General features: G+C 38.0%; 1 protein-coding gene across 1 annotated transcript; it reads right to left on the bottom strand.

Moving 5' to 3' along the window:
* Nucleotides 1-26,904: 26,904 nt before the first annotated feature.
* Nucleotides 26,905-30,411, bottom strand: LOC125472727 (phosphatidylinositol 4-phosphate 5-kinase 5-like). The gene is made up of 8 exons (XM_048574488.1): nucleotides 29,210-30,411; nucleotides 28,895-29,062; nucleotides 28,516-28,681; nucleotides 28,300-28,419; nucleotides 28,020-28,213; nucleotides 27,606-27,736; nucleotides 27,429-27,501; nucleotides 26,905-27,252 (listed from the first exon to the last, which is right to left on the bottom strand). The coding sequence occupies exons 1-8, from the start codon at nucleotides 30,409-30,411 to the stop codon at nucleotides 26,961-26,963; spliced, it is 2,346 nt and encodes a 781-aa protein (XP_048430445.1). The 3' UTR covers nucleotides 26,905-26,960.
* Nucleotides 30,412-72,089: the final 41,678 nt, after the last annotated feature.

Here is a 72,089-nt window from a genome sequence, read left to right on the forward strand (position 1 = left end):
CCTTCAAATGCTGCTCATTGACCTTAAAACGAGTGCCATTCTTGATGTTTTATATCTTCACAGCTCCATGGGGAAATACTTGAATCCCTTTGAAAGGTCCAACCCATCTAGACTTCAATTTACCTCAAAAAAGTCACAAACGTGAGTCATACAAAATTACTTTCATACCTGTTTGAAACTCTTTCCTAAGAATTGCTTTGTCATGGTAGAGCTTGGTTAGTTTTTTTGTAGATCTTAGCATTCTCATATGATTCATTTTTGAGCTCTTCTAACTCATTAAGTTGGAGCTTCCTCACTGAACCAGCTTCTTTGAGATCAAAATTGAACTTCTTTATGGTCCAATATGCACATTGCTCAAGCTCCATCGGCAATGACATGCTTTTCCAAACACAAGTCGATAAAGGTTTATTCCAATTAGGGTAATTGAGTTGAGCACATTTAATGTCCAGATTGCATAGTAGATCAAATGTGGGAGTTCATTCACTCTTTGACCTAAAACAACACCGATAGCGTAGTCAGAGGCATCACACATTAATTCAAAAAGTAAAGACCAATCTGGTGCCATAATAATAGGAGCAAAGGTTATTCACGTTTCAAGGTATTAAACACATTCATACAAGCTTTATCAAAGTCAAATACAACATCTTTAACCAAAAGATTGCACAATGGATGAGTGATCTTGGAAAAATCTCTAATGAAACGATGATAAAAACCAGCATGTCCTAGAAAGCTTCTGACTCCCTTCGCTGAAGTAGAGGCTGCCATATTTAAGATGATGTCAATTTTTGCTTTGTCAACTTCAATTCCCTTGCTGGATATTACATGGCCCAAGACAACACCTTGTTTCACCATAAATTGACCCTTTTCCCAATTGAGAATCAAATTTGTTTCCTGACATATTTGAAGAACTAGATAGAGGTTAAGGCAATCATCAAAAGAATAACCAAAAATTGAAAAACCATCCATAAATACCTCAATAAATCTCTCAACCATATCCGAAAAGATCGCTAACATATATCTTTGGAAAGTTGCTAGGGCATTGCAAAGGCCAAAGGGCATCCTCCTATATGTAAAAGTGCCAAATGGGCAGGTGACTGTAACCTTCTCTTGATCTTCCGGAGCTATTGCAATTTGGTTATAACCTGAATATCCATCAAGAAAACAATAATGTGAGTAACTAGCTAATCGCTCAAGCATTTGATCAATAAAAGGCATAGGAAAATAATCTTTTCTAGTGTGCAAATTCAACTTCCTGTAATCGGTGCAAACACGCTAACTAGTTGCACACCTTGTTTGTACAAGCCCTTTGTTTTGATTTTTTATCATCGTTATTCCACTTAGGCACTACTTGAACATCGCTTACCCATTCACTAGGTAAACCATAAAAAGAAGGAAGCATATGAAAATGTGAAGATTTGAGGTCATAGTTTCTAGCTTCAACAGGCAACAAGATGCACGAAGGTGAATTTCGTATAACCAGTTGAGCATAGTCCTCCAAAGCTCGATTGTCATCGTCATTGTCTGCCATCTCTTCTTTTTGCTCAGAATTGGAGTGCTCAGAATAAACACCTACACTCACTGATCTAAAAGATTGATTGTCATCTTCTTCACGGTTAATTTGAGCACTAGTTGATAAAAATTTCTCAAAAGTGTTGCTCTTTATACGTTCAAGTCTTTGGCCTATCTCAGCAAGTTTATCTAACATATACTACCTAAGAAATAGAAAACAAATGAAATTTAGAAATCTAAACTGAAAATGAAAGTAGATAGGGTTTCACGAAGGGGGTTGAAATCAGTCCTTAGCAACGGCGCCATAATTTTGTTGTGTTCCTTCTGAGCACAATATATGGTCAGTATAATGACACCAGTAAGGGTGTCAAACCACAGAGACTGATTAGACATTTATAAATTACTAGCCTTAAAGGAACCCTAACTAAACAATGAAAATAACAAATTGAAAGTAAGTTTTCTGCTTGATGTGATATAAAATAGCACACAAACTTAAACCCTTTTTATGTAGTTGTAGTATGAATAAGTAGGGATCGTTATAGGTCGGGGATTAGAAGGGATGCTAACCTCTCAATTTTAAACTCTAAACACTAAACTAGACTCTAATGACTAAAAGCAAACTAGAATGACTCAAAAAAGCACAAAACAAGCAAATTGACTCAAAACATAAACTAAGGGTGATTTTGGACGAATTCTAACTTAACTTTGACTCAAAACACTAAAGGAAACAAATTAAAACAGGTTCTAGCTAAGTAAACACGAAATATTAAAAGGGAAGTTGGTTTTGATGAATTTAAAACTTAAACAAACAAGTTGCAGAAACAAAGTAAATTGACATGAATTTGGGTGAATTGATGGGTGATAGGCTAGCTAGAGGGTTCTTCTCCACACATGACACATATGCTTACAAATTGATTTCCAATTATTATTCCAATAAACCATGAATGACAATGCTCCAAATTAATTGTGAACTGCACAAATTAACTCTCAGATTTCCCTAATTTCATTGAATTGGACTCCAAGACACAATCAAATTATTCTTAACAAGTTCCCTATATGAACAACATAATAGAGATACATATCAAAGATCATTAAGTTCTATGAAAATCATAAGCATTGACAAGGCATTCGTAACTATGAAAAGCATGATACTCCTACCATGAATTTACTTAATATGATCATGACTAGCGACCTTCACTACTTGCAAATATAAGTTCATAATGATTAGGTGAAATTCCCTTATATTTTAGCATCAAATTCGTGCATGAAAACTAAGTATGCATCCTTAATCAACATACAAGAATAAGTTATCAATTAAACATATAAGTAAATCACATTCATGTTTTACAAAACAATAATTGGATGAAATCAATTCATATCACATATATGTTCATGGTTTTGAATTCTCCTCTAGCCAAAATGAGTTTAGCTCCTCATGTTCGCACTTAAACAAAGATAACTTAAATTAAACATTGAAAACAAAAGATAGAATACACCTAAGAACATTCCAACAATCCAAACTTTGAATGGCAGAGCACGGCTCCAAGGGTCTCCTCTCCTTTCTCCTTGCAAGGCTGCGGCACAAAGATGTTTTTGTGTATGATGGATGTGTGGTGCGAATTGTGGTAAGGAATCTCCCTATTATGCGGCAGATGCTTGAATTTATATGGAAAGAGAGTCACAGCTCTAATGAATTTTTTTGGAGACAAATTTTTACACCAAATCTTGAAGGAAAAAGGGTAAATAAATGTCAGAATCCAAGAAGAAAAGGGAAAGAGAGGTGTGGCAGATCCTAGAGGAAAGGGGAATGCCTTGCATGATAGGAGCATATTCATGCGACTTAAATGGCTTGTTCTCATGCATTTACGTTATGTTTCCTTAGTTATTTTAGTACTTTAAGCTATTTTCGTGTGTGTGTAGGTCCAAAGGGCTAAAGGAGCAAAAAGATGCATTTTGGAGACTTTTGGAGCACTTTTGGGCTAAGGATGGATAGCCTATGCTTGGAGCCAAAGTGTTGGACAAAATTGAAGACCTAATTGAAGACCAAAGTGTTGGAACCTTGTTCCCTTTAGTTTTAGGACATTTAAACCTTTCCTATATCCTTAGCCGTGCATAACATTCCAACATTCCACTCCTTCATTTCAGCCACACTCCCACATATCATTACTTATCATCACCACTTATCACTTATCATAATCACATATCATTACTTATCATCACCACTTATCACTTATCATAATCACATATCATACACTTATCATCACCACTTATCACTTATCATAATCACCCATAATCATTCACATAAATCAGCCACATGCATTCACTCTTCATAATTCAACCTAGCTGTCATGTTTCCCCTTTCATCATTCCCTCACATTCTTTAATTCAGCCAACACATGCTTACACATGCATTTTCAGCACCAAAGAATCATTGCACATGCATTTCCAACCCACATGCATCATTTAATCATTCAAACATGCAGCCACATTCACTTTACCTAGCTGTCATGTTCCCTCTCCCATCCATTTTCAGATTTCCACCAACCAATCTAGTTGTCATTACACATGCATTCCCTTCTTTAATCATTCCTAGCTGCCATTCACATGTTCTCCCATCCCTTCTCTCCCTATAAAACCATGCATTGCATTCATTCAATTCATCCATTCTTCCATACACATTTCAGTCACAAACACCAACCATTCCCTTGTGCCGTGGCCTCCTCCTTCCATTTTCACCACTCCCCAAACCATTCACACCATCAAACTATCCTTAGACCTTGTGCTACAACGAAGAGGAAGATAAGAGGGCCTAAACGTTCATACAATTCAAGTTTGAGTTGTTGGAATGTTTAGGTGTTTCTTTGATTTCAATGTTTAATTTCAATACTCTTTGTTTTGTACGAATGAGGAATGGAAGAGAAGAGGGCCTAAACGTTCATACAATTCAAGTTTGAGTTGTTGGAATGTTTAGGTGTTTCTTTGATTCTCTTTGTTTTGTATCATGAGGAACTAAACCCCCCCTTGCCTAGGGGGGGATTCGAAATATATGTTTATGCTTGCATTTTGATTTGATTACTTCTAATTGCGTTTCATAAGTTGTGGATTCAATTTGTTTAACTATTTGATTGATAACTTATTTATGTATGTTTATTGAGAGTGCACACTTAATTTTCATGCATGAATATGACGCTAGAATATAAGTGAGTTTCACGTAATAGTTATGAACTTATATTCACAAGTAGTGGAGGTTGCTTATAAACAATCGCGTTAAACAAATTCTTGGCATAAGTTTCATGCAATCATAGTAACGAATGCCTCGTCAACACTTATAGTTTTCATGATGCTTAATGATTCTTGCTTGTATCTCTATTATGCAATTCATGTAGGGAACTTGTGAGGAATGCTTTGGGTTGTCGTATGCAATCATCCAATTCATTAACTTAAGGAAAACTTGACGGTTAATTTAAGCGGACCTAATTAACCCGGGGCGTTGAGAATTCATGGTTTATTGAAATGCAATTGGAAATCTTTTTATTATGCAAGTGTAACATGTGTGGAGATGAACCCCTTAGCTAATCCATCCATCATCTTGTTTTCAAGGAATTCGTTTTACAATCTGCCTAGTTTGTTACTTTGTTTTGTTATTTCAATTTTCGTCAAAACAAAACCCCCCTTTACTTTCTTGTTCTATAGTGTTTAGAATCTGTTTAATTTGTGTTTTAAAGTGTTTTGAATTAACCTATAATCTTAAATTCGTCCAAATTTGTGTTTAAGGTCAGAAACTGCCTAGTTAGTGTTTTTAGGCAGTTTTGAGTCTTTTGAACTTGTTTTGAGTCATTTGAGTCTTTGTATTGTTCAAATTAGTTAGAAAGTGTTTTGATTTGTGTTTCTAAGTATTTTGATTCAAGTTTTCATCCAATTTCGTCCAAATTAGTGTAGGTGCTCAAAACTGCCCAGAAAGTGGTTTTTAGGCAGTTTTGAGTCTTCTAGTTGCTGTTTTGGGTTTTAGGTTTGTTTAAGTGTTTTAACTTTTAGTTTTGCATTCTTTGAGTCGAGTTTAGTGTTTTAAACTTTGTTTTTGAGTTTTTAAGTCAGTTTCCAAGTGTTTAGCAATCCCTCCTAATCCCCGGTCTAGAACGATCCCTACTTACATCTTTACTACAATTTGACAAAAAGAGGGTTTAATTTGTGTGCGTATAAATCTCGCATCAAATTTTGGCGCCGTTGCCGGGGATTAGCAACTTTGCTAATCTCTTGGATTGTTTTATTATCGTTTGTGTGTATATATTTTTAGTTTTATTTTGTTGATTTTAGAAGCAAGACATGGCACTTGATAGTGCTTCTCTTTTGTCACAGCTTATGGAAGAGTACCAAACGCAAAGAGTTGGTACATTTGATCATAATCAATCAAGGAACGACGTGTTTTCCAATACTTACAATTCGGATTGGAGTGATCATTCAAACTCTATGTGGTGGGAACCTCAACATATTCAACAAGAAGGATATTGGCAACCATATGAGGAGTTTCATACAACACCTATGCAGCCACCACAACCTGCCCAAACAAATTCAAGTGAGTCTTTGTATAATGATACGGTTAGTAAGTTACTCACCAATTTGTCTCAGGGACAAGAAGATCTAAACAAAGCAAGGCAAAATCAAGACAAAAGGTTGGACTACTTGGAAAAGCAAATTGGGCAGATCGCGGAGTTCGTAGGACAATTTCAAGACCAAGGCAAACTCCTTATTTCAACCCTTGCAAATCCGAAGGAAGGATTTGAAACTGCCTTGAGAAGTAGCAAGGAGGTTGGAACGGACCCTCAACCATCAAAATCAAATCACAAGGAAGAGGAATACACCCAACCCACGGCAAGAGTGGAAACACCTTTGCCGGAGGCACCTATTGCTCCTACGCCATCTAATTCAAGTAAGGTTGTTCCAAATTTAATTAGTTCTAACCCCATTCCACCTAATATCCCTATTCCTTGCAGGTTCATGAATTCCAAGGAAGAAGAAAGTGAAAAAGACACCTTGGAAGCCCTTCCAAAGGTGAAAAGTAGGGAATATCATGAATTCATCAAAGAGGACGTTCTTGAGATAAACAACCCCAAAGAAGTTGAATTTTATGACACAAGACAAGGACCAATCCTCACATCAAATCTAACCAAGTGCAAAGTCCCTGAAACGTTCAAAGAAGGGGTGTTTATTCTTGAGTTCTTATTGGATCACATAAGTAAGCCACCTCCTCCAATTTCAATTTTCTTTTATACTAACATGTTGTTAATGATTCAGGCATCCAATCTTGAATTTAAACCATTACCGGATCATTTCAAGTATCACCTTCCATTCAAAGATCAATTCCATCATGTTTGATTCAAATAGAAAAAAAAAATAAAATAAAATAAAATAAATAAATAAATAAAAGAATGTAGCCTTCACAAAGGTAGTTTACGTGAAGACCCACTACGTGGCGAAACTCTCGGAGCGGAAGGCATCGGAGCAGGAGGCATCGGAGCAGGAGGCATCGGAGCAGAAGGCATAGGAGCGGGAGGCACCGAAGATAGATCATTCAAGGCCCCAAACCTTGGTGGAACGCTGGATGACCCAGGAAAGAGGTGCCTCTGGAAGAAAGACGCAAGCCTTTGACGGTCACTTTGAACGCGACCTTGAGATTCTTGTAGCTCATCAAGCTTCCTCTTCATGCCCGACGAATAGTTATTTGCAAGCACATGCAAACTTCTATTCTCGTACTTAAGCTGTTTGATCTCCTGCTTAAGATTTTCCACCTCTGCCATCAATGATTCCACTTGACGGGACCGAGCAAGCAGGCGTTGGCCCATGTTGGACACAGAGCTCGCACACTGAACACTAAGTGCGAGGGATTCTTGAACGGCCAACTCATCGGACCGTCCTGAAAGCAGCTGACTATCTTTGGGAGTGAGGAGGTTCCTAGCTACTATTGTAGCTGTTGTGGCATCCTGCATCACGGAGTCTTCACCTGTAAGAGGACCGTTAGAAGATAAGAAAGAAGGGCGCCATACGTTACCTTGACGCGGCGCGCCCGTATCACTGCTGAGACTCAATTCCAAGCTAAGGTTCGATGGGTTTGCCATTTTTCAAAGGTGTTCAAGAGAAGGGGTGGATGGAGTTAAATTTCAAAGGGCCGGAGACAATTTTCAAAAATGGGCAGTCTTCAGAGTGTGCATGTTTGAGGTGATCGGTAGCTCTATAAAAAGCCAAGGCGACGCGTCCACCAATTCAAAAAGCCGGAATTTCCTGCGCAAAGTTCGGCGACGATCTCTCGGCTTTTCAGAAAATGCGTTCACTTTGTCAAAAGATCTCTGACAAAGTGAAAACACGTGGAGGCCATCATCGCAACTACACATCTTTAGCCGACAAACGCAAAGTTCGACGACGCTTTCTCTACTTTTCAGAAAACGCATGCAGCTTTGTCAAAAGAGCCGCATCCGCACTACTACGTGTCGTTCAGAAAGCGAAGGGGCGTCGCTCAGAAATCGAAGGGGCGCCTGCTCAGAAATCGAAGAGGCGTTGTTCAGAAATCGAAGAGGCGTCACTATTTCTAAAAGCTGGATTTGCGGGATCAAAACGTTTGTCGACAAGGGTAAAAGAACAATACCACCACTTGCTATTGGGAAATCCCTATATATGTCAACCTTCATCTTTTATGGCAAGGCAAACCTGAAGAAAATGCCCAACTCTTCCTCACTTTTGAGGGCGCACTCCCAGCAAAGCCTTTCGAAATACTCAATTTTTTCTTCTTCCCCAAAGATGATACCAGATGCCTGGAGTACAGATGACCCAGGAGGAAACGGTAGATGGAAGCATGTGCTGATTCATTCACCGCTTCTTCAAAAGCAAAGGTATCTCATATCATCAAGGTCAAAAGCAAAAGTATCTCATATCATGCTCTTTCCCTGTCCTTTTCTTTGTCCTTGTTCTTACTCGCATGGCAAAGTGAAAGAAGCAATCAGCCGGCACTTGGAGTCAGTCTTCCGATCTGGAACCAACTGCCTGGAATCCCTTCCCTGATTGCTTACCTAGCGTTGCTCTCGAGTAGTCATCTTCAACGGTTGATACACTTCCAGAGAAGGGACCACTTCTGCAAAGGGGAGCAAGTAAGGCAAGTGAAAATGATACATTGAAGCATGTGGAGACAAGCTACAACTGCGTATGCTGAGCTATCCTCTAACCCTCTTCAATACGAATTGGAGAGATTGAACAAAGAAACAGAAAAAAGGGAGGAAACTCAGACCTTCAGGGGAGACCAAAAGAATCCTGCTGCTCAGTTCAAGAGTAGCACAAAGGAAAATCAACAAGTGGAGCAGACCAAAAAGAATCCTCCAGCCCAGTTCAAGAGTAAACTTGTGGAATCACCAAAGATCAACCCATCCATTCAACAAAGGAAGACCGAGAAAGCACTCCAATTCCAGATTTGCGTCCCTAAACTCTTCTCTTTGTTAGTTACATTCTGCCATGTTTAGTATGTATAAATGTTGTTTGTGCGTTTACTTATGTTTTATGAATCTATGCTTAAAACATTGAGGACAATGTGTGATTTAAGTGTGGGGGGGTAACTAAGTATATTTGATGCAAATTCGTGGGATTTTATCACCCATAACTTCAAATGTTGTTCCTTGCTATTTTAAGGTGTTTTTAAGATGTTTTAGAGTGTTTTAGTATGTTTTGTTTTATAACTCCGAAAATCACATAAAAATTTGAAAAACATGTTTTGAAAAGCCTAAAAAGAGTGTTTTGAGTCGTTTTTGTGTGTTTGTGTCTTAGGATACCTTCCAACACAATGATAAGGATTTGGTTTGTAATTGCATGACTGTTAAAAAGAGTTATAAACATAGAGAAAAGTTTGATTTACTCTTGGTATATGCTTGGTTATGGTTATAATGTATGACTTCACATGCAATCATAAAAGAAAAATTCGTTTTTGTAACATGCTTGAAGGAAGGAACTCAAACAAACGCTACAACCCTGTGAGACTCGAGCCATTACCTTCTTTGGAGAGTTATAATCTGTGATTCTTTGTTTTCTAAAGTTGTTGCATGATCTCATTATTCCTTGCTTGGTTGCTACTTAGAATGCAATTATATCATGATAGAACTAAATGCTAGAACTTATATCCGTTTCATTCAAAGCATGACATTGAATTGCATAACATATATCAAGATGAAGTTGTGTAACCACCACCATAGCCAAATAGCCTTACTTCCCATATTTCGTATATGTTGTAAGTTTTAACCCCGTTGAGCCTTGTTTAGCCTTTATTCTTTGTTTACCCACATTTTCCTCACCTAGCCTAGAGTAGGACTTTCCTATACCCTTGTTCTTAAAGTATAGTGAGCATGACTTAAATGAATTCCTTTTGAGTTACATTATGCAAGAAAATGAGTGTGGGGGAGTAAAAGTTTGTTCTTACGTTTATATGTATGTTTTGAGATTCAAAAAAGAAAAGAAGAAGAAAAGAAAAAAAAAAAAAAAAAAACAAAAAAAAAGAGTGAAAATAAGTAAGAATGAACTCACGAGCGTTGATGGTTGAAGAAAGGGTCCAAAAAGTTGAATATGGCCCTAAGTTTTGTGTGACTTTCCCTTGGGTGTTCAAAGTTGACTTCTGCGTTCTTAAGGGAATTCTAAGTGCCTAATTCAATACTTTGCTCACTATTGCTTTAAGAATGTTTGTTTATCCTTCACCTTTCATTGTTAGCCAATACCCTAGCCCCGTTACAACCCTTTGACTTCTATCTTGAGTGTTATGTGTTTCAAAATGTGGAGTTTGGAATTGATATGAGCTTATGGAATCACTGGTTCTCATTCTAAGTAGTAGCATTCCATTCATGAGATCATATTCATGTCATTATCGTAAATCCAGAAAATGCTTTCTTTGTTATAACATATGTGAGGTACTAGTCTTTCATGTTTACATCAATCTCTCACATATAACTAGTGTAGGGAGTGTAGTCAGAAAATCTGTGTGAAAATAGAGTGCATTCTAGTAAGGAATTGAGGAAATTCTCTAAGGCATGTTACTACATTCAAATCATGGTTTTAAATGCTTAATTGTGAACTAGTATGTGGTGACTATGATTAAAAATGTGCTTAAGTGTAAAGATGGCTAAAATCTGTGGGAATAATGATTTTTAACTTGTCATGTACATTGGAAATCCCTGAAACGATTGTTGGAAGGTTTAGGTTGTGTTTTTCTTGTTCAGTGTCGTTTTGTTTTTGGTTTCTTTTGTTTTGTTTTGCTCGAGGACTAGCAAAAGCTAAGTGTGGGGGTATTTGATAGGAGCATATTCATGCGACTTAAATGGCTTGTTCTCATGCATTTACGTTATGTTTCTTTAGTTATTTTAGTACTTTAAGCTATTTTCGTGTGTTTGTAGGTCCAAAGGGCTAAAGGAGCAAAAAGATGCATTTTGGAGACTTTTGGAGCACTTTTGGGCTAAGGATGGATAGCCTATGCTTGGAGCCAAAGTGTTGGACGAAATTGAAGACCTAATTGAAGACCAAAGTGTTGGAACCTTGTTCCCTTTAGTTTTAGGACATTTAAACCTTTCCTATATCCTTAGCCATGCATAACATTCCAACATTCCACTCCTTCATTTTAGCCACACTCCCACATATCATTACTTATCATCACCACTTATCACTTATCATAATCACATATCATTACTTATCATCACCACTTATCACTTATCATAATCACATATCATACACTTATCATCACCACTTATCACTTATCATAATCACCCATAATCATTCACATAAATCAGCCACTTGCATTCACTCTTCATAATTCAACCTAGCTGTCATGTTTCCCATTTCATCATTCCCTCACATTCTTTAATTCAGCCAACACATGCTTACACATGCATTTTCAGCACCAAAGAATCATTGCACATGCATTTCCAACCCACATGCATCATTTAATCATTCAAACATGCAGCCACATTCACTTTACCTAGCTGTCATGTTCCCTCTCCCATCCATTTTCAGATTTCCACCAACCAATCTAGTTGTCATTACACATGCATTCCCTTCTTTAATCATTCCTAGCTGCCATTCACATGTTCTCCCATCCCTTCTCTCCCTATAAAACCATGCATTGCATTCATTCAATTCATCCATTCTTCCATACACATTTCAGTCACAAACACCAACCATTCCCTTGTGCCGTGGCCTCCTCCTTCCATTTTCACCACTCCCCAAACCATTCACACCATCAAACTATCCTTAGACCTTGTGCTACAACGAAGAGGAAGATAAGAGGGCCTAAACGTTCATACAATTCAAGTTTGAGTTGTTGGAATGTTTAGGTGTTTCTTTGATTTCAATGTTTAATTTCAATACTCTTTGTTTTGTACGAATGAGGAATGGAAGAGAAGAGGGCCTAAACGTTCATACAATTCAAGTTTGAGTTGTTGGAATGTTTAGGTGTTTCTTTGATTCTCTTTGTTTTGTATCATGAGGAACTAAACCCCCCCCCTTGGCTAGGGGGGGATTCGAAATATATGTTTATGCTTGCATTTTGATTTGATTACTTCTAATTGCGTTTCATAAGTTGTGGATTCAATTTGTTTAACTATTTGATTGATAACTTATTTATGTATGTTTATTGAGAGTGCACACTTAATTTTCATGCATGAATATGACGCTAGAATATAAGTGAGTTTCACGTAATAGTTATGAACTTATATTCACAAGTAGTGGAGGTTGCTTATAAACAATCGCGTTAAACAAATTCTTGGCATAAGTTTCATGCAATCATAGTAACGAATGCCTCGTCAACACTTATAGTTTTCATGATGCTTAATGATTCTTGCTTGTATCTCTATTATGCAATTCATGTAGGGAACTTGTGAGGAATGCTTTGGGTTGTCGTATGGAATCATCCAATTCATTAACTTAAGGAAAACTTGACGGTTAATTTAAGCGGACCTAATTAACTCGGGGCGTTGAGAATTCATGGTTTATTGAAATGCAATTGGAAATCTTTTTATTATGCAAGTGTAACATGTGTGGAGATGAACCCCTTAGCTAATCCATCCATCATCTTGTTTTCAAGGAATTCGTTTTACAATCTGCCTAGTTTGTTACTTTGTTTTGTTATTTCAATTTTCGTCAAAACAAAACCCCCCTTTACTTTCTTGTTCTATAGTGTTTAGAATCTGTTTAATTTGTGTTTTAAAGTGTTTTGAATCAACCTATAATCTTAAATTCGTCCAAATTTGTGTTTAAGGTCAGAAACTGCCTAGTTAGTGTTTTTAGGCAGTTTTGAGTCTTTTGAACTTGTTTTGAGTCATTTGAGTCTTTGTATTATTCAAATTAGTTAGAAAGTGTTTTGATTTGTGTTTCTAAGTATTTTGATTCAAGTTTTCATCCAATTTCGTCCAAATTAGTGTAGGTGTTCAAAACTGCCCAGAAAGTGGTTTTTAGGCAGTTTTGAGTCTTCTAGTTGCTGTTTTGGGTTTTTGGTTTGTTTAAGTGTTTTAACTTTTAGTTTTGCATTCTTTGAGTCGAGTTTAGTGTTTTAAACTTTGTTTTTGAGTTTTTAAGTCAGTTTCCAAGTGTTTAGCAATCCCTCCTAATCCCCGGTCTAGAACGATCCCTACTTACATCTTTACTACAATTTGACAAAAAGAGGGTTTAATTTGTGTGCGTATAAATCTCGCATCATTGCACGGCAAGGGAAGGGTTTTCTAGAAGAAATAGGTGTCGCTCCCTTTAGGAATGAGATTAGGCCTTCTAGACTCCAAATCTTCTTTGTCTTGAATTAATTCTTCTATCTCTTTAGCATATTCTCAGCTCTTCTTGAACTTCAAATTCGTCCATCCACCTTCCTCCATGCATTTGCTATCCATTCCAAGCCCAAAACTGCTCTAAAGGCTCCAAATTGCCTTTTCTTGCCACTTTAGCCAATTGAACCTACAAACACACGAAAATAGGTTAAATCACTATAATAAATAGAAACTAACTCACTAAATGCAAGGAAATAGGCAAAAAGAATCGCATAAATATGCTCCCATCAGTGCTGTTAATAAGAATAACTAAAAATGCAAGAAAAATGAAACAACGAATGATATGTTGATTGAGAAACGATGAGGATGGGTCTAGGGATTTTGAGTTCACCATTACAAAACCAATTCCATGTTTATAAAGTTAAGCCGTATTCAATTACTAACATGTTTTCAGAGTTTGTTTTACATATATATGATCAACCATATGATGTGTGGTTTTGATCAAATTCTCCTAATCTACAACCTAATTGGGATGTTGAACTTCGATTCCAATTTAAGAGTCTTTAGCATGCAAGAAAACGTTAAAGAACCAAAGAAAATACATGGCAGGATGTTTGCATAGCATTTCTTCATTCATTCACATGTCTACCAAGATTAAGCATGATCCTTACTATAATCTTGATCAAATGATCTGTAAGAAATCCTAATGGTGATCAATTAAAATTAACAAACAAAATTAAGAAAAGATTCAATGAATGAAACAAGAGACAGATTGATGAATTGAATATTTTCACATAAAAACATGGGCCAATTATGCAAGGTTACATCGAAATCCCTAGTTATGAATTTAGTTACACATCATGTTCACAGAGATGAAATTGGAAATACACAACATGAGTGAAAATAAATCAAAGAGAGGAAACCCTTGAAGCAATTCTGATGTTGAACTTCTCCAAGAACAGCCTGTCGGGATGAGTCTTCGGTGATGTTGGAGTGTATAGAATGGGTGGAGTTTTGAGTGTGGATGAAAAGAGAGAAAAATAGTGATTGGAGTTGTGAAATTCGCTCAGAATGAAAGGTGTGAGTAAAAGTGGCTAAAAGGCTAGGTTCTATGATGTTAAAGAGGCTGTTACAGATTGCCATCCTAGTAATTCGACATTTACTTCCCACATATTTTTTTTTTTGCTGTTATTGGTCGTATAAAGAGCCATATTCATCACCATATTCAGTTTTCACTTTTAATTCTTTGTCTACGTCAACATCCTTTTTCAATTCTCCACTTTTAGCACCATTTTGCCTTATTTGTCCTCAACTAAGCTCCAAAATATGATTAGCTGCACATTAACACAAAAGAGGGTAAAATGCAACTAGTTTAACTCAAAAATATCACTAAAGGACGAGGAATGGATGGTATAAATGTATGAAATATATGAGTTATCACATAACTATTTGAATTAATGGCAGCAATCAAATATCGGTTTAGTTGAATTACCTATGTATTTCGTTTTGCTCTTATTTTGGGGTTTCTTTCAAAATTTGTAATAGTTGGAAAAAGGTGGTAGGTGTGCATATTTTAAATGCATGTTTAAGATTATTGTGAGTTAATGAGTTGGTCCTTTGTGTTGCTCAAATAGATGAGAATATGTTTGTGTTGTCAATTACGGACTGCAGTGGACTCTATCATTTTTACATGCTTGCACTCATCTATGTGACTTTGAGTTGAGTCGGCATGTTCGTAGCGTTCTTTCCTGCGTTGATTCAGCATTTTGTTGGATTGGATGAGGAAAAAATTGGGAATGGATACACCTATGTTCTTTAATAATCATGCTTCTAATCTCTGTATGCCTATGTTTACTTTTTGTTTTAAATATTCATTTCAACATCAACAGAGCACTACCAAGCAAATACACATTATACAGCCAACTTTTCTTTTCTTTTCGTTCTTTTCGTTCTTTCTTGATTCACTTTGCTATCAAAGTAAAGGACCAGGTGGACATATTTCTTAATGTTCAAGAGTTCGACGGCCAATGAGACGTTAGCCATACAAATAGGACAATATAGTAAATCGACGTATGTAACTATTTGTGTACATATACATCGAATTTTATCTTTTGTTATGTAAATAGGACTACCTACTAAATCTTATGTATGTAACTAGTGTGCATACACATCAAATATTATCTTTTATATGTAAATAATAAAAGATTATTTTCTGGCAGTGAAATAAAGAAGCAGTACGTTGTGATGGAAATTGACATTTTTGAGCTTAATTGCAATTTTTGGAGCCCAAGATGACCTCTGATGGGTCACCTTCTGGAGAAGTGTTCAGAATATTCCAAGCTTTAAATCTAGCTATCTTGGGCCAATTTTGGAGCAGATACTGGTCCAAAATGCGACTGTGCAGATTTTGGGCGAATTTTAGTGGTCAATTTAGGATTATGTTTTCTAATTTATTTTAATTTATTTGGTTTCTTAGTCTTATTCTAAAACCGTTGATTAGGAGGATTTAATTATAGCAATATTTTCTTTCTTCTCTATTTATTCTAAATAAGCCATTGTGGCTAGCCCTATTTTCTTTCTTCTATGTTCGACAGGGGAAATTAGCCAAGCTTAGAGACTTTAGACTTTTACATTCAAAGTGTTTTTGATCTTTTTCTATTTTAATAAAATTCCTTTTGATTTTAATTATTAATTTGTGTAACTAATCTATTTTGCTAGGGTGAGACCACGAGCCTTAACTTGAATATGTAGTCTTTATTCAATTGCTTATGATAATGCATGCATACTTTGAATTATTAATCACTGTGCTTAAATTGTCTCTAGGTCTTAGTGATTCACGACCATTAAGATGTTTAGATACGTAATCAGATGCAATTCGGGCGGAATGTCAATGGAGGATTGAGTATTACTTCTTATGGTTAATAATTGTAATTTCACTTAAAGCAAATATCACGCTTTTAGGGGTTGCATGGTTTTTCAAAGGGTTTTTACAAAACTTAATGGGTCTTGCATATTCATATTTGATCTGAATATCATAGACAAATTGCATATTATATACGTTCTTACTTGAATATCACGAGGAGAATATGCATTAGGAAAACCTAACCTTCAAAGTTGCGTGTTGATAGGAGCATATTCATGCGACTTAATTAGCTTGTTCTCGTGCATTTATGTTGTGTTTACTTATCTATTTCAGTGTTTAAGGCCACTTTTGTGTATTTTCAGATTATAAGGCCAAAGTGTGCAAGAAGATGCAAATTGGAGTCTTTTGGAGCGAATGAGGAATGAATGAGTTGAAGATTTGAAGAAACGACGAATTCCTACGCCAACGATGAATTCTTACCAAAACGAAGAATCCTACTCAAACAAGGCTTCCTATTTTAGGAAAGTTGACCCTAAGTTTCCCGTTTTGGTAACCTTTCCTAATTCTAAACGTCCATATTTTCTAGCCACTTTATAGGCCTCGTATGCACTTTAGGACACAAAACCAAGGCCCTAGCCCTATTTCCCTTCCTAGCCGCACCTTTATATTTATGTTTTAATTTCCTATTTTCGTAAGCCTTTGATTTAATTTTAAATAAGCTAGGGTTTATTTTCTAAAACCCTACATATTTTTACAACCAAGCCACCATTATTCTCACCAAAACCCGTGCAAAAAACCATCCAGCCGCCACCATCTACATTTTGATTCCACACTTTTTCCATAACAGCCGCAGCAAGCCTTTCATTCCACCATTCTCCCATATTTTATTTTAGTCCAGCCGTGCAGCCAATATATCCCATAATTCCCCATTTAATTAGGGCAGCCTTCAAAAACAAAACTGCAGCCGCAATTCCATATATTTAACCTTTCAGCCGTGACTACCCTAATTCACAACAGCCGCATATAATTTTCAAAACCGTGCAGATTCCAGGGGCCACAATCCCATTCTAGCTTAAAAAGCCGAGCATCCTTTCCCCAAAGAAAAGAATTCCAGCATTTTTTTTTCCAAACCATAAACTAACAGCCGCAACACTCCCTGCACCATTCCAGCCGTGCCATCTCCCTGCACCATTCCAGCCGCAGCCTTCCTTCACACTTTCCACCACCATACAAACCTTCACACACCACCCCATAGCCTTGCCGCATCCCTAAACCACCTTAAATCTATCCCTAACCCAGAAAACCATCCAAAAACCACCCATAACCAAACTGTCGCAGCAAGGAGAAGAGGAAAGAGGACTTAGACGCGCAGAAATTCAAGTGGATTCGTTGGGCGTTCTAGGTGTAATCCATCCTTTGTTCTTTATGTTTAAATTCAATTTTATTTTTCTTGTTGTGACCATGAGAGGCTAAATCCCCCTAGTTAGCTAGGGGGTGATTCGAAACCATGTTTATGCTTGCAATATGAATTGATTACTTTCGGTTGGAATTTCATAAGTTGTGGATTCAATTCGTTCATCTATTTGATTGATAACTTATTTGTGTATGTTAATTGAGAGTGCACGCTTAGTTTTCATGCATGAATATGATGCTAGATTATGAGGGAGTTTCACCTAATAGTTACAATCTTATAATCACAAGTAGTGAAGGTCGCTTGAAAACGATCGCGTTGAATGAATTCTTAGCATAAGTTTCATGCAATTCATAGTAACGAATGCTTCGTCAATGCTTATGTTTTTCATAGAACTTAATGATTCTTGCTTGTATCTCTATTATGCAATTCATGTAGGGAACTTGCAGGGAATGTTTTGGGTTGTCGTATGCAATCATCCAACTTAATAACTTGTGGAAAAACTGAGGGTTAATTAGTGCAATTCACGGTTAATTTGGGGCGTTGAGTTTCATAATTTATCGAAAGACCAACTGAAAATCAAAGTGTATGCAAGTGTGACATGTGTGGAGAAGAACCTTCTAGCTAGCATTCATTCCATATTTCATCACATTCATATTTAAATTCTGTCTTTAAATTACAATTTGTGCATTTAATTTATTCTCGTCAAAACCTCAATCCCCCTCTACCTTAGTGTCCAATTTAGTTAGAAAGTGTCTTAGTTTGTGTTTATAAGCATTTTGTATTCTTTGAGTCTTTTGATTTGTTTTAGTGTTTTATTGTTAGTTTTGCATTCTTTGAGTCTAGTTTAGTGTTTCAAACTTTATTTTACGTTTTTGAGTCAGTTTCCAAGTGATTTTGCAATCCCTCCTAATCCCCGGTTAAGAACGATCCCTACTTATTTATATACTACAATTGTCACAAGAGGGTTTTAATTTGTGTGCTTACTTAGTTCGCATCAAATTTTTGGCGCCGTTGCCGGGGATTAGCAACTTTGCTAATCCCTTGGATTGTTTAATTTCTGTTTATTTATTTATTTTGTTGAAGTTTCTGATTTTGTTTTGTTTTCCTTGTTTTAGGTACTAGTGCATGACTCGGAGTTCTCAACCGATTCGTGAGCGTATCTCGGACTTTGACAGTGACTTTGAGAGGACTTTGAGACGAAGGAAGAAGCATCACGAATCAAATCCGCCAAGCCCGGAACCCGAGCTTGACGAACAAGGCCTAGAAGAGGAAGAAGAGGCCACAGCAGGGATCTTTGAGGAGCCACAAGACATGGCCGTAGACAACCGGACACTTAAGGAGCTTTCCGCTTCGGGATTGGGTAATGCAGCACCTTTGTGTATCCAATATCCCCCACCGGCCGAAGGGAAGATCGAGGAGTTTGAGTTGAAGTCAAGCTTGCTCCATCATATTCCGAAGTACCATGGGTTGTCCATGGAGGATCCGAACAAGCACCTAAAGGAATTTGAGGTGGTGTGCTCAAGTATGACTCCCGTCAACGTTGACGGAAGTATATTGAAGATGAAGGCTTTTCCATTTTCTTTGATGGACAAAGCCAAGGATTGGTTGTACGATTTAGCTCCCGGAACCGTCACATCGTGGGAGAGCATGAAGAGGGCCTTTCTGGAGAAATTTTTCCCAACTTCTCGAATCATCCTTTTACGAAAAAGGATAAGTGGTATACAGCAAGAAGATGGTGAGTCTTTTCCTACGTATTACGAACGTTTTAAATCCCTTGTTGCTTCTTGTCCACAGCACCAGATGAAGGAGGAGTTGCTTCTGCAATACTTCTACGAGGGGCTCCTGCCAATTGAACGACAAATGCTTGACGCATCGGCGGGTGGAGCATTGGTGGACAAGACACCCATGGCGGCTAAGGTCTTGATCGCGAACCGAGCGTTGAACGCTCAACAATATGAAGGAGTGGGACAAAGAGGACCCCCACGGCAACAGGTTCATGAGGTAAGTTCCGCCCCTGATATTCAGTCACAGTTAGCTAATCTTACCTCCATTGTGTCTCAGATGGCCGAAGGCATGAGGATGCAAGGACCAGTTGTATGCGGGGTGTGTTCGATCCAAGGACATGCGTCGGAGAAGTGCCCACAGCTCATAGAAAATGGTGGATGGGAAAGCGCCAACGCGATTGGATTTCAGGGTCAAAACCAACCAATGAACGACCCGTACTCGAACACTTACAATCCGGGTTGGAGAGACCACCCAAACTTCAAATGGAGAGAGCCCCAACAACCACCACAACAAGGGGGCTTTAGGCAACAACCTCCGGGCTTCTTCACCAAGCCATTCGCACCCACACAAGCACCTCCACAATCTGCCCAAACAAGTTCAGGTAACTCTTTAGACAATGATACACTTATTAAGATACTAACTAAGTTGTCTAATGGGCAGGAAGATCAAGCGAAGGCTATGCAAAACCAAGATAAGAGGGTGGATCAACTTGAGAAACAAATTGGGCAGATTGCCGAGTTTGTAGGTAAGTTTCGAGATCCCGGACAACTCCCTAGTTCCACCATTCCAAATCCGAAGGGAGGTTTCGAATCAGCTAAAGCAATCACCCTAAGAAGTGGTAAGGAAGTTGGGGCAGGTCCTACATCAAAAACAGGTCATAACGAGGATGAAAAGCTGCAACATGAAGAGGAGGAAGCAAGCAAGCCCACGGCAAGGGTACAAACACCCTTGCCGCAACTATCAAGGGACATTAATGCACCCAACTCATCTCATTCGGCCACCAAAGGTAAGTTGGGGTCAAAATTGATTAATTCTAACTTTGTTCCACCCAATGTTCCTTTTCCTAGCAGATTTTTGCAATCCACGAAAGAAGAGGAGGAAAAAGATGTTCTAGAGACATTTAGAAAAGTTCAAGTCAACATACCCCTTTTGGATGCAATCAAGCAAATCCCGAAGTATGCGAAGTTCTTGAAAAAGCTTTGCACAACAAGGAAACGGATTCAAGAAAAAGAGGTGGTTCATGTAAGTGAGAATGTCTCTGCCATCTTGCAACGCAAACTACCTCCTAAATGCAAAGATCCAGGTAGTTTCACTATTCCTTGTGTAATTGGAAATACAAAGTTCGAACATGCCATGCTAGATTTAGGTGCCTCAATTAATGTCATGCCATATTCTGTTTATGCATCTATGAATCTAGGAGAGCTTAAAAAGGATGGTGTTATTATTCAATTAGCTGATAGATCTAATGCATACCCGAAAGGAGTTTTGGAGGATGTTTTGGTGCAGGTAGACCATTTGATTTTTCCTGCAGATTTCTATGTGCTTGACATGGAAGATTCGGTACACTCTCCATCATCACCACTCTTACTTGGACGACCTTTCATGAAAACAGCTCACACCAAGATTGATGTGGCCAAAGGAGCTTTAACTATGGAGTTTGGTGGTGATACAATTAACTTTAAAGTTTCTGAATCCATTAAGACTACTAATGATGTTCGTTCTTGTTGTGCCATTAATGTAATTGAACACATAGGGACGGAGTGTTCAACAAAGATCAAGAAGGATGTTTCTCGAACTACCACCGAGAAAGAACTTGGAGTAGAGAACAAGGAGTGCATGGCTCCAATCTTGAAAGGACCACAATTGGCCATGAGCAACCCTTGTGCATCCGTCCATTGTGCTACCACTTCTTTGCCGTACAAAGGTAAGCCACCTATTCCAAATTCGATTCCCATTTCAACTAATAGGTTGTTACCTCGTGTGGTGCAGGTACCGAATCGAATTAAACGTCGTGGGAGAATTCGTGTTGATGTAGAAAAGAAAAACACGACAATAAGGGAGGATCACTATCCCCTCCCATTCATCGAGCCGTACTATGAGAAATTTCAAGGAGTATACCGTGGAGGACATAACCCTCCATTCCGTGAGCCAGAGTGAGGAGTAAAAGAAGGTTTCGTCCGGCTGGAAGACGTTAAAGCAAGCGCTTCGTGGGAGGCAACCCATGCAATCAACAAAGGAAGAACTTGGGAATCGCTCCACACTCAGATTTGCGTCCCTAAACCCTTTCCTTTGTTGCTTACTTTATGTTTTGTGTATTGTGTTTTTAATTGTGTCTAAAACATTGAGGACAATGTTTAGTTTAAGTGTGGGGGGGTAACATTCTGTTTTGAGATATTTGTGCATGAAATTCGTAGGGTTTTACCACCTAGCATGTCTAAACTTGTTTCCCACTGTTTTTAAGTGTTTTTAAGCTATTTTAGAGTGTTTTAGTGTGTGTTGACTTAAAAATCCGAAAATACCATAAAAATTTGAAAAATTGTTTTGAAAAATCCAAAAAGAGTTGTTTTTGTGTGTTTGTTTGTGTTGTAGGGTACCTTCCAACGCAATGATGAGGATTTGGTTTTTAATTGCATGATGGTTAAAGAAAGTTACCAACATGATTGGACGTTTGATATACTCTTTGGTTTATGCTTGGTTGTAGTTATAGTTTATGAATTCACATGTAATCACAAAAGAAAAAATCAGTTTTTGTAACATGCTTGAAGGAAGGAACTTAAACAAACGCTACATCCCTGTGAGACTTGAGCCTAAACGTTATTTGGAGAGTTAAAATCTGTGCATTAATGTTTTCTAAAGTCGTTGCATGATCTCATTATTCATTGCTTGGTTACTGCTTAGAAGGCGTTTCATCACTTAGTTCCAAATGCTAGAACTCATGCCCATTTCATTCAAAGCATGTCATTGATTTACATACCACATATTCAAGATGAAGTTGTGTAGTGACCACCATCAAAGCCAAACAGCCATGTGCCCTTCACTCATTTTGTGTTTAAGTTTAACCCCATTGAGCCGTGTTAGCCCATATTCTTTGTTAACCCGCATTATCCTCACCTAGCCTAGATTAGGACCATCCTTACCCTTGTTCTTGAAGCATAGTAAGCATGAATGAATTCCTTTTGATTATGTGTTGCAGAAAATAAGTGTGGGGGAAGGATTATTGTTGTGAGTTTATGTGCCATAGGCATGGTTAGAAAAAAAAAAAAAAAAAAAAAAAAAGAAAAAAAAAAAAAGAAAGAAAGAAAAAGAAAAGAAAAAAAGTGGAAAAAGAGTTGAAAATAGTTGAAAAGTATTGGTTGTTGAAGTAAGGGCCCAAAACAATGAATTAGGCCCTAAGAGTTGTTTGAATCTCCCCTATTTGTCTAAAAGTTGATTTCTGCATTCTAAGGGAATTCTAGGTCTTAATTTCATTACTTTACTTACTATTGCTTAAAGAACTTTTGTTTATCCCTACCTTTCCTTGTTAGCCAACACCCCAAGCCCCGTTACAACCCTTGACTTCTATCTTGAGTGTTATGCATTTCAATGGTGGAGTTTGAATTTGGTATGAGCATATGGTGTCACTGGTTCTCGCATCTATGTAGTAGCATTCCATTCATGAGATCATATCCAAACACGTTTAATTACTCTAGAAATTGCTTTCTTTGTTATAACATATGTGAGTACTAGTCTTTCATGTTACATCAATCTGCTCACATATAACTAGTGTAGGGTGTGTAGTCAGAAAATCTGAGTGAAAATTGAGTGCATAACTAGTGAGGAATTGAGGGAATTCTCTAAGGCATGTTACTACATTCAAAATGTGTTTTAATTGATTAAATGCGAACTAGTGAATGGTGACTATAATTAAGTATGTGCTCGAGGGGAAGGAAGACTAAAAGCTATGGGAGTAATGATTTTTGACATGTCATGTTTCATTGGAAATCCCTGAGGCAAACGTTGGAAGGTTTATGTTGTTTTGTTTGTTTTGTTGCGTTTTGTTTACTTTAGTTGTTTTGTTTTGCTCGAGGACTAGCAAAAGTTAAGTGTGGGGGAATTTGATAGGAGCATATTCATGCGACTTAATTAGCTTGTTCTCGTGCATTTATGTTGTGTTTACTTATCTATTTCAGTGTTTAAGGCCACTTTTGTGTATTTTCAGATTATAAGGCCAAAGTGTGCAAGAAGATGCAAATTGGAGTCTTTTGGAGCGAATGAGGAATGAATGAGTTGAAGATTTGAAGAAACGACGAATTCCTACGCCAACGATGAATTCTTACCAAAACGAAGAATCCTACTCAAACAAGGCTTCCTATTTTAGGAAAGTTGACCCTAAGTTTCCCGTTTTGGTAACCTTTCCTAATTCTAAACGTCCATATTTTCTAGCCACTTTATAGGCCTCGTATGCACTTTAGGACACAAAACCAAGGCCCTAGCCCTATTTCCCTTCCTAGCCGCACCTTTATATTTATGTTTTAATTTCCTATTTTCGTAAGCCTTTGATTTAATTTTAAATAAGCTAGGGTTTATTTTCTAAAACCCTACATATTTTTACAACCAAGCCACCATTATTCTCACCAAAACCCGTGCAAAAAACCATCCAGCCGCCACCATCTACATTTTGATTCCACACTTTTTCCATAACAGCCGCAGCAAGCCTTTCATTCCACCATTCTCCCATATTTTATTTTAGTCCAGCCGTGCAGCCAATATATCCCATAATTCCCCATTTAATTAGGGCAGCCTTCAAAAACAAAACTGCAGCCGCAATTCCATATATTTAACCTTTCAGCCGTGACTACCCTAATTCACAACAGCCGCATATAATTTTCAAAACCGTGCAGATTCCAGGGGCCACAATCCCATTCTAGCTTAAAAAGCCGAGCATCCTTTCCCCAAAGAAAAGAATTCCAGCATTTTTTTTTCCAAACCATAAACTAACAGCCGCAACACTCCCTGCACCATTCCAGCCGTGCCATCTCCCTGCACCATTCCAGCCGCAGCCTTCCTTCACACTTTCCACCACCATACAAACCTTCACACACCACCCCATAGCCTTGCCGCATCCCTAAACCACCTTAAATCTATCCCTAACCCAGAAAACCATCCAAAAACCACCCATAACCAAACTGTCGCAGCAAGGAGAAGAGGAAAGAGGACTTAGACGCGCAGAAATTCAAGTGGATTCGTTGGGCGTTCTAGGTGTAATCCATCCTTTGTTCTTTATGTTTAAATTCAATTTTATTTTTCTTGTTGTGACCATGAGAGGCTAAATCCCCCTAGTTAGCTAGGGGGTGATTCGAAACCATGTTTATGCTTGCAATATGAATTGATTACTTTCGGTTGGAATTTCATAAGTTGTGGATTCAATTCGTTCATCTATTTGATTGATAACTTATTTGTGTATGTTAATTGAGAGTGCACGCTTAGTTTTCATGCATGAATATGATGCTAGATTATGAGGGAGTTTCACCTAATAGTTACAATCTTATAATCACAAGTAGTGAAGGTCGCTTGAAAACGATCGCGTTGAATGAATTCTTAGCATAAGTTTCATGCAATTCATAGTAACGAATGCTTCGTCAATGCTTATGTTTTTCATAGAACTTAATGATTCTTGCTTGTATCTCTATTATGCAATTCATGTAGGGAACTTGCAGGGAATGTTTTGGGTTGTCGTATGCAATCATCCAACTTAATAACTTGTGGAAAAACTGAGGGTTAATTAGTGCAATTCACGGTTAATTTGGGGCGTTGAGTTTCATAATTTATCGAAAGACCAACTGAAAATCAAAGTGTATGCAAGTGTGACATGTGTGGAGAAGAACCTTCTAGCTAGCATTCATTCCATATTTCATCACATTCATATTTAAATTCTGTCTTTAAATTACAATTTGTGCATTTAATTTATTCTCGTCAAAACCTCAATCCCCCTCTACCTTAGTGTCCAATTTAGTTAGAAAGTGTCTTAGTTTGTGTTTATAAGCATTTTGTATTCTTTGAGTCTTTTGATTTGTTTTAGTGTTTTATTGTTAGTTTTGCATTCTTTGAGTCTAGTTTAGTGTTTCAAACTTTATTTTACGTTTTTGAGTCAGTTTCCAAGTGATTTTGCAATCCCTCCTAATCCCCGGTTAAGAACGATCCCTACTTATTTATATACTACAATTGTCACAAGAGGGTTTTAATTTGTGTGCTTACTTAGTTCGCATCACGTGTGTAATTCATAAGTAATTGGGAAAATTACATAGGATTATTGAAGTGACGGCGGAACCTTAGTGGTTTCTCAATTTGATTTCTAAAAATTGTTTCCTTCTCTCTCTTTAATATTGCAAAATTTTCTACTCTTTAAAATTAAACATGTTTTTATTTAATTAGGTCATAAAAATCAATATTCCCAAAACTTTGCTTTCAATAATTAATTGAGATTTGGTTTAATACGAATTATTTAATAATCCTTGTGGAGAATGACCTTACTAGAGTCATCTATACTACAATACCCTTGTTTCTCTTGCAAGTATTATGGGTTTTATTAACCCTTTTGTGCGTGTGGTAAAAATCCTATCAACGGGAACCAAAGTCAACAAGTGAATAGTAAACTCTAATCATCTTTCGAAGTCTTCAATTATACTGCTTCTTGAGTGGCCATTCTATAACATCCCATATTGCCCAGGGGAGTGGATCATGTGATCCTTATATGTATATTCTCATCCCTACCTAGCACGAGGCCTTTTGGGAGCTCACTGGTTTCGGATTCCATCGGAACTTGGAAGTTATGCGAGTAGCGTGCGAGAGCAATCCCATGATAGGTGACCCACTGGGAAGTTCTCGTGTGAGTTCCTAGAAACAAAACCATGAGGGTGTGGTAGGGGCCCAAAGCAGACAATATCGTGTTTTGGTGGAGTCGAGCCCGAGATGTGGTGGGGGCCCGGGCCAGGATGTGACACATTGACACTGCTTTTAAAATAATTTAGACATTTGTTAGAATTTTGTGTTCAGAGAGAAACTTTATGAATTTATATAGGCAACGAATACCATGTGGCTACTTGGATAATAAGGTAAGCCTTATCAAAGTGATTACGAATAAAGTAGGTCAGCAATCTTATAATAGTCTTATTCAGAAATATACGATTGGGTTAGGTCTTATTGTAAAAATAAAACAAATAAAGAGAAAAGAGAAAAGAACTGTGAGAAATTGAAGAATTCAGTCGGATGTTGTAAATTGGGGTTTTTATAGAAATAACAAACATGATTGATAATCCAAAACTTCAGTTTTCCTGTATACAATTGAATACAAATACAAATGCTACAAGTCCCATACATACACCTCTCTCTCTCTCTCTCTCTCTCTCTCAACCCCAGAGAAAGAGAGAGAATTAGATTACCAGAACACTTTGGATTCTGATACAGTTTTACAGGGGCTGCTTCTGCCACTTTCTGTAAATTAGTGAAAATATGTACGTACTCCCGTCGTGTTGATGAAATGTCGTATGAACTTACTTAATTTCTGTAAACACGAAAATTCCCGAAATTTCAACAGTTTTCTTGCTAGTCAAGAAATGAGGAGAGAATTACTTATTTTCAAGTTTCAAGTGGCCGTTTCTTCTGCAAAAACTTTGTAAATGAAATCACGAAAGCGCCTCGAATATTGCCTCGGATCGACAGCGGATATAGAAGTTGGATCATACTGGATCGACTTGTATGCATGCTCAAGCTTCTTGCTTATATCGTAGTCTTGAAGAATGTCTATGATTCCAAAGAACATTATAACATCATAATACTCTCCTGTTGGATCTCCCACAAGCTGAAATTCGTCACTTTTTCTCTCAGTCTTTTCGACTCTTGCTGGCATGTTCAACCCCAATTTAATACTAGCCCACCTGCATCTCAAAGCCAAATCGTCATTTAAAATTTTCCTACTGGTTTTCGGTTTTAAGCAGATCAAGTCGGTTTTATGTTTTCATAATGTCTCTTATGCTTTTTCTGTAAATACTGATATCGGTATTACTTGTTTCAAGCACCAAACATGAATGGTTTATGTAGAGAGAGATTTGACCTGGATGGATCTAAAAGAAGCTGATCCATGTCTGCTCGAGAAAGACGCGGTGCTCCCTCGCTGTCTTGGTCACCTGAGGGAAAGAAAACATAGCAGCCTCTTGCACGGTGAGCAAGTTGTTAATGCAAACTGAAGAAAAATATAAAACTTTATTTATACAAAAATGTAATTAATAACCAGTAGGAGTTTGTGCTCCAGAAGGAATGAGATCCCCAGCAGCTGATGTATTTCTGAAATGCAGTCCAACCAACAGACTATAATCCATTATTCTCTCCTGTTCAAGAAACTCACAATCCCTGTCGATTTGCCTGCAAAAACACGAAACACGTTCATTTAAGTATGTACATTCAATAGTTGTCATGACAAACATTTCAGCCCAGCATTGCCACCACCAACATCACCGGTAATTTCACCAACTTAACCACCTACTACTAAGTGTGAAATTTTGCCCCCAAGGCCTTACTCATAGTAGTAGTGAACCTCCCAGGGTCCCACCACATGTATTTGTTATATTTCTGACGTGGGACTATATTTTCCAACAAGTTGCTCCAGTATGTTGGCAAAACAATGAAAACTAAGAAGACAGTTCACCTGCAAAAATCTTGAAACCATGTCTTCTGGAGTCGAAATATAAAGTTAAGATCAAGATCTTTAAGAATGGTCATTTCATCAATCTCTGTCTCGGGCTTATCTGTTGTTCGACCGAGGGAAGATCCCTTCAGGTCGAAACGTCTGTGAATGGTATATTCGGAACAGAAAAGGTTCCCCATGATGATGAACCGCACCTGGATCATAAGAAAATCGTGAATGGTAATTCAAAACTAACATTACAAAATAGTTCTATATAGGTCTATCAATACTTGGAAAGTACCTTCTTTTGAATAGGTTGACCCATGAGCTTTACACAATGTAGACCATAAAATTTAGTGACCAGAGTGCATTCGTATGCTCGAACATGGTTATAGTAGGCTGAAAGCATTCTTATAAGTACCTAATTCGTCGTGAAAAAGAAATTAACCAAGTACTCACTTAAGACGAGTGTTGATTTGAAACAAAAATATATGAGGGAAGTACTAATAAAACTTACTTTTACTTCTGCCTTCTTCATTGTTTTAATCATGTAGCGGTCGTCATTGGTCAAGTAAAAGAAGCTGCCACTTTTACCAGGAGAGGAGAGCTCCCGAAGTGCATCGTTCCCGCAGATGGATAACATGTAGTCCGCTGGATCGACCTTAAACAACTTCCTAAGAGTCCTGAACAGAAAAAGTTATATGTAACGGTAATAATTGTTCGACCTTCTTCTTAGGAACAAAGACTGCAATGGAGTTACTAAACTCCCTAACAACTAATTGTTTGAGCCTTAGGAGTTCGGTGTACATCTAGTGAAATCAAGTAACATTTTTCCTTCTTTGTGGAGATAAAGCAACAGCAACATACATGTATATTTCTTATGTACAAGGTCAGACCTGAAGACTAATGGACAGTAATCCTTCCATTTAAATTCACAGGACTGGTGTGGCGGAGTGTACTTGGAGCCTTCTGAAGGAAATCTTGTCCAATATTTTTCCCTGGGGTCAAAAGCCGAAGGCTTCAGATCAAGGGATCCAGATGGACCTGGTCTTCCGACAGAATGCCTGTGCATGAAATCAATCCACATACATCAAATGACTGGCATAACACTTCAGTGTGTTTGATATATTAGCAGTTGAACCAAAAAGATAAGATCGAAACAAGAAGGTGCATACAAAATTGTACAAAGTTAATTAATAATGAATTAAAACCTGATTCCTAGCTGCAAATTGAGCATGAGTTCATAATTTTTGTGGCCCCTGCTGATTGTTTCCCCCTGTCTCCTTGCAGTCTTATGTACCTTCATTGGGAGTCCCCTTTGATTCCCATCTTCAACATGCAAACCCATCATATCTTCATCCAGTTCTCCCCCAACAGTAGAAGCCCTATGATCACTGACATTACAAGGTGATTCACCGCCATGGGCACTACCATCCCACATTTGCATCCTATCAAATGGTTTATCCAGCCCGACACTTACCCTTCCATCCACCGACATTCTTCTTGGCTTGACACTCTCACCCTTTGCTGATCTCCATACCGCAAGCTTCTTCTGTGATGGCAAAATTGAAACCTTCTCTCCTGGACAAATTATACAATTCTTCAAATCAACATTGTACACATCTTGAGGATTCCATTCAAGATGGGCGTCTGTCGATGATTGGGATGGATAATAAGTCCCGTTTTGCTCACTCAGATCCTTACTCCAATTCCCTACGTAAAGACTCCCATCAGGCCATCGGAAAGTCCCATTCCCTTTAGGTACACAATCTTCCCAATTTCCATCATACCTATTCCCATTACTCCAAACAAATGTCCCCTTCCCAAAAATCACTCCATTTTTCCATTCCCCTATGTAATGATTCCCATCCTTCCATTGATACCTCCCTTGACCTTCCTGCAACCCGCGTCGCCATTCCCCCTCGTACCAATCCCCATTCGAATAATTCTTAGTACCATGTCCATGTTTCAAATTCATAACCCATTCTCCCTTGTAAGTGTCACCATTAGTCCCTGTGTATGTACCATTCCCATCCATGTATCCACTTTTAAATTCGCCCTCATACGTAGCTCCCGAAGGCCAGCTGAACCTACCTTTCCCCATGGTTTTTCCTTTAAACCACTCTCCAACGTACATACACCCATCCGTCCACAAGTACTTGCCTTGGCCATGAGGGAAATTTTCACACCAATGACCGGTGTAGTAGTCTCCATTGGGAAGGATCCTATCTGCATTATATATCATATCTTCAGGGCCACAATCACTTTCATCACTACTATGGTCATGATCATCATCGTCTGGATGATCCACTGAAATTCCGAAAATGCTGTTAGCACGCTTCCTAGCAGCCTGTGTTTTGCGCACCGTGGCCTCCCATGCCTTGTACACACTGCTACCGCTTTCTTTGCTCATTTCTGCACCAGCTCTTTATAATTTTACGTCTCCATGAATATATACACACTCTTTCAAAATGAAATTTCGCAAAGTAAACAAGAACGGCGATCAAGTAACTTTTGCACAACAGAAATCATGAAAGAATTAATTAAAATAGCAATGCAGCTTCATGTAATGATGATAAAAAATAAATAAAAAATTATGAATCATCCATTCGAAGAAAAAAATTATTTTGGTATGATATTCTTTGTTTTTGTGAGAAAAGCGAAAAGAGCGATTGAACCAGATGAAGAAGTGTGTCTGTCGAAATTCTGACATGTGAATGAAGTTATTTCTCTGAAATTAACATTAAAAACGGGCGTGGTTGTCGCAAGAGAATTAAGTAATTAAGGCAACATGCCACTAAATGCATGTTTAAGGATGTAGTTAGTTTGTTAATTTGTGAAAAAATGGTTATTATTTTATCAGATTATACTATTATTTCAAATATGAAGAGAAGAAAGGGAGTTTGATCATCTGGTTGTGGGTGGTTGTTGCATGGGAATTTCATGCAACGATGGGTGAGAGTGCAGTGCAACTCCTTTTCCTATGTTTGTGTTTTGCTTTGTGGCTGAGAGGAAGTGTCGTTTGTTTCCTACAACCTCTGAGAACCATAAAACATTTGGAACCATTCTAGTATTCTCGGAGTTTTCCTTGGCTTTCATATCCTTCCATTAATCCTCAGTGTACAGAGTGAGTGTGTGTGTGTGCGTGTGTGTTAGTATTTGATGTACGTTATATTACTAATTTGAACCGACTTCTTTTCATTGGAATAAGTAGTCTATTTTATACAAACAATATTCCACATTAAGCTAATTTAAATAGCAGCAAAGGAGATTTGAACTTGAGTTCATATGAGGGAGAATCAAAACTAATCCCTCGGATATGGACTACGCAACTTTTTGAAACACATTTTTATTGGTCTTACCTACTTTTTAAGACAATGTGTTCGCCTCCTTCCATCATGTACAAATCCTCCACCAGATAAATTATAGTTGTTTAGATTATTGTCTTTTAAGAATTAAAAAAATTCTTTATAGTATAAGTAAATTAAAATCCCTTGATTCCAAAGCCTAGAATTCGAATCCAAATCACCCTTTATCCGAGACTCTTCTCATCTTCCCATTCCATTCTTTAAACATTTTTTTTTTCCGGGCCAATTTTCTTTGGATTGTAGCTGGTATAGTATAGTTTAGTGGTAGAAGTGCGATTCGTTTCTCCCATAACCAGTGTTTGGAGTACACAATGAACCAAAAGTTCATGTTCCGGAAAAGTTGCTTCATTTTGGCTACACAATTAATCCTACAAAAAACAAATGCAATGATTGTGGATGAAAATTTTCACCTTCTCCTTCTTTGACAAAATTGCACCTACAAAACAATTAACATTGTATGGTTAGGCCAAGAGCCTCATGTGCCCACAATGAATTGCCCGCGGGGGAGGGGGGGGAGTGGGCTTTGGCTGAAGAACCTTCGATGCCAAAGTTAGAATTTAGAGAGAAAAGTGTTTGAAGAGTTTTTGGGAGTTTTGCAAGAGTGTGTAACCTAGCTTTTTAGAGAAAATGGGGTCCAATTTATAGACCATGGCCGACCCTCTTTGGGAGAGAGAATTGTCAGCATCCCAGCCCGGCCCCCCACCACATCCCGGGCCCAACTCCACCGTAGCACGATATTGTCCGCTTTGAGCCCCAACCACGCCCTCACGGTTTTGTTTCTAGGAAACCCACCTTAAAAAATCTTGTCCTCAAAATTTAAAATCAACTAGAGATGTTGTATAAAAGAGAATGTCATTCCATCGCGATCAAAGTGCAGTGATTTCTCTTTCATGCCTCTAAACTCAAACTTTCCTTCTTCTTTAGTATAGTACTAAGTTACTCAGTTCTTTCTCAACATAAAGTAGAACAATAGAAGTATAACAACGTAATGTCGAAGTACGTATAATAAAGTGAAGCTAAAATAGTTGCTTAACAATATTTAAGATGAAGTCCAAACAATATTTAAATAACCAACCGTAGATGGACCTAGATGTCCACTTACTTAACATGTTCTACAATTAAGTTTCCAGTATCACAGTCTGCAGTCCATAATTCCAACAACTCATTATTGTCCTGATAAGTAAGTAATAAATTCCCGAGGGTGAAATATTACCATCAAGCCCCCCATTGGGAACATATGCGTAATTCATCCAATTAGCGCCTCAATTGCTCTCACGTACTGCCTTCCCAGGCGACAACGCAAATAATACACAATTGACTACATTATAATCTCGATCATTCAACTACCTGTTCATAATATTTTTCTGTCAATCATGTGCCATGGACAGAATTTTCAAAGTACGTCTCAACAGTGCCATACTCAAAACCAAAATTGTAACCGTAGTTGCAACCAACTAAAATAAAGGTAACTATTTATTACAACATACACACCACATACCCTAACAATGCAGTTCATAACACCTTAGTGAGCAGGTTCAAATCAAATCTTCCCTCGAGTTTAGCAAAACTACTCCAATACAACAATCAAGAGTTTGAAGGTCCAACAAGTCCAACAAATCTAGAATACAGGGTAATTGAAATTAATGTATGACATCTCGTTACAACGATATCTTCTGAAACATTCAATCACCAATGGTTAAGATTCATTTAGCAGAGTATTTATTAGGTGATTGAGAAATTAATGTTCACGACTAAATGTCAATATCATAGAAACTTCCCTAGACAGTTTGCCTGTGTCCAAAATAATACAAAGTGTAATAGGGTAGACATGAGCCCAAAATTGACTAGAATACTTCCAACACAAAGAGGTGAATATGACATTCCCCATCAGAATATATGTCACATCCCGGCCCGAGGCGGACCACTTCCCGGGCCCGACTCCACTACCGTAGCACGATATTGTCCGCTTTGGGCTTACCATTCCCTCACGGTTTTGTTTTTGGGAACTCACGAGCAACTTCCCAGTGGGTCACCCATCATGGGATTGCTCTAGCCCCCTTCTCACTTAACTTCGGAGTTCCTACGGAACCCGAAGCCAGTGAGCTCCCAAAAGGTCTCGTGCTAAGTAGGGATGGGAATATACATTTAAGGATCACTCCCCTGGGCGATGTGGGATGTTACAATCCACCCCCCTTAAGGGCCCGACGTCCTCGTCGGCACATACGCAACCAGGGTTAGGCTCTGATACCAAATTGTCACATCCCGGCCCAGGGCGGACCACTTCCCGGGCCCGACTCCACTACCGTAGCACGATATTGTCCACTTTGGGCTTACCATTCCCTCACGGTTTTGTTTTTGGGAACTCACTAGCAACTTCCCAGTGGGTCACCCATCATGGGATTGCTCTAGCCCCCTTCTCACTTAACTTCGGAGTTCCTACGGAACCCAAAGCCAGTGAGCTCCCAAAAGGCCTCGTGCTAAGTAGGGATGGGAATATACATTTAAGGATCACTCCCCTGGGCGATGTGGGATGTTACAATATACGTTGGTCTACGCCCGAGAATTTGACAATTTCATTGAATGAGAAATTTTACCAAGTGGTCAAAATGTAATCCCTCTGTACCAGTAATGATAAAAGAAAAAAAAATTAACTTATCAAGTTTATTTATAAACATTGAAGCATCATCATTATTCCCACATGTACAAGATACCTCGTATTGAAAATGTATAATGATACTTCTCAACTCCCTTCATAGACGAGAAGTGATTATAACTATTCAAACCATTTCTTGATATCTCACAAGAAACGTCAAAACAATACATGTGAACTCCAACTAAGGCGGGATAAGACAGGCCGAATGTGTTCAAGTATACAAATATCTTATGCTGCATTAAATTGTAATTACATTTATACAATCGGGATATTACATGATAGTGCAATTGTAGAAGTTGATTTAGTTCTTCCATCATCATTATCAGAAATTTTTAGTTTATCTCAATTGAAGATGTAGTTGAGAAATATCAGGTTAATAAAGGTTCTAGACACGTTCACACCAAAAATGTCATCTGATATTTCAAGGGAAGATAATAACACTTGACTCTAGTCATGAATAAAATGGTTCATTTCGAATGATTTTAATCGTTGAAAAGTCTAAGCAATGCTCCATCATGTTGTCTCCCCACAATTAAAATATTTAATGAACACGTCATCACGGATTTCCAATTGATCAATGTCGTCGAAAGGTGTAGTGAAAAGGTAAGGTGAGACAACAGTTCCTTTGTCAAAAACTTTATTCATGATTAACATCCCAAACCAAATTAATTTTCCTTGGTCAATAAATGAAGAAAACACTATAGTAAAAAAAAAAAAAATCAATAACAATTTGTTAATAAGTTCGACAAGACCAAAGATTATCTCAAATTTCACAACATTTTTTTCTTCTGCTACTTCCTTTTGGAGAAAAGAAAAGAATAACATTTACGAAATCACATCTCTCAGGTGAAGTACTAATATACACAAAGGTAATATTTGAGGAATTTGATGTCAAAGGTAACTGTTTTCACAAGCATACTATATAAATGGTCATCAAAATGACGAGTATAGCACCAACAGTAATGTAGGGAATTAGTAACTGATTGGAGATTCCCCCCCCCCCTGAGATACACAACTATCAATATAATAGTCCTGCTTCAGGGCCATCAACTTATCCCAAATCCCCTTCTTTCCTCGGCAGGGAAATTCTTCCCTTATAATTTAGAGGCGTTCGCCAAAATGACTTTCTAAACCATCGACAAGTTGTCAAATCTGTCTAATACTTAGGAACAACTAACATATTTTCAATATTCAACGAGGTGGCAAGATTCAAACATTAGACCTCAAGAACCGAGAATGCTTACATCACATATGTGATGAACGTAATACTGCCCAACTTATGCTCTGATACCAAATTGACACACCCCAACCCGAAAAGTCCACTAAGATTCCGAATCGAGCTATGCTGGCTGACACCTGGAAAGTGACGAAGCCATAGAATGTGATAATGTGTAAAATGTGAATAAATTTAAACTTAAAAGTGCCTATATACATAAATATGTGGTGAGCAAGTATGGACCCATTTTACACGTGATATAGAGCATAAGTAAGCACAGTAAGGTAAGATAATGATTATACCATCATAAGGAGCCACCTGAACTGGGAGTGCCACAAGTCCTTGTCGATACAGAACTTTGCTATTAGAACCTAGAGGGGTGCAAAAATAGAAAGAGTGAGTGGTCGAAATAAAGATTTTCAAAATCATTTCCATTATCAAAGGTAGTAACCCTTCGCCGTATGACCTGTATAGTTTCCAACAAATCATACTACGTTAAAGTATGAAATCAAAAGTATACTAATAGTAAACCCGGAAGTATGCCACTATCCAGCATCTCATTAGCAATACAAATAATCACGTGCTTAATAAACCATACTAGCATGCAAGTCAGAATCACCTATGGTGGCCTGTACAATTGTACACATATCACATCAATCAATGCTAGCACATAAGTCAGAGTCACCTATAATGACTTGTACAACTTATCCATATCTCATCACATATCATCACATATCTCATCAATCACAGTTAACATATAAGTCGGAGTCACCTATAGTGACATGTACGACTTATCCATATCTCATCACATATCTCATCATTCATAGCTAGCATATAAGTCGGAGTCAACTATAGTGACCTGTACGACTTATCCATATCTCATCACATATCATCACATATCTCATCATTTAGCTTATTTACCAATTCCTGTACACGAGTCGGAACCACCTAAAGTGGTTTGTACGACAAGCTGGGTGTAAATAAATACGCTCAAGTGCTATGATCATGTGAAGGCTGTGCGAAGTATCGCAAGTCACCTACGAGTCGGAACCACCTAAAGTGGTCTGTACGATAGGATGGCACCTACCTTGGATCCAAGGTGAGCGTATGGTGCGGGAGGTGAACGATCATGTGAAGGCTAGGCCCTGGCCACGGGCGGAGCACTAACACCAAAGTGCAGGTTTATAAGCTCTAACATATCTCAGCACAATCATACTCACTACTATCACTATCATCAACATGTACTCACCTAAAGCTTACCTGAACGTCTGCAACATCATTTGGCACTTCAAAGCATTCACAATAATTAGGTTCAGGTAATATACATATGAATATGTCATGATGTAAATCTGAAATTCAACAATATCATAATATTTCTAGATATATAAACATATATACAAATGGCATGAAATGCATAACTGTAACACTCCACTCCCGAACTATTTACTTTTGAGAGTAATGATCGGTGATAAGTCCAATTAGACACTAATTAAATTAACTATCATTACTTACCTTTGTTCTTTTTCCTCTCTCCTTTCCCTCCTTTCTCCTCCTCCTAATTGGTCCCCTAACCTTCCCTTAAAATCTGGTTAGCTTCCTTCCCACCAAAATGGGAGCTCTAATTATTTAACTAACTTTAAATAAAAACTTTCAAATGTCTATGACTATATCATTATAATTCGGACTCGCAAGCGGCTTTCACCTATGCATTCATGTCAACGAGTACTACACAACTACGCTAAAAGAATAAGTCATACGTTCCACAAGACGATGGTCAGCAGAAGTCAAAATCCTTGCCTCTAGGGCATTTTCGTCAATTCCCTCAATAAGAACGTAAATTTTTGGGTTGGGTTGTTACAGAGTGGCCGGCCTTTGGGTGTTTTTTGGGATGTAATGAGTGAGGTATTTGGCAATTAATGGATTAATTAGGTAATAAATCCATTAATTGGCCAATTAACTCAATTTATATGGAATGTTTTGAAGGTTATGGAGTAAAATACCTTGTAGGGAATATAAGATGAGGATGGATGAAATAATTCTGAATTTGTTACCTATTTTGGGCACTTTTGGCTTGGCTGAGGGATGCTTACCCGCTGCTCGTACGTAGGAAACCTGGTGTGCCTCAAGGGTCATTTTATCCTTTTAGCCCAAAAATCCACGTGTCATCTCTTAATTATTTTTGGCTCCACAATGATCACATCAAACGCCACAATTAAGATGCAAGTCTTCAAGTTAAGTGAGAGGTATTCTTCTTCACTTGTAAGTGAGAGGTATTATGTTCGATTCTCGCTAAAGATGAAGTTAAACCACATTATTATAACAAACTTATTGTAAGACTTAGCCCACCCCCATTCCCTTAGTGTAGATACTATCAGATGATGTGGTATAAATTATTACACAAATTAAACCCTATAATTTAGACAATTGTAGTATGAGCAAGTAGGGATCGTTCTAGGCCGGGGATTATGAGGGATGCTAATCAACACAAATTAAACTTAAAAACTAAAAACTAAAGTAGACTAACACAAAATAAGAACTGAGGGCGATTTTTGGACGAATTTTAATAAAAATAAAGTAAATTGCAGCAAACAATGGTGAGGTGTTTAATGCGTGATTATGGCACGCAACAGCCCTCTTTTTGTCATTTTAAGGTAAGTATGGATGTCTGGACGGGATTGGAATTGTTATGGTTTGATCAAGTAAACATATAAAACACTAACTAGATCAAGAATGTGTAACTTAACACAAGACAAACCAAAACTCAAATCCTTAGCAAACTAATGATTTAACTAATTGAACAGGGGGATTGAGTTTTGGACGGAATTAAACTAAATGAACAAATTAATAAACTAGACAGAATGTAAATATGAAATTGATGAAATGGAATGAATGGATGCTAGCCAAGGGGTTCATCTCCACACATGTTACACTTGCATAATAAAAAGATTTCTAATTTCATTTCAATAAACCATGAATTCTCAACGCTCCGGGTTAATTAGGTCTGCTTAAATTAACCGTCAAGTTTTCCTTAAGTTAATGAATTGGATGATTGCATACGACAACCCAAAGCATTCCTCACAAGTTCCCTACATGAATTGCATAATAGAGATACAAGCAAGAATCATTAAGCAACATGAAAACTATAAGTGTTGACGAGGCATTCGTTACTATGATTGCATGAAACTTATGCCAAGAATTTGTTTAACGCGATTGTTTATAAGCAACCTCCACTACTTGTGAATATAAGTTCATAACTATTACGTGAAACTCACTTATATTCTAGCGTCAAATTCATGCATGAAAATTAAGCGTTCATTCTTAATAAACATACATAAATAGGTTATCAATCAAACAGTTAAACAAATTGAATTCACAACTTATGAAACGTAATTAAAAGTAATCAAATCATATTACAAACATAAACATAGTTTCGAATCACCCCCTAGCTAAAGGGGGTTTAGTTCCTCATAACTTTGAAATCAAAGAAACACCTAAACATTCCAACAACTCAAACTTGAATTGTATAAACGTTTAGGCACTCTTCTCTTCCTCTTCGTTGTGGCACAAGGTCTAAGGAGATGTTTAGGGCTTTTAGGTGTATGTGGAATGGAGTGGGGAATGGTTGGAGTGGCTGCAATGGAATAGGATTAAATGTGCATGTGGGTTGAAATGTAAAGGGAATGCAAGGTGAATGAATAATGAATGCATGTGTTGATGAAATTGCATTTGGAAAGGTTGGAAAGTGGAAGGGAAAGGCACGGCAAAGAAGAATGTTTGGTGCTTGAAATGCATGTGAATGCATGTGAGTGCATGTGTGTGTAAATGGTGGAAATCTGAAAATGGCATAAAACAACTAGGCTAAGGGAAAGGCACGGCACAAGTGTTTTGTAAAGGGGAAGATGGTGTGTGTAATTGCATGTGTGTGCATGTGGGTGAATGTGGGTTAAAGTGATGCATGGCTAGGAAATGTGAGTGAATGATGTGCATGTGTGTGAATGCATGTGGAATAAAGAAGAGTATGGAAGTGAATAAATCATAATAGGGCTAGTTTAAAGGGCTAGGGTTTAAGTACATAGAATGGGCCTAAAATAGGTTGGTTTGCATGGCATAGAATGTTTGATTGGGCTAGAGGTTTTCCATGGCTCAAAGGATTTGTTTGATTGGGCTAGGCCCTTTTGTTTTATGTCCCCAAAGGCTTCAATTTCGTCCATCCTCTTTGCTCCATGATTAAGCTATCCAATCCATGCCCAAAAGTGCCCCAAATAGCCTCAAAATGCACTTTCTTGCTCCCTAAGCCCTTAAGGTCTTGTACAAGATATAGGTGAAAGCCTAGCTAGAGGATTGTTCTCCACACATGAAACATATGCCTACAAATCGATTTCCAGTTATTATTTCTATAAACCATGAATGACGATGCCCCAAATTAACTGTGAACTGCACAAATTAACTCTTAGATTTTCCTAGGTTCATTGAATTGGACTCAGCGACGCAACCAAATTATTCTTCTCAAGTTCCTTAACTATGAAAAGCATGATAGAGATACATCTCAAAGATCATTAAGTTCTATGAAAATCATAAGCATTGACAAAGCATTCGTAACTATGAAAAGCATGATACTCCTGCCAAGAATTTACTTAACTCAATCATGACTAGTGACTTTTACTACTTGCAAATATAAGTTCATAATGATTAGGTGAACTTCCCTTATATTCTAGAATCAAATCCTGCATGCAAACTAAGTATGCATCCTTAATAAGCATACAAGAATAAGTTCTCTATAAACAAATAAGTAAATCGCATTCATATTTTATGAAACAATAACTGGATGTAATCAATTTATATAAAACATATGATCATGGCTTCGAATTCACCTCTAGCTAGAAAGAAATTTAGTTACTCATGTTCATCATAATTGAACAGCAATCTAAAATAAACATTGAAACTAAACAAGGGTAGAAAGAACTCTGGAAATCTCCAATGGTTGAATGCAATATGCGGCACACTCCTTCTTCTTTGCCGTTGCAGGTTACGGCACAAGCTTTTAATAAACATGCGACACAAATCTCTCTCCTTGCTTACTGTGGCAAGTATATATATATAGGGTAGGGCATGGCTGAATCCAAGGAGAAAAAGAATTAGGGTGTTTGAATTATCTTAGGACTCCTAAAATCAGATTAGATAAGATAAGATAAGACTGGATAAGATGAGATAAGTTTGGATAAGGTCGGATAAGATTATGTATTTCCTTATCTTCCAAGCTTCAACTTTGATTCCACCAGATCTTAGCACATGTTTAGCACATGTTAAACACCAAAAAATGTCCAGCCCAAATGCTCTTCACGCGTGCTATCCAATCCAAGTCCAAAACTGCTCCAAATTGCTCCATTGGGCCATTTATTGTCATATTTACCAATTAGACCTACAATAATACGAAAATAACATAAATTACCAAAAGAAATAGAAATTAACGAAGTAAATGCAAAGAAATAAGATAACAAAGTCGCATAAATACACTCCTATCAAATTCCCCCACACTTAGCTTTTGCTAGTCTCCGAGCAAAACAAACAAAACAAAACCTAAACCTTCCAACAATTGCCTCAAGGATTTCCAATGAAACATGACATGTTAAAAATCACTACTCACATAGATTTTAGCCATCCTTACTCTTGAGTTTATACTCAACCGCAGTAACCATTCACAAGCTCGCATTTAATCAATTAAAACAACATTTGAATGTAGTAACATGCCTTAGAGAATTCACTCAATTCCTCACCAGATATACTCTCTATTTTCACACAGATTTTCTGACTACACTCCCTATACTAAGTATATGTGAGAAGATTGATGTAACATGTAGACTAGCACTCACATATGTTATAATAAGAAGGCACTTTCTGGAATTATTAATACAAACATGTATATGATCTCATGAATGGAATGTCACTACTTAGAAGCGAGAACCAAGGATTCCATATGCTCGTACCAATTTCAAACTCCACATGTTGAATAACATAACAATCAAGATAGAAGTCTAAGGGTTGTAATGGGGCTAAGGTCTTGCCTAACAAAGAAAGGTTAAGGATAAACAAAGGTTCTTAAAGTGATAGTAAGCAAAGTAATGAAATCTCAACTTTTGCTTGCAGCACCCAACTTTAAACACAAAGGGGAGATTCATACAATTTTAGGGTCAGATTCACATGTTTGGACCTTTGTTCAATAACCAACACTTATGAACGCATTCTCACTTCCTCTTTTCAATGGTTTTTTTTTTCTTTCTTTTTTTTTTTTTCAAATGTATGCGCACTACTTCATTGGATTCAAAAGGGAAAATTCTTCCCTTACACTTGTTTTTCTGCAAATCGTAAATCAAAAGGAATTCCCAACAAGTCATGCTCCACTATTCTTTAAGATTAAGGGTATGGATATTCCTATACTAGGCTAGGTAGGGATAATGCAAGCTAACAAAGAAAATAGGCTAAATAAGGCTCAAAGGGGTTAAACCTACAATACATATGCAAGGGATAAGGCTTTTTGGCTCTGGTGGTAGCTAAACAACTTCATCTTGTTATTCTAATTAGCAACCAAGCAAAGAAATAATGAGATCATGCAACGACATTAGAAAACAAAAATATCACAGATTAATAACTCTCCAAACAAAGAATAGGCTCAAGTCTCACAGGGTTGTAGCATTAGTTGGACTTTCTTCCTTCAAGCATGTTACAAAAACTGATTTTTTTCTCTTTGTGATTACATGTGAATTCGTAAATGACAACTATAACTAAATATTAACCAAAGGACTTATCAAACTTCCACCCATGTTTGTAACTTTCTTTAACAGTCATGCAATTAAAAATCAAATCCTCATCATTGTGTTGGAAGGTACCCTAAGACACAAACAAGCAACAAAAACGACTCTTTTGATATTTTCTCAAGCTTTTTTCAATTTTTTTTTTTAAAAATTTTTTATGACACACAATTAACCCTTTAAAACAGTCAATAACAATATTAGAAGTGATAGGTGATGAAATTCTAAAATATGTCATGAAAAGCAATTTGTTTACCCCCCCAACACTTAAACCAAACATTATCCTCAATGTTTCAAAAATAAACTTAAACAAGAAGCAATAAAGGATAACTAGCAAACAAGACAATCATGGCAAAGTAAAAACAATAAAGAGAAGGGTAAAAGAGAGCAAATCTGATTATAGGAGCTGAAAATTCCAATGTCTTTGGGTTGCCTCCCAAGAAGCACTTGCTTTAACGTCATCCAGCTAGACGATACTAGTAAGGCTTCAAACGGTGTCCATTCACTTTGAATTCATCCCCTTCTTTAAACTCTGAATTTGGATTGCACCATAGGGAAAAACATTAGTAATAACAAGGGGACCAATCCATTTAGAACCTAACTTACCTGGAAACAATCGAAGGCGAGAGTTGAAAAGCAACACTTTCTGCCCAACAGAAAATGGTTTACTGTGGATCATCTTATCATGGAAAGCCTTTGTTTTCTCCTTGTAAATATGAGCGTTCTCATAAGCCTTATTCCAAATTTCCTCAAGCTCAATTGTAACTTCCTATAAAGGCCCGCAGCATCAATGTTCATGCTGAAAGTCTTGACTGCCCAATGTGCATGGTGCTTCAATTCAACTGGAAGATCACATGGTTTCCCATAAATGAGCTGAAAATGAGACATTCCAATTGGTGTTTTGTAGGCAATACGATATGCCCACAATGCATCATTCAAACACAAGCTCTAATCCTTTCGAGTTGGTCTAACTGTCTTCTCCAAGATTTGCTTGATTTCCCGGTTAGAAACTTCGCCTTGCCCTACTTGTTTGAGGATGATGAGGTGTCAAAACCTTATATGTGACATTATATTTTTGTTAGCAGTGCCTTTATGGTGTGATTACCAAAATAAGAACCCCCATCACTTATAATTACTCTCGTGATTCCAAACCTGGCAAATATGTTCGTTTTGACAAAATCTGCAACCAATTTGAATCATTAGTATGGGTGGCTTTTGCTTCCACCCATTTTGAAACATAATCTACAGCAAGTAAAATATAATTGAAACCATGAGAGGAAGGAAAAAGACCCATGAAGTCAATGCCCCAAACATCAAAAATCTCAGCAAAAAATATAAGAGTCTGCGACATTTGATCTCTTGAACCTATATTGCCTGTTCTTTGACAACGATCACAAATCATACAAAAAATTCTAGCATATTTAAATATAGTAGGCCAATAAAATCCATATTCTAGAACTTTGAGTGCTGTTCGTTGAGTACCAAAATGACCTCCACAAGCATAAGTGTGACAGAAAGTTAAAATTGAATTGAATTCAGAATCATGCACACACCTATGAATAATTTGATCAGGGTAATATTTCCACAAATTAGGATCATCCCACACATAAAATCGTGCCTCTTTTTTAAGTTTATCATGTTGGTGCCTATTTATGGTGTTCGGAACTTGTTTAGATACAATATAATTCACAATATCAGCATACCATGGCTTACTTACCTTAATGACCAGCAATTGTTCATCTAGGAATGCCTCTGGAATAGGTAAAGGGTCTTCTTCATGTACCAAATGACTCAAATGGTTAGCTACTGCATTCTCGTTACCTTTTTTGTCTCGGAGTTCCACGTTAAACTCTTGGAGAAGAAGAATCCAACGAATAAGCCTTGGCGTGGCTTCTTTCTTCGTAAGTAAGTACTTCAAAGCTGCGTGGTCAGAGTAAATGATCACTTTAGTTCCAAGTAAATAAGAACGAAGCTTATCTAAAGAAAACACAACAACAATGAGTTCTTTCTCAGTGGATTAGTTTCAATGAGCATCATTCAAGGTCCGAGAAGCGTAGTAGATGACCTGCAGCTTCTTGTCCTTTCTTTGTCCCAAAATAGCCCTAAAGCATAATCTGAAGCATCGCACATAAGCTCAAAAGGAAGACTCCAATCTGGTGGAACAATGATAGGTGCCGAAGTTAGCATCTTTTTTAGGTGCTTGGATGCCTTCTCACATTCCACATCAAACACAAATGGCACATCCTTTTGTAAAAGTTGGCACAAGGGTGTTGAAATCTTTAAGAAATCTTTGATAAAACGTCTATAGAATCTGCATGTCCAAGGAAAGAACGAACCTCTTTCACCGAAGTGGGAGAGGGTAAGTAGCGTGCAAGATCTATTTTAGATTTATCGACTTCAATTCCTTTTTCTGAAACTATATGACCTAAAACTATGCCTTATTTTACCATGAAGTGACATTTTTCCCAATTTAAAACAAGGTTAGTTTCGATGTAGTGTTTCAATATCAAAGTGAGATTAGTTTGACAATCATCAAAAGAATCACCAAAGACACTAAAATCATCCATGAAAACTTCAATAATCTTCTCAACAAAATCTGAAAAGATACTTACCAAACATCTTTGAAAGGTGGCTAGTGCAATACATAAACCAAATGGCATTCGACGATAAGCAAAAGTACCAAATGGACAAGTAAAAGTAGTATTTTCTTAATCATTTAGAGCTATAACAATCTGATTATATCCCAAATAACCATCAAGAAAGCAATAAAAAGAATGACCAGCTAACCTTTCAAGCATTTGATCAATGAATGGTAGAGGAAAATGGTCTTTCCTTGTGGTAATGTTGAGCTTCCTATAGTCAATACAAACTCTCCAACCTGTTTGGATACGAGTGGGCACAAGTTCATTCTCTGCATTCTTTATCACTGTGGCTCCAGATTTCTTTGGTACTACTTGAACCGTTGAAACCCAACGACTAACTGAAATTGGATAAATGACTCCACAATCAAGAAGTGTGATGATCTCATTTTTCACAACTTCCATCATAGAAGGGCTGAATCGGGGTTGAGCCTCTCGAGTTGGTTTAGCCCCCTTCTATAAAAGTATGCGATCCATCCAATGGCTGTTTTGTACTCTTTCAACACCCTAATCAGTTTCTCCTCTTCTAATGCCGTGACTGTTGAAGAGACTATGACAGGCAAAGTCTCTTTGTCTCCTAAGAAAACATACTTCAAATGATTCGGTAACAGTTTAAGCTCAAGAAAGGGTGCCTAAATCACTGAAAGTAACAACTTATTAGTAGAAACAGGAATTGGAATTGGGATTGGAGGTTTACCAGTGTGTTGTGGCAAAGACTCAAGGAAAGCCACCATTTCGACCATTTCTGCATGATGAGGCTTGGTCACATTGATTTTGAGTCCAATTCCTTCGGCAATGGTTGTTTCAAGGGCATCCCTATTTATGAATTCGAGATATTCCTGTGCCAAAGAATCAACTACATCAATAGAAAAGCAAGAATGATCATCAATAGGATACCTTATAGCTTCAGAAATATTAAAGTCAATGACATCGCCATCAAATTCCATTGTTAATGTCCCCATGAACACATCTATCTTGGTTCAGGTTGTTTTCATGAATGGTCTTCCAAGTAAGATTGGTAATAGCATAGAATGGGCTGAATCTTCCATCTTAAGTACATAAAAATTTGTTGGAAAGATCAAGTGGTTAACCTGCACCAAAACATCTTCCAGAACTCCTTTCAGATATACATTAGAACGATCAGCTAATTGAATAATAACACCATTATTTTTAAGCTCTCCTAGATTCATAGATGCATAGATAGAGTAAGGCATAACATTAATGGAAGCACCTAAATCTAGTATAGCATGTTCAAACTTGGTATTGCCAATAACACAGGGGATTGTGAAACTACCTGGATCCTTGCATTTAGGTGGCAGTTTTCTTAGTAAAACTGCAGAAACATTTTCACTTACCCGTACCACTTCCTTGTTCGAGATTCGTCTCCTTGTTGTACAAAGCTCTTTCAAAAATTTAGCATACTTTGGAACTTACTTTATTGCATCAAGAAGTAGGATATTGACTTGTACCTTCCTAAAGGTTTCTAAGATGTCTTTTTCATTCTCTTCTTTCTTTGATTGCATAAACCTGCGAGGAAAAGGCACATTTGGTGGAATAGGGTTATAAGGAGTTGAATTCTGATGTGGTAGAAACTAACACACAAATTAAACCCTTTTTAGACAACTGTAGTATACGTAAGTAGGGATCGTTCTAGGCAGGGGATTAGAAAGGATGCTAATCAACACAAATTAGACTTAAAAACACAAAACTAGACTCCAATGACTCAAAACTGACCAAACTAACTCAAAACAGTACAAAACAAACAAATTGACTCAAAATAGGAACTAAAGGGTGATGTAGACGAATTCTAGACTTAACTTGACTCAAGATACTAAGTAACTTGCATAAAATAAACTAATTGATACTAAATTAGGGTGAATGAAAGGGGTAAACGGCTAGCTAGAGGATCCTTCTCCACACATGACACATATGCAACAAAAATCGATCTCCAATTACTATTCCTATAAACCATGATTGACAATGCCCCAAGTTAACTGTGAACTGCACAAATTAACCATCAGATTTTCCTAAATTCATTGAATTGGACTCAGCGACGCAATCAAATTATTCTTATCAAGTTCCCTATATGAACTGGATGATAGAGATACATATCAAAGATTATTAAGTTCTATGAAAATCATAGCCATTGACAAGGCATTCATAACTATGAAAGGCATGATACTCCTACCAGGAATTTACTTAACACAATCATGACTAGTGATTTCCACTACTTATAAATATAAGTTCATAACTATTAGGTGAAATTCCTTATATTCTAGCATCAAATTCATGCATGCAAACTAAGTAGGCCTCCTTAATCAACATACAAGAATAACTTATCAATCAATCAAATAAATAAATTGCATTCACGATTTATGAAACAATAACTAGATGTAATCAATTCCTATCACACATATGTTCATGGCTTTGAATTCACCTCTAGCTAAAATGAAATGAATTCACATAAGGTCCGTGACGCATAGTAGATGACATGTAGCTGCTTGTCCTACCTTTGTCCTAAAACAGCCCTTAATGCATAATTTGAGGCATCACACATAAGTTCAAAAGGAAGACTCCAATCTGGTGGACCTATGATGAAGGTCGAAGTTAGCATTTCCTTGAGGTGATTGGATGCCTTCTCACATTCATCATTGAACACCAATGGCATATCCTTCTGTAGGAGTCAACACAGGGGGGTTGCAATCTTCGAGAAATCTTTGATAAAACGTCTATAGAATCCTGCATATCCAAGGAATGAACGAACCTCTCTCATTGAAGTGGGAGAAGGTAAATAGTACAAGATTTATTTTTTATTTATCAACTTCAATTCCCTTTTCTGAAACTATATGACCTAAAACTATGCCTTGTTTTACCATAAAGTGACATATTTCCCAATTTAAAACAAGGTTAGTTTCAATGCATCGTTTCAAGATCAAAGTGTGATTAGCTAAACAATCATCAAAACAATCACCAAAAACACTAAATCATCCATGAAGACTTCAATAATCTTCTCAACATCATCTGAAAAGATACTAACCATGCATCTTTGAAACGTGGCTGGTGCATTACATAAATCGAATGACATTCGACAATAAGCAAAGGTACCAAATGGACAAGTAAAAGTGGTCTTCTCTTGATCGTCCGGAGCTATGACAATCTGATTATATCCCGAATACCCATCAAGAAAGCAATAAAACGAAAGACCAGCTAACCTTTCAAGCATTTGATTAATGAACAGCAAAGGAAACTGATCCTTCCTTGTGGTGGCGTTGAGCTTTCTATAATCGATGCAAACTCTCCAACCTGTTGCGATATAGGTAGGCATAAGTTCATTCTGTTCATTCTTCACTATAGTGGCTCCCGATTTCTTTGGAACAACTTGAACCGGTGAGACCCACCGACTGTCCGAAATTGGGTAAATCACTCAACAATCAAGAAGCTTGATAATCTCCTTCTTCACAACTTCCATCATTGGAGGGTTAAGTTGGCATTGAGCCTCTCGAGATGGTTTAGCGCCCTCTTCCAAAAGTATGTGATGCGTGCATGTTGTAGGACTTTTCCCCTTGATATCGGCCAAGGTTCATCCAATTGCTGTTTTGTAATCCTTCAACACCCTCACCAATTTCTCCTCCTCTTCTGCCATTGATAGGAGCATATTTATGCGATTTAGTTAGCGTGTTTTCTTGCATTTATGTTGTTAGTTCCTAGTTATTTTAGTATTTTAAGCTATTTTCGTGTGTTTGTAGGTCCAAAGGGCTAAAGAGGCAAAAAAGTGCATTTTGGCGTAGTTTTGGGCTTGGAATGGATGGCACGTGCATGGAGCAAGGTGGATGGATGAAATTGAAGTTCAAGAAAGGCTAAGAATCTGCTTAAGAGATGGAAGAAATTAATTCAAGACTTGGAAGACTAGGAATCAGCTACAAAGAAGGAAACATGAGTCAAACTTCCTTATTTTGACTTAGTCAATCCTAATCTTTTCCTACTTATGTTCCAGCTACCAAAGGGGTTCCCAATTAATTTACGGCACTTAAATATAAGTTCTAGAAGCCTTAATCCCGGTCAAAGAGGGTGATAGGTTCATATTTACACGACTTCGCTAGCTTATTCTAGTGCATTTGTGCTATTATTTCTTAGTTAATGTCGTATTTCATCTCATTTTCGTGTGTTTGTAGGTCCAAAGGGTTAAAGTACCAAGAAAGTGCATTTTGGTGCATTTCGGAGCAGTTTTGGGTGCTAAGTGGATAGCTTGTATATGGGCCAAAATGGATGGACGAATTTGGAGTTCAAAAGGCTAGAAATCTGATGAGAAGATGAAGGAACTAAACTCAAGACAAAGTCGATAAGGAATTAACTCAAAAGAGGAAACATTATCCAAAACCTTATCCAACCTTATCCAAAACCTTTTCTTATCTTGTCTTATCCTAACCTTATCATGCCTTAATCCTAGTTGCAAGGAGACCTAAATAGATATTTCTAGAACCTATTTCTAGAAGCAATCTTTTCTAGAAGTCCCAAATCAGCCACAAAGCACATTATTTCTAGAAACCCTACAAAGGTGGCGCCTATTCCCTTCTAGAAGGCCTTGCTTTGCCTTGCAAGCCATTCCCTCCTTCCCTCCAATATGTGCCGCACCCTCTACGCCCTATCCCTGATTGATTCTGATTTTTAGAGCCTTATTCCTTGTTGATTTGGGTTACACAAATCCTTTTATGAAACTAATTGGGCCAAACCCCCTCCTAAGTGGATTTAATCACCTATTGCCGAACCCTAGGGCCCTATTCCAATAAATCTGCTAAGCGTAACCCTAATCTAATTAACCCTAAGACTATATAAACATATTTTCAGCCACAAATTTGTACCACCCTCTTATGCTATTTAAAAACTTGTTGCCACAACCCCTAGCCTCCATTCTTCATCATTCATCCACTCCATACACTTCCATATACAACCTGCCGCACTCTACCACCATGATCAGCCATTATTCATCATCCAAAACAAGAACACACCATTCAAACCCCCAAAACCACCACCCACAACCTGTGTCGCAGTAAGGAAGAAGAAGGGAAGCCTAGTCGTGCATGCCATTCAACATGGAATTGCTGAAACGTTTAGGTGTAATCTTTCTTGTGTTTTTCAATGTTTAATTTCAAGAATCTTTGCTTTGCGAGTATGAGGAACTAATCTCCTTTTGGCTAGGGGAAATTTTGAAACCATGGCTATATTTGCATTATGATTTGATTACTTCCAGTTGTGATTTCATGAATGGTGAATTCAATTTACTTATCTATTTGAATTAAAACTTGTTTGTGTATGTGGGTTAAGAGTGCACACTTAATTTGCATGCATAAATTTGATGCTAGGGTATAAGGAGACTTCACCTAATCATTGGAAACTTATATTCATGAGTAGTTAAGGTTGTTAGTCACAATCATGTTAAGTAAATTCTTAGCATAACTATCATGCGCTTTCATAGTTACGAATGCCTCGTCAACACTTATGATTTTCATAGAAATTAATGATCTTTGATTGCTTCTCTATTATGCACGTTTCATGTAGAGAACTTTTGAGGAATAATTTGATTGCAATGCGCTAATTCCATTCAATTCATTGACCTAAGGGAAATCTGAGAGTTAATTTAAGCATACCTAATTAACTTGGGGTGTTGAGGTTCATGATTCATTGAATAAGCAACTGGAGATTGTTTTGTATGCAAGTATGCCATGTATGGAGAAAGACCTTCTAGCTAGCCCAACATCCATTTAATTCCACCAATTTCGTGCAAATCTGCCTAGTCTAATTTCTTGCTTTGTTTGTTCTATTTTTTGTCCAAAACCAAATCCCCATTTAGTTTAGAGTGTCTAACTAGTTAAAATCTGTTTTAAATTGTGTTTTCAAGAGTTTTGAGTCAAGTTAGAACCAAATTTCGTCCAATTTTGTGTTTAGAGTCAAATCTGCCCAGTTTGTGTTTTTTAGGCAGTTTTGAGTGTTTTCAGTTTATTTTTGTGAACTTATTTTGAGTCTTTTAAGTTGAGTTAAGTGTTTAAAACCTTTGTTTTATCTATTTGAGTCAGTTTAAAGTGTTTAGCAATCCCTCCTAATCCCCGGTTTAAGAACAATCCCTACTTACTTATAAACTACAATTGTCAAAAGAGGGTTAATTTGTGTGTTAAGTTAAATTTTCGCATCAAATTTTGGCGCCATTGCTGGGGATTAGCAACTTTGCTAATCCCTTGTTATTTCTTTTTGTTATTTTCATGTGTTATTGGTTTTAGTTTCTGACGTTATCTTGTTTTATTGATTTTAGGTACTAGTTTATGACTTGGAGTTCTCAACCGATTCATGCGCATATCTTAGACTTTGACGACAATTTTGAGCGGACCTTGAGAAGGAAGAAGAATCAACAAGAGCCTTAACCACCTCAACATGCACCAAAGCTTGAAGAGGATGAAATACAAGTAGGAGAGGAGGCCACGGCTCAAATTTTTGAGGAAGAACAAGCTATGGCAGCTGACAATTGAACAATCAAGGAGCTTTTCGCTTCGGGATTAGATAATGCCATGCCTCTATGCATTCAATATCCAAGGGTAGCCCCGACTGACGAGTTCGAACTCAAGTCTAGCTTATTGCACCATATTCCTAAGTTCCATGGGTTGTCCATGGAAGATCCTAATAAGCACTTGAAGGAGTTTGAGGTTGTTTGCTCAAGTATGACCCCGGTGAATGTTGATGGGAGCATTTTGACGATGAAGGCTTTTCCCTTTTCTCTCTTGGAAAAGGCTAAAGATTGGTTGTATGAACTAGCCCCCGGAACTGTCACATCATGGGAGAGTATGAAAAGGGCATTTTTGGAGAAGTTTTTTCCAACTTCTCGAGTCATTCTTTTACGCAAAAGGATTAGTGGCATTCAGCAAAATCAAGGTGAATCATTTCCAACTTATTATGAACGTTTTAAAACTCTTATTGCTTCATGTCCACAGCACCAAATGAAGGAGGAGCTTCTTCTTCAATATTTCTACGAAGGGCTTCTACCAATTGAACGCCAAATGCTAGACGCCTCAGCGGGAGGAGCTTTAGTGGACAAAACATCCATGGCCGCCAAGACTCTCATTGCCAACCGAGCTTTAAATGCTCAACAATACGAAGGCGTTGGTCAAAGAGACATACCACGGCAGCAACAAGTCAATGAGGTAAGTGCTATTTCTGAACTTCAAAATCAAATAGCTAATCTTACTTCTCTTCTTTCATAGGTGGTTGAAATACCAAAGGTACAAAGTGTGGCTGTTTGTGGCGTGTGCTCCATGAATAGACATCTCACGGATAAGTACCCTCAATTGATTGAGAACGAAGGGTGGGAATCTGCCAATGCCATGGGTTATGGGAGCCAAAACCAACCAAGGAGTGATCATTTCTCTAATACATACGATCCTGGTTGAAGAGATCATCCAAATTTCAAATGGAGGGAGCCACAACAACCCCAACAACAAAGCGCATTTAGGTAGCAACCTCCGGGATTCTACCAAGGCCGTACGCACCCACACCACCCCAAGCACAACCTACACAACCCAAATCAGGTTCGTCCATAGATAATGATCAAATTTTCAATTACTAACTTCTATGGCGCAGGGAATGCAAAATAGGGACAAAAAGGTTGATGAATTAGAAAAGTAAGTGGGGCAGATTGCGGAGTTCATGGGCCAATTTAGAGAGCAAGGCAAGTTGACTAGTTCAACCATTGTCAACCCAAAAGGAGGATTCGAATTTGCCAAAGCAATCATGTTGCGAAGTGGAAAACAAGTTGGAACGGCCTCACAACCCTCTAAATCAGCCCCAACGGAGGACGAAAAATTACAATTCGAGAAGGAGGAGCAAAAGCAAGCCACGGCAAGGGTAACAGCACCCATGTCGCAGCCACCCAAACAACCCCATTCGGCTTCCAAGGGTAAGGAGGTTCCAAATTCGATTATTTCTAATGTTATTCCTCCAAATGTACCATTTCTTCGTAGATTCATGCAAACGAAGAAGGAGGAGGCTGAGAAGGACATTTTGGAGACATTTAGAAAAGTACAAGTTAATATACCACTTTTGGATGCAATTAAGCAAGTTCCAAGGTATGCTAAGTTTTTAAAAGAACTTTGCACTACTAGGAAGAGAATTTCGAATAAAAAGGTTGTCAAGGTAAGTGAAAATGTCTCAGACATCTTGCAACGTAAATTGCCCCTTAAATGCTAAGATCCAGGTAGTTTTACAATTCCTTGTGTTATTGGCAATAATCGTTTTGAACATGCCATGCTAGACTTAAGTGCATCTATTAATGTCATGCCTTACTCAATTTATGCATCTATGAACCTAGGTGGGTTAAAAAATGATGGTGTGATTATTCAATTGGCCGATAGATCTAATGCCCATCCAAATGGTGTTTTAGAAGATGTTTTAGTGCAGGTTAATCTTTTAATCTTTTCGGCGGATTTCTACGTGCTTGAAATGGAAGAATCAAACCATTCCCCTTCGTTGCCAATCCTTCTTGAACGCCCATTCATGAAAACTGCCTGCACTAAGATTGATGTGTTTAATGGGACATTGACAATGGAATTTGATGGGGAAGTTATTAATTTCAGTCTTTCTGAATCTATCAAGTACCCTAGTGATGATCAGTCATGTTTTGCTATTGATGTAATTGATTCTTTGGCGCAGGACCATTTTGAACAATTGAACGAAGATGCACTTGAATTGGTCATTACAAGAGGAATGGAATTCAAAAACAAGGAACCAGCCCCATTGGCCACCCATGGCATGCATGGAGGGCACCATGCCGTGCCCCCTAATGTACATATGAGTGAGATAGTGGCTGTCCTTGAGTCATTGCCACTACAATCTGGTAAGTCTTTGGACCCAATTTCAATTCCAATTTCGACTAATAAGCCCATTCCCTCAGTTGTGCAGCCACCTTCCCTTGTACTTAAACCATTGTCAAGCCATTTGAAGTATGTTTTCTTGGGAGACCAAGAGACCTTGCCTGTCATTATCTCCTTCTCACGGCACAAGAAGAAGGTAAGTTAGTGAGGGTGTTAAAGGAGTACAATACAGCAATTGATTGGACCTTGGCCGACATCAAGGGAATAAGCCCTACCACGTGCATGCATCCTATACTTTTGGAGAAGGGGTCTAAGGCATCTCGAGAGGCTCAATGCCGACTCAACCCTCCAATGATGGAAGTTGTGAAGAAGGAGATAATCAAGCTCTTCGATTATGGAGTGATCTATCCAATTTTGGATAGTCGTTGGGTGCCTCCGGTTGAATGTGTTCCAAAGAAATCCGGAGTAACTGTGGTGACAAATGCCGAAAATGAACTTGTTCCTACTCGAATCCAAACAGGTTGGAGGGTTTGTATTGATTATAGGAAGCTCAATGCCACTACAAGGAAGATTATTTTCCTTTGACATTCATTGATCAAATGCTTGAAAGGTTAGCGGGTTATGCTTTTTATTGTTTTCTTGAAGGATATTCATGTTATAATCAAATTGTGATAGCGCCCCTTTGGTACATTTGCTTATAGTCGCATGCCATTTGGTTTATGCAATGCACCTGCCACATTTCAAAGATGCATGATGAGCATATTTTCGGATTATGTTGAGAAAATTATTGAGGTTTTTATGGATGATTTCAGCGTTTTTGGTGATTCATTTGATGGTTGTTTGAATAATCTTAGTTTGATTTTAAAACGATGCATTGAAACTAACCTTGTTCTAAATTGGGAAAAATGTCATTTCATGGTTAAATAAGGCATAGTTTTAGGTCATATTATTTCTGAAAAAGGTATTGAGGTTGATAAATCAAAGATAGATCTTGTGCGCCACTTACCCTCTCCTACTTCGGTTAGAGAGGTTGGTTCGTTCCTTGGACATGTAGGTTTTTATCGAAGGTTCATTAAGTATTTCTCGAAGGTCTCCCAACCTCTATGCCGTCTCCTACAAAAAGATGCAACTTTTGATTTCAACAAGGAGTCCACGGCAGCTTTCCAACACCTCAAGGACTTGCTAACCACGGCACCTATCATTGTTCCACTGGATTGCAGCCTTCAGTTTGAGCTCATGTGTGATGCATCCGACTATGCGTTAAGGGCTATTTTAGGACAAAGAAAGGACAAGAAGCCGCATGTTATCTACTACGCATCCTGGACATTAAATAATGCTCAATTAAACTATTCGACCACTGAAAAAGAACTTCTTGCCATTGTCTTTGCTTTAGATAAATTTCAATCATACTTACTTGGTACTAAGGTTATTACTTTCACTGATCATGCAGCATTAAAGTATTTGTTCACCAAGAAAGAAGCCAAACCAAGGCTAATTCGATGGATGGCACTTCTTCAAGAGTTTGACATCGAAATTAAGGACAAAAAAGGGAGTGAAAATGTGATGGCTGACCACCTAAGCCGTATGGTACATGAGGAGGAGCCTTTACCTATTTCAGAAACATTCCCTGACGAGCAATTGCTATCCATTAAGGGAAGTGAGCCTTGGTATGCGGATTTGGTGAATTATTTGGTGACTAAACAAGTTCGAAACTCTAAACAAAAACCAACGTGATAAATTGAAAAAAGATGCTAGGTTTTATGTTTGGGATGATCCTTACTTGTGGAAATATTGCTCAGATCAGATTATACGTAAGTGTATGCATGACATGGAATTCAATTCTATTTTAACATTCTGTCACACGTATGCATGTGGAGAACACTTTGGGACACAACGCACAACCCTTAAGGTTTTAGAATGTGGATTTTATTGGCCAACTTTATTTAAGGATGCTAGAACCTTTTGTATGTCATGTGATCGTTGCCAAAGAATGGGTAACATAAGTGCAAGGGATCAAATGCCGCAAAATGTTATACTTCCTGTTTAAATTTTTTATGTTTGGGGCATTGATTTTATGGGTCCTTTTCCTTCTTCACATGGTTTCCTTTATATCTTACTTGCTGTGGATTATGTGTCAAAATGGGTGGAAACAAAAGCCATCTGAACTAATGATTCTCGAATGGTTGCAGATTTCATTAGAACTAACCTATTTGCAAGGTTTGGAATGCCACAAGTAATCATAAGTGATGGAAGGTCTCACTTTTGCAATCGAACCATTGAGGCTTTGCTCAAGAAGTACAATGTCACGCATAAGGTTTCAACACCTTATCATCCTCAAACCAATGGGCAAGTCGAGGTTTCAAATAGGGAGATCAAGCAAATTCTAGTGAAGACCGTTGGCCCAACAAGGAAGGATTGGAGCGTACGTTTGGAGGATGCATTGTAGGCATATCGCACGGCATATAAGACACCCCTGGGCATGTCCCTATTTCGGCTCATCTATGGCAAACCATGCCATCTTCCTGTAGAATTGGAGCACAAGGCGCATTGGGCCATCAAAACATTCAACATAGACATTGATGCCGCTGGAATTCATAGGAAGCTCCAATTGAATGAACTTGAAGAGATTAGGAATGAGACGTATGAAAACGCTCGAATTTACAAGGAGAAGACAAAGGCTTTCCATGATAAGATGATTCGAGGCAAATCTTTCTCCATTGGGCAAAAGTGCTACTCTTTAATTCTCGCCTTTGCTTGTTTCCTGGTAAGTTGCGTTCTAAGTGGGTTGGCCCGTTTGTTATTATTAATGTTTTTCCTTATGGTGCAGTCCAAGTTCAAAGCTTGAAAACAAGACAAGAGTTCAAAGTGAATGGCCATCGGTTAAAGCTCAACTATGAGAATTTCGAGGAGCATGTTATGGATGATGTACCCCTCCATGCCGTGGGCTCTAATGAAGCATAAAATGAGGTAACGTCCGGCTGGAAGACGTTAAAGCAAGCGCTTCTTGGGAGGCAACCCATGCATTTAACAAGGAGAAGATGGAACTTCCACTCCAAACCCAGATTTGCGTTTCTAAACCCTTCCTTTTGCTGCTTTATTTTATCATGCTTAGTTGTTTGTTATTTGTTTGCTTTTGTGTGAGTCGTTGTGTGAAACATTGAGGACAATGTTTGATTTAAGTGTTAGGGGGGGGTAAACAAGTGTTTTTATGCAAATTCGTGGGATTCTATCACCTATCACTTCTAATGCTGTTTCTCACTATTTTTAAGTGTTTTTAGTGTTGAGCTGTTTTAGTGTGTTTTGAAGTAAAAATCCAAAAATTTGAAAAAAAATTGGAAAAAGTGTTTTGAAAAAGCCAAAAAGAGTTGTTTTTGGGTGTTTGTTTGTGTCTTATGGTACCTTCCAACACAATGATGAGGATTTGGTTTTTAATGCATGACTGTTAAAGAGAGTTACAAACATGGATGGAAGTTTGATTTGCTCTTTGGTTTATACTTGGTTGTTGTTATAGTTTACGAATTCACATGTATTCACAAAGGATAAAATTAGTTTTTGTAACATGCTTGAAGGAAGGAACTCAAACAAACGCTACATGCCTGAGAGACTTGAGCCTAAACGTTTATTTAGAGAGTTATTAATCTGTGCATTCTTGTTTTATAAAGTCGTTGCATGATCTCATTATTCTTTGCTTGGTTGCTACTTAGAATGCGTTTCATCACTACAGTTCCAAATACTAGAACTCATACCCGTTTCATTCAAAGCATGAAATTGATTAGCATAACAAATAACAAGATGAAGTTGTGTAGTAGTCACCACTATAGCCAAATAGCCGAATCCACCTTGTCATTTGTATTGTCGGTTAGCCCCTTTAAGCCGTATTTAGCCTATTTTCTTTGTTAACCACAGCCCCCTTATGATGCGAGAATTATACGCACACAAATTAAACCCTCTTTTTGACAATTGTAGTATAAGTATAAGTAGGGATCGTTCTTAACCGGGGATTAGGAGGGATTGCAAATCTCTTGGAAACTGACTTAAAAACGTAAAATAAAGTTTAAAACACTAAACTAAACTCAAAGAATGCGAAACTAAATGCTTAAAACACTAAAACAAACCAAAAGACTCAAACATCACCCAAAACACTCAAAACTGCCTTAAAAACACTTTCTGGGCAGTTTTGAGCACTTTGGTGAATTTGGACGAATTTGTATAACAAATTGAATCAAAACACTTATAAACACAAACTAAAACACTTTCTAACTAATTTGGACATTAAAGTAAGGGGGGATTGAGTTTTGGACGAAATTAAACTAATTGCACAGATTCTAATTAAAACAGATTGTAAGTATGAATTTGATGAAATGGAATGAATGGATGCTAGCCAAGGGGTTCATCTCCACACATGTTACACTTGCATAATAAAAACGATTTCCAATTGCGTTTCAATAAACCATTAATTCTCAACACCCCAAGTTAACCGTGATGCACTAATTAACCTTCAAATCTTCCTAACGTTATTGAATTGGATGATTGCATACGACAACCCAAAACATTCCCCACAAGTCCACTACATGATTGCATAATAGAGATACAAGCAAGAATCATTACGCTCTATGAAAATTATAAGTGTTGACGAGGCATTCGTTACTATGATTGCATGAAACTTATGCCAAGAATTCGTTTAACGCGATTGTTTATAAGCAACCTCCACTACTTGTGAATATAAGTTCGTAACTATTAGGTGAAACTCACTTATATTCTAGCGTCATATTCATGCATGAAAATTAAGTGTGCACTCTCAATAAACATACATAAATAAGTTATCAATCAAACAGTTAAACAAATTGAATTCACAACTTATGAAACGTAATTAGAAGTAATCAAATCATATTGCAAGCATAAACATATATTTCGAATCCCCCCCTAGCCAAGGGGGGGTTTAGTTCCTCATACGTACAAGACAAAGAGAATTGAAATTAAACATTGAAATCGAGGAAAAGCAACACCTAAAAATTCCAACAACTCAAACTTGAATTGTATGAACGTTTAGGCACTCTTCTCCTCCTCTTTGTTGTGGCACAAGGTCTAAGGATAGGTTTGGAGGGATGGGGAGTTATGGATGGTGTAGAATGATGTGTTTAGGATAGGGATGGATGTAGGGGACCTCAAGGCTTATTTTTGGGCAGAAAATATGAAGAATGGTGAAGTATGGATGTGTTATAGAGAGGGGATGAATTTCTGGCGTGAATGGTGAATGAATGGGAATGAATGCAATGGATGCTTATTTATAGGTGAATGAAGGAAGAAAAGAGGGAATATGACAGCTAGGTTGTGATGATGAATGCATGTGCAAAGTTGGTTGAATGATTATGGGTGCATGTGGCTGATTTATATGAAGGGAATGCATGTGAGTGACAGCTAGATATGTTGATGAATGCATGTGGAATGAATGTGTGAATGATGGCAGATTGTGTATGTGAATGATTAGGGTGAATGTGCATGTGCTTTGACAGCTAGGTTGAATAAATTAAAGGGAGTGCATATGGCTTGGCTGGAATGATTGGAATGCAATCTGAAATGGGATGTGTTGGTGTGAATTTCTGGTACAAAGGGCCTCCTTTGGTCTTCAATTTCGTCCATCTACTTGGCTTCAAGTATATGCAATCCATTTAACGCCCCAAACTACTCCAAAATGCACCAAAATGAACCATTTTGCATACTTTGCCCTTAGAACCTGAAAACACACAAAAGAAGCATAAAGGACTAAAATAACTAAAGAAACATAACGTAAATGCACGAGAACAAGCCATTTAAGTCGCATGAATATGCTCCTATCACCTTACCTAGCCTAGAATAAGACTTTCCATACCGTTGTTCTTGAAGTATAGTGGAGCATGACTTAGAAGGAATTCCTTTTGAGTGACATTCTTGCAGAAAACAAGTGTGGGGGAAGGGATTTTTGTGTGTATGTGTGGGCCAAAGTCTTAAAGGAGGCACGGGAAAAAGAAAAGAAAAAAAAAGAAAGAAAAAAAATGTGAAAAAGAAGAAAAAGAAGAAGAAAGAAAGAAAAGGAGTTGAAAATAAGTGAGAACAAACTCACAAGTGTTGGTTGTTGAAGAAAGGGTCCAAAAAGTTGAATACGGCCCTAAGTTTTGTGGGACTTCCCCTTAGGTGTTCAAATTTGATTGTTGCATTCTAAAGGGAATTCTAAGTGCCTAATTCATTACCTTGCTCACTATTGCTTTAAGAACGTTTGTTTCCTCTACGTTTCCTTGTTAGCCAATACCTTAGCCCGTTACAACCCTTAGACTTCTATCTTGATTGTTATGTGTTTCAATATGTGGAGTTTAAAATTGGTTTGAGCATATGGTATCCTTGGTTCTCGCGTCTAAGTAGTAGCATTCCATTCATGAGATCATATACATGTCATTGTCATAATTCCAGAAAAAGCTTTCCTTGTTATAACATATGTGAGTGTTCGTCTACAAGTTTACATCAATCTTCTCACATATACCTAGTGTAGGGAGTGTAGTCAGAAAATCTGAGTGAAAATAGAGAGTACATCTAGTAAGGAATTGAGGGAATTCTCTAAGGCATGTTACTATATTCAAAATGTTGTTTTAATTGACTAAATGTGAGCTAGTGAATGGTGACTATGATTAAGTATGCTCGAGGGTAAGGATTGCTTAAATCTATATGAGTAATGATCTTTGACATGTGATGTTTCATTGGAAATCCATGAGGCAAACGTTGGAGGGTTTAGATCGTTTGTTTTGTTTCTCTTGTTTGTTTGTTTTGCTCGAGGACTAGTAAAAGATAAGTGTGGGGGAATTTGATAGCAGCATATTTAGGCGACTTAGCTAGCTTATTCTTATGCATTTGTGCTATTATTTCTTAGTTAATGTCGTATTTCAACTCATTTTCGTGTGTTTGTAGGTCCAAAGGGTTAAAGTACCAAGAAAGTGCATTTTGGTGCATTTCAAAGCAGTTTTGGGCACTAAGTGGATAGCTTGTATATGGGCCAACATGGATGGACGAATTTGGAGTTCAAAAGGCTAGAAATCTGATGAGAAGATGAAGGAACTAAACTCAAGACAAAGTGGATAAGGAATTAGCTCAAAAGAGGAAACATTATCCAAAACCTTATCCAGCCTTATCCAACATTATCCAAAATCTTACCTTATCTTGTCCTATCCTAACCTTATCATGCCTTAATCCTAGTTGCAAGGGGACCTAAATAGATATTTCTAGAAACTATTTCTAGAAGCAATCTTTTCTAGAAGTCCCAAATCAGCCACAAAGCACATTATTTCTAGAAACCCTACAAAGGTGGCGCCTATTCCCTTCTAGAAGGCCTTGCTTTGCCTTGCAAGCCATTCCCTCCTTCCCTCCAATAAGTGCCCACCCTCTACGCTCTATCCCTGATTGATTCTGATTTTTAGGGCCTCATTCCTTGTGGATTTGGGTTACACAAATCCTTTTATGAAACTAATTAGGCCAAACCCCTCCTAAGTGGATTTAATCACCTATTGCCGAACCCTAGGGCCCTATTCCAATAAATATGCTAAGCGTAACCCTAATCTAATTAACCCTAGGACTATATAAACATATTTTCAGCCACAAATTCGTACCACCCCCTTAAGCTATTCAAAAACTTGTTGCCGCAACCCCTAGCCTCCATTCTTCATCATTCATCCACTCCATACACTTCCATATACAACCTGCTGCACTTTACCACCATGATCAGACATTATTCATCATCCTAAACAAGAACACACTATTCAAACCCCCAAAACGACCACCCACAACTTGTGCCGCAGCAAGGAAGAAGAAGGGAAGCCTAGCCGTGCATGCCATTCAACCTGGAATTGCTGAAACGTTTAGGTGTAATCTTTCTTGTTTTTTTCAATGTTTAATTTCGAGAATCTTTGCTTTGCGAGTATGTGGAACTAATCCCCTTTTGGCTAAGGGAAATTTTGAAACCATGGCTATATTTGCATTATGATTTGATTACTTCCAGTTGTGATTTCATGAATGGTGATTTCAATTTACTTATCTATTTGAATTAAAACTTGTTTGTGTTTGTGGGTTGAGAGGGCACACTTAATTTGCATGCATAAATCTGATGCTAGGGTATAAGTAGACTTCACCTAATCGTTGGAAACTTATATTCATGAGTAGTTAAGGTTGTTAGTCACAATCATGTTAAGTAAATTCTTGGCATAAGTATCATGCGCTTTCATAGTTACGAATGCCTCGTCAACACTTATGATTTTCATAGAAATTAATGATCTTTGATTGCTTCTCTATTATGCACTTTCATGTAGAGAACTTTTGAGGAATAATTTGATTGCAATGCACTAATTCCATTCAATTCATTGACCTAAGGGAAATCTGAGAGTTAATTTAAGTGTACCTAATTAACTTGGGGTGTTGAGGTTCATGATTCATTGAATAAGCAACTAGAGATTGTTTTGTATGCAAGTATGCCATGTGTGGAGAAAGACCTCCTAGCTAGCCCAACATCCATTTAATTCCACCAATTTCGTGCAAATCTGCCTAGTCTAATTTCTTGCTTTGTTTGTTTTATTTTCGTCCAAAACCAAATCCCCATTTAGTTTAGAGTGTCTAACTAGTTAAAATCTGTTTTAAATTGTGTTTTCAAGAGTTTTGAGTCAAGTTAGAACCAAATTTCGTCCAATTTGTGTTTAGAGTCAAATCTGCCCAGTTTGTGTTTTTTAGGCAGTTTTGAGTGTCTTGATAGGAGCATATTCATGCGACTTAATTAGCTTGTTCTCGTGCATTTATGTTGTGTTTACTTATCTATTTCAGTGTTTAAGGCCACTTTTGTGTATTTTCAGATTATAAGGCCAAAGTGTGCAAGAAGATGCAAATTGGAGTCTTTTGGAGCGAAAGAGGAATGAATGAGTTGAAGACTTGAAGAAACGACGAATTCCTACGCCAACGATGAATTCTTACCAAAACGAAGAATCCTACTCAAACAAGGCTTCCTATTTTAGGAAAGTTGACCCTAAGTTTCCCGTTTTGGTAACCTTTCCTAATTCTAAACGTCCATATTTTCTAGCCACTTTATAGGCCTCGTATGCACTTTAGGACACAAAACCAAGGCCCTAGCCCTATTTCCCTTCCTAGCCGCACCTTTATATTTATGTTTGAATTTCCTATTTTCGTAAGCCTTTGATTTAATTTTAAATAAGCTAGGGTTAGTTTTCTAAAACCCTACACATTTTTACTCCCCTAGCCGCACATTATTCTTCATATATCCCATTCATTCCATATTTTATTCATCACTTTTCCCATTTTAATTATCAATCCGTCCACACCTACCATATAACTCTAATAAACCAAAACAGTTTTAATCCGTAGGACCATCCCATTTTAGTTTTCTGACCTTTGCCGTGCATTCCATGAAAATGCACCCAAATTCCCTACAAGCCGTGGCCCCCCCCCCCCCCCCCATTTATCATTCACCCTAATAACCTAACACATAAAACAGCCATTCACCCTAGAAACAGCCGCACCAAAAAAACACCTAACAGCCGCACTTTCTCCCTCCACTTTCCAGCCGTGCAGCCCACTATTCCATTCCAGCAGCCTTCCTCCACTTTCCAGCCGCCATCTCCACCATATTTTATTCCATCCTCACGCAGCCAATATAACCCTAATTTCCCTAAGCCACCATAACATCCCATTATCCCATGAAATTCATTCTTGAGCCGTGACATATTCTCCCCAAAAACAGAACAGCCGCAAATCCAAAACCACAGATTTTCTTCTCTGCCGTGCCTCCCTTCAGCCATTCCAGCCATATTCCACACAATTCCCACCATTGCCGCAACACCAATCCTCCCTAAATCCGTCCCCAACCCAAAACAACATCCAGAAATTCCCAAAAACCTCACTGTCGCAGCAAGGAGAAGAGGAAAGAGGACTTAGACGCGTAGAAATTCAAGTGGATTCGTTGGGCGTTTTAGGTGTAATCAATCCTTTGTTCTTTATGTTTAAATTCAATTGTATTTCTCTTTTTGCGAACATGAGAGGCTAAATCCCCCTAGTTAGCTAGGGGGTGATTCGAAACCATGTTTATGCTTGCAATATGAATTGATTATATTTGGTTGGAATTTCATAAGTTGTGGATTCAATTTGTTTAACTGCTTGATCGATAACTTATTTATGTATGTTGATTGAGAGTGCACGCTTAATTTTCATGCATGAATATGACGCTAGAATATAAGTGAATTTCACCTAATAGTTATGAACTTATTTTCACAAGTAGTGGAGGTTGCTTATAAACAATCGCGTTAAATGAATTCTTGGCACTAGTTTCATGCTCATCATAGTAACGAATGCCTCGTCAACACTTATATTTTTCATGATGCTTAATGATCTTTGATTGTATCTTTATTGTGCTTTTCACGTAAAGGACTTTTGGAGAATGTTTTGAATTGCGTTGCGCTAACCCATCCAATTCATTAACTTAAGGAGAATTTGAAGGTTAATTTAAGCGGACCTAATTAACTTGGAGTGTCGAGTTCCATAATTCATCGAAAGACCAACTGAAAATCATCTTGTATGCAAGTGTGACATGTGTGGAGAAGAACCTTCTAGCTAGCATTCATCCATATTTTCATCACATTCATTTTTACATTCTGCCTTTAAATTACAATCGTTGCATTTAGTTTAATTTCGTCAAAACCTCAATCCCCCTTTACTTTAGTGTCCAATTTAGTTAGAAAGTGTCTTAGTTTGTGTTTATAAGCGTTTTGTATTCTTTGAGTCTTTTGATTTGTTTTAGTGTTTTATTGTTTAGCTTTGCATTCTTTGAGTCTAGTTTAGTGTTTTTAACGTTTGTTTTACGTTTTTGAGTCAGTTTCCAAGTGATTTAGTAATCCCTCCTAATCCCCGGTCTAGAACGATCCCTACTTGCATCTTTACTACAATTGTCACAAGAGGGTTTTAATTTGTGTGCTTACTTAGTTCGCATCAAATTTTTGGCGCCGTTGCCGGGGATTAGCAACTTTGCTAATCCCTTGGATTGTTTAATTTCTGTTTATTTATTTATTTTGTTGAAGTTTCTGATTTTGTTTTGTTTTCCTTGTTTTAGGTACTAGTGCATGACTCGGAGTTCTCAACCGATTCGTGAGCGTATCTCGGACTTTGACAGTGACTTTGAGAGGACTTTGAGACGAAGTAAGAAGCATCACGAATCAAATCCGCCAAGCCCGGAACCTGAGCTTGACGAACAAGGCCTAGAAGAGGAAGAAGAGGCCACGGCAGGGATCTTTGAGGAAGCCACGGCAAGGGCATTTGAAGAGCCACAAGACATGGCCGTAGACAACAGGACACTTAAGGAGCTTTCCGCTTCGGGATTGGCTAATGCAGTACCTTTGTGCATCCAATATCCCCCACCGGCCGAAGGGAAGACCGAGGAGTTTGAGTTGAAGTCAAGCTTGCTCCACCACATTCCGAAGTACCATGGGATGTCCATGGAGGATCCGAACAAGCATCTAAAGGAATTCGAGGTGGTGTGCTCAAGTATGACTCCCGTCAATGTTGACGGAAGTATATTGAAGATGAAGGCTTTTCCATTTTCTTTGATGGACAAAGCCAAGGATTGGTTATATGACTTAGCTCCCGGAACCGTTACATCGTGGGAGAGCATGAAGAGGGCCTTTCTGGAGAAGTTTTTCCCAACTTCTCGAATCATCCTTTTACGAAAAAGGATAAGTGGCATTCAACAAGATGAAGGTGAGTCATTTCCTACGTACTATGAACGTTTTAAATCTCTTGTTGCTTCATGTCCACAGCATCAGATGAAGGAGGAGTTGCTTCTGCAATACTTCTATGAGGGGCTCCTACCAATCGAACGACAAATGCTCGACGCATCGGCGGGTGGAGCATTGGTGGACAAGACACCCATGGCGGCCAAGGTCTTGATCGCGAACCGAGCGTTGAACGCTCAACAATATGAGGGAGTAGGCCAAAGAGGACCCCCACGGCAGCAAGTGCATGAGGTAAGTTCTACACCTGATATTCATTCACAGTTAGCTAATCTTACCTCCATTGTGTCTCAGATGGCCGAAGGCATGAGGATGCAAGGACCGATTGTATGCGGGGTGTGTTCAATCCAAGGACATGCTTCTGAGAAGTGCCTGCAACTCATAGAAAATGGTGGATGGGAAAGCGCCAACGCGATTGGATTTCAGGGTCAAACCCAACCGAGGAACGACCCATATTCTAACACTTATAATCCAGGTTGGAGAGACCACCCAAACTTTAAATGGAGAGAGCCCCAACAACCACCACAACAAGGGGGATTTAGGCAACAACCTCCGGGCTTCTTCACCAAGCCATTCGTCCCCACACAAGCACCTCCACAACCTGCCCAAACAAGTTCAGGTAACACGTTAGATAATGATACACTTTTGAAGTTACTAACGAATTTGTCTCAGGGGCAAGAAAATCAAGCCAAAGCGATGCAGAATCAAGAAAAGAGGGTGGATCAATTGGAGAAACAAATTGGGCAGATTGCCGAGTTTGTAGGTAAGTTTCGAGATCCCGGACAACTCCCTAGTTCCACCATTCCAAATCCGAAGGGAAGTTTCGAATCAGCTAAAGCAATCACCCTAAGAAGTGGTAAGGAAGTTGGGGCAGGTCCTACATCAAAAACAGGTCATAACGAGGATGAAAAACTGCAACATGAAGAGGAGGAAGAGAGCAAGCCCACGGCAAGGGTACAAACACCTTTGCCGCAACTATCAAGGGACATTAATGCACCCAACTCATCTCATTCGGCCACCAAAGGTAAGTTGGGGTCAAAATTGATTAATTTTAACTTTGTTCCACCCGATGTTCCTTTTCCTAGCAGATTTTTGCAGTCCACGAAAGAAGAGGAGGAAAAAGATGTTCTAGAGACATTTAGAAAAGTTCAAGTCAACATACCCCTTTTGGATGCAATCAAGCAAATCCCGAAGTATGCGAAGTTCTTGAAAAAGCTTTGTACAACAAGGAAACGGATTCAAGAAAAAGAGGTGGTTCATGTAAGTGAGAATGTCTCTGCAATCTTGCAACGCAAACTACCACCCAAATGCAAAGATCCAGGTAGTTTCACGATCCCGTGTGTAATTGGAAATACAAAGTTCGAACATGCTATGCTAGATTTAGGTGCATCAATTAATGTCATGCCATACTCTGTTTATGCATCTATGAATCTAGGAGAGCTTAAAAATGATGGTGTTGTTATACAATTAGCTGATCGATCTAATGCATACCCGAGAGGAGTCTTGGAAGATGTTTTGGTGCAGGTAGAACATTTGATTTTTCCTGCAGATTTCTATGTGCTTGACATGGATGATTCAACCTACTCTCCACCATCACCGCTCTTACTTGGACGACCTTTCATGAAAACAGCCCACACCAAGATTAATGTGGCCAAGGGAGCTTTAACTATGGAGTTTGGTGGTGATACAATTAACTTTAAAGTTTCTGAATCCATTAAGAGTACTAATGATGTTCATTCTTGTTGTGTTATAGATGTGCATAAGGACTTAGGGCCGAAAGGATCCGCACCAATCAAGAAGGATGCATTTAGAATCACCATCAAGGAAGGAATTGGATTGGAGCACAAAGAGCACGCCATTACCATAAAAACATCCAATATGGCCGTGCCTTGTGCTAAAATTGGCGAGATAGTGGCTGCCCTAGGGACATTGCCACAACATCCTAGTAAGTCTCCAATCCCAATTCCGATTCCCATTTCAAGTAATAGGTTGTTACCTTCTGTGGTGCAGGTGAAAAACCAATTTAAAGGTGGTGGGAGCATGTACATGGAGTGTCGGAACCCAAGCACCAAAATCAGGGAGGATCACTATCCCCTCCCATTCATCGAGCCGTACTACGAGAAATTTCAAGGAGTATACCGTGGAGGACATAACCCTCCATTCCGTGAGCCAGAGTGAGGAGTAAAAGAAGGTTTCGTCCGGCTGGAAGACGTTAAAGCAAGCGCTACTTGGGAGGCAACCCATGCAATCAACAAAGGAAGAACTTGGGAATCGCTCCACACTCAGATTTGCGTCCCTAAACCCTTTCCTTTGTTGCTTACTTTATGTGTTTTGTAATGTTTTTTTTTATTGTGTTAAAAACATTGAGGACAATGTTTAGTTTAAGTGTGGGGGGGTAACATTCTGTTTTGAGATATTTGTGCATGAAATTCGTAGGGTTTTACCACCTAGCATGTCTAAACTTGTTTCCCACTGTTTTTAAGTGTTTTTAAGCTATTTTAGAGTGTTTTAGTGTGTGTTGACTTAAAAATCCGAAAATACCATAAAAATTTGAAAAATTGTGTTGAAAAACCCCAAAAGAGTTGTTTTTGTGTGTTTGTTTGTGTCGTAGGTCACCTTCCAACGCAATGATGAGGATTTGGTTTTTAATTGCATGATGGTTAAAGAAAGTTACAAACATGGATGGACGTTTGATATACTCTTTGGTTTATGGTTGGTTGTAGTTATAGTTTACGAATTCACATGTAATCACAAATGATAAAAATCAGTTTTTGTAACATGCTTGAAGGAAGGAACTTAAACAAACGCTACATCCCTGTGAGACTTGAGCCTAAACGTTATTTGGAGAGTTATAATCTTTGCATCATTGTTTTCTAAGTCGTTGCACGATCTCATTATTCTTTGCTTGGTTACTACTTAGAAGGCGTTTCATCACTTAGTTCCAAATGCTAGAACTCATGCCCATTTCATTCAAAGCATGTCATTGATTTGCATAACACGTATTCAAGATGAAGTTGTGTAGTGAACACCATAGCCAAATTGCCATATTTCCCTTTTCATTTGTTTTGTAGGATTTAACCCCGTTGAGCCATGTTAGCCCATGTTCTTTGTTAACCCACATTATCCTCACCTAGCCTAGATTAGGACCATCCGTACCCTTGTTCTTGAAGCATAGTAAGCAATGAATTCCTTTTGATTAATGTGTTGCAGAAAATAAGTGTGGGGGAAGGATTATGGATGTGAGTTTTTGTGCCATAGGCACGGTTAGAAAAAGAAAAAAAAAAAAAAAAAAAAAAAAAAAAAAAGAAAAGAAAAAAAAAAGAAAAAGAGTTGAAAAGAAGTGAAAAAGAGTTGAAAAGTATTGTTTGTTGAAGTAAGGGCCCAAAACAATGAATTAGGCCCTAAGAGTTGTTTAAATCTCCCCTGTTTGTCTAAAAGTTGATTTCTGCATTCTAAGGGAATTCTAGGTCTTAATTTCATTACTTTACTTACTATTGCTTAAAGAACTTTTGTGTATCCCTACCTTTCCTTGTGAGCCAATACCCCAAGCCCCGTTACAACCCTTGACTTCTATCTTGAGTGTTGTGCATTTCAATTGTGGAGTTTGAATTTGGTATGAGCATATGGTGTCACTGGTTCTCGCATCTAAGTAGTAGCATTCCATTCATGAGATCATATCCAAACACATTTAATTACCCCAGAAATTGCGTTCTTTGTTATAACATATGTGAGTACTAGTCTTTCATGTTTACATCAATCTTCTCACATATAACTAGTGTAGGGTGTGTAGTCAGAAAATCTGAGTGAAAATTGAGTGCATAACTAGTGAGGAATTGAGGGAATTCTCTAAGGCATGTTACTACATTCAAAATGTGTTTTAATTGATTAAATGCGAACTAGTGAATGGTGACTATGATTAAGTATGTACTTAAGGGGAAGTAAGACTAAAAGCTATGTGAGTAATGATCTTTGACATGTCATGTTTCATTGGAAATCCCTGAGGCAAACGTTGGAAGGTTTAGGTTATGTTTTGTTTGTTTTGTTTCATATTGTTTACTTTAGTTGTTTTGTTTTGCTCGAGGACTAGCAAAAGTTAAGTGTGGGGGAATTTGATAGGAGCATATTCATGCGACTTAATTAGCTTGTTCTCGTGCATTTATGTTGTGTTTACTTATCTATTTCAGTGTTTAAGGCCACTTTTGTGTATTTTCAGATTATAAGGCCAAAGTGTGCAAGAAGATGCAAATTGGAGTCTTTTGGAGCGAAAGAGGAATGAATGAGTTGAAGACTTGAAGAAACGACGAATTCCTACGCCAACGATGAATTCTTACCAAAACGAAGAATCCTACTCAAACAAGGCTTCCTATTTTAGGAAAGTTGACCCTAAGTTTCCCGTTTTGGTAACCTTTCCTAATTCTAAACGTCCATATTTTCTAGCCCCTTTATAGGCCTCGTATGCACTTTAGGACACAAAACCAAGGCCCTAGCCCTATTTCCCTTCCTAGCCGCACCTTTATATTTATGTTTGAATTTCCTATTTTCGTAAGCCTTTGATTTAATTTTAAATAAGCTAGGGTTAGTTTTCTAAAACCCTACACATTTTTACTCCCCTAGCCGCACATTATTCTTCATATATCCCATTCATTCCATATTTTATTCATCACTTTTCCCATTTTAATTATCAATCCGTCCACACCTACCATATAACTCTAATAAACCAAAACAGTTTTAATCCGTAGGACCATCCCATTTTAGTTTTCTGACCTTTGCCGTGCATTCCATGAAAATGCACCCAAATTCCCTACAAGCCGTGGCCCCCCCCCCCCCATTTATCATTCACCCTAATAACCTAACACATAAAACAGCCATTCACCCTAGAAACAGCCGCACCAAAAAAACACCTAACAGCCGCACTTTCTCCCTCCACTTTCCAGCCGTGCAGCCCACTATTCCATTCCAGCAGCCTTCCTCCACTTTCCAGCCGCCATCTCCACCATATTTTATTCCATCCTCACGCAGCCAATATAACCCTAATTTCCCTAAGCCACCATAACATCCCATTATCCCATGAAATTCATTCTTGAGCCGTGACATATTCTCCCCAAAAACAGAACAGCCGCAAATCCAAAACCACAGATTTTCTTCTCTGCCGTGCCTCCCTTCAGCCATTCCAGCCATATTCCACACAATTCCCACCATTGCCGCAACACCAATCCTCCCTAAATCCGTCCCCAACCCAAAACAACATCCAGAAATTCCCAAAAACCTCACTGTCGCAGCAAGGAGAAGAGGAAAGAGGACTTAGACGCGCAGAAATTCAAGTGGATTCGTTGGGCGTTTTAGGTGTAATCAATCCTTTGTTCTTTATGTTTAAATTCAATTGTATTTCTCTTTTTACGAACATGAGAGGCTAAATCCCCCTAGTTAGCTAGGGGGTGATTCGAAACCATGTTTATGCTTGCAATATGAATTGATTATATTTGGTTGGAATTTCATAAGTTGTGGATTCAATTTGTTTAACTGCTTGATCGATAACTTATTTATGTATGTTGATTGAGAGTGCACGCTTAATTTTCATGCATGAATATGACGCTAGAATATAAGTGAATTTCACCTAATAGTTATGAACTTATTTTCACAAGTAGTGGAGGTTGCTTATAAACAATCGCGTTAAATGAATTCTTGGCACTAGTTTCATGCTCATCATAGTAACGAATGCCTCGTCAACACTTATATTTTTCATGATGCTTAATGATCTTTGATTGTATCTTTATTGTGCTTTTCACGTAAAGGACTTTTGGAGAATGTTTTGAATTGCGTTGCGCTAACCCATCCAATTCATTAACTTAAGGAGAATTTGAAGGTTAATTTAAGCGGACCTAATTAACTTGGAGTGTCGAGTTCCATAATTCATCGAAAGACCAACTGAAAATCATCTTGTATGCAAGTGTGACATGTGTGGAGAAGAACCTTCTAGCTAGCATTCATCCATATTTTCATCACATTCATTTTTACATTCTGCCTTTAAATTACAATCGTTGCATTTAGTTTAATTTCGTCAAAACCTCAATCCCCCTTTACTTTAGTGTCCAATTTAGTTAGAAAGTGTCTTAGTTTGTGTTTATAAGCGTTTTGTATTCTTTGAGTCTTTTGATTTGTTTTAGTATTTTATTGTTTAGCTTTGCATTCTTTGAGTCTAGTTTAGTGTTTTTAACGTTTGTTTTACGTTTTTGAGTCAGTTTCCAAGTGATTTAGTAATCCCTCCTAATCCCCGGTCTAGAACGATCCCTACTTGCATCTTTACTACAATTGTCACAAGAGGGTTTTAATTTGTGTGCTTACTTAGTTCGCATCATGTTTTCAGCTTATTTTGAGTCTTGTGAACTTGTTTTGAGTTTTTTAAGTTGAGTTAAGTGTTTAAAACCTTTGTTTTATCTATTTGAGTCAGTTTAAAGTGTTTAGCAATCCCTCCTTATCCCCGGTTTAAGAACGATCCCTACTTACTTATATACTACAATTGTCAAAAGAGGGTTAATTTGTGTGTTAAGTTAAATTTTCGCATCAGAGGGATGCCGCACCAATTCTCCCTTTCTCTTTCCCTTGCCATGCAAGGCATCCCCTTTCCCTTTTCCTAGTCCTTGCCGCATATCACTTACCCTTTTTCTCTTGGGATTCTGATTTGTTCCCCTTTTCTTGGAGGATTTGGAGCCTTAAACCTTTCCCAATTTAATTCCCAGCCATGCCTTTTCCTTCCCA

Source organism: the organism of the source record quoted next, unplaced genomic scaffold (genome assembly GCF_019419815.1).
Source record: "Pyrus x bretschneideri cultivar Hongxiangsu unplaced genomic scaffold, Pyrus_bretschneideri_v1 Contig72, whole genome shotgun sequence".
Classification (NCBI taxonomy): Eukaryota; Viridiplantae; Streptophyta; class Magnoliopsida; order Rosales; family Rosaceae; genus Pyrus; species Pyrus x bretschneideri.

Excerpts from the sequence above, each read along its gene's own strand:
- LOC125472727 (XM_048574488.1), bottom strand. The coding sequence starts at position 30,411 with ATGAGCAAAGAAAGCGGTAGCAGTGTGTACAAGGCATGGGAGGCCACG. Across the intron at positions 28,682-28,894 it reads TACTGTCCATTAGTCTTCAG|GACTCTTAGGAAGTTGTTTA; the intron begins GTCTGACCTTGT and ends TTTTCTGTTCAG. Across the intron at positions 27,737-28,019 it reads TGGTTTCAAGATTTTTGCAG|GCAAATCGACAGGGATTGTG; the intron begins GTGAACTGTCTT and ends GTGTTTTTGCAG.